This window comes from Numenius arquata, chromosome 2, assembly GCF_964106895.1.
Source record: "Numenius arquata chromosome 2, bNumArq3.hap1.1, whole genome shotgun sequence".
Taxonomy (NCBI): Eukaryota; Metazoa; Chordata; class Aves; order Charadriiformes; family Scolopacidae; genus Numenius; species Numenius arquata.
The window spans coordinates 10146058-10211740 of NC_133577.1; the positions used below are offsets into that span (position 1 = coordinate 10146058).

Below are 65683 nucleotides of genomic sequence, written 5' to 3' on the forward strand. Positions count from 1 at the left end.
TCCTTAAAGACTCTAATAGAGACCCTAGTAGCTTTTCTGCCAATGGACTTTCTTATCCTCATTAATCCCCCAGTAGATTGGTTTAGTAAATCAAAAGATTTCACCATTCTTTGTATACTTATATAGCACTTTACTACATTATTTAAGTACTTGAATTATTTTCCCAGTTGGAGCAACAAAATGGAGTTAAATTACAACTGCTCAACTACAGTGGTCTGTTTCCTGGGGCTTATCCCAACATTCCTCTGCCCTCTTCTCTGTGCAACCCTTATTTAGAAGCACCAAGATTTTTGATAGAACTGATTTGTCTTTTTTTTTTTTTCCCCCACATCTTTCCACACAGAATATTTACAGAAATGCAGGATTCCAGCTTGCAATTCTTGCACCTAAAAATCTCACTGTGAATGCATGGTCACTAGATGAATTTGACCTATGACTGAAAGCATCTGAATTGATGGCATGACAATGTTGTTATGGAAATGCCTAACATACAAAGCCATATGACACAGTAATTTTAAACATACCTCGTCTGAGAACTAAGGATGAATTCTCAGTTGCATCACCAACAGACATATGGTCTGAAATCTGTTCTGTGAATGTGAAAATTTTGCCAATGGAATTTATAATTATTCTACAGATTGGATTAGTTGATAAGGCATTATATGTGATTTGTTCATATTGACTTTAAATCCTAGCGAAGAAAACAGCACCGTTTAGACTATAAAAAAATTGTGACATTTTCACAAATCAACCAAAGTGTGAGTTAAAGTACACTGTAACCTCAGTTTAAGCAAATGAGTTGTTAATAGCAAGAGGCTGTGAATGCAGTTGCTGGTGATTCTATGGGATTTAGAACGGTCATTACTGAAGCAGCAGTCACCATGTGGAAGCCAAGATGAGTTATTTAAGTACTGAAATATATGTAGGTCATCAGTGAGAGATATATGTGTTCAGTCCCACCTTTTTTTTCTTTTCCTTAAGTAAAGAGAAGGATGGCTGAGAAGGAAGAAGCAGTGGCAACTCTTTCTGAGCTATTAGTAGAAATAAAAAGTCTGTTCCTACATGGAGGAGGTTCATATGTGTGTTCTGTAATGGGGATGAAGTTAGAGGGGGAGGAGGCAGAGGCTGTGACTCAATTTACAAGTATTATGTATTATTTTTAATGCCCACTCATCTCTTGTAATTCCTGTCCAGAAGTTCTTGAAAAAAGTAAGTAAGAAGTCAGAATAAAACTCTCCATTAGTCTCTGCAAGATTCTCAGTCATAACCTGATGTCTGAGAGGACCTACTTTTGAAGTGGGAGAAGCAGATGAAATAATTTGTCTCTTCTGAAAACCTCTGTATAGAGCTTCTGTTCTTGGTCTTTTGTTCTCAAGACAATTGGGAGGGAAAATGTTTACTTCTAAATGACTGCATGTATAAAGATGGAGCCGTAAAGACATATTTTTTCAGGAACAAGAAGTCTCAAGCTTATTTACCAAAGTGCTCTTTGCCACCAAAGTTAAACTGCATATACCACAGTCTCTGTTTTTCTAGGTATTAGAAATTCAAAATCACTTCTCATTATATTTGGCACTGATCTTACTCTTAATTTGAAGCATGTGGTGCAAGCCAGAGATGTGCTTCTGTAATCAGTTGCCCTTTAAACAAACAGACTTAAAGTTTATAGCAGACACATTATTAGTAAAATTAACCATTTCTTTCCAACAACTGTGATACACCCCCTGGATTCCTTCTCCTCTGGACATGCTGTACCAGGCTGCTGCCTCTGTCACAGGCTGTACACTACAACTCAGTGGAAACACAAGCTTGGCAGAGTGGTGCTGGATAGATCTTTATTCTCCCAATCTGTACCTTTCAAGGGAACTGTAATGGTTCTTAGTAATTTCTGAGATATTCTGAGTAATTTTACCAGTCAATGAGGTTGACTGCCAGATGTTAAATATTTGCACTCCTTTTCTTACATCATATTGAGGACAATGAAGAGAGTCTGGCATTATTAGTAATTTCTCAAAAGCGCTGATGACACTTAGAGTGAACAGGTAAAGGCACTGAGGCTGATGAAAAGAAAAGGAGATACCTCTCAGTGGTTTGTATCTTCTTCCATCAGTATGTGCTTTTCCTGTTTAATGGGTTCACTTTCATGAGGGAAAAGGTCTTGGGGGCTCCCACATAAAACATTTATTTCTAGGTATCATGGCATATAACTCACAGCCCAAGGATGAGGAGCCCAGTTTCATAGAATCATAGAATAGTTTGGGTTGGAAGGGACCTCTAAAGGTCATGTAGTCCAACCCCCACCTACTGTACAGCAAAGCCCCAGTCTGCAAATATTTCCTTCTCAAACTGGTGAACACTGTTCTTCCAGCAACAGCCCTAACTTCCTCTCCTTCCTCCTCTTTTCCCTCCACAAGATGAATAACGTCCCCAAACCTCAGTTTAGCATCCCCAAACCTTTCCAGACAACACAGTCAGCTCCTGAAGCATTTCTCAAGCATCACAAAACCTACCTATTTCCCCGACAGAGCATTGTCCCCCTGGAAATTCCCAAAGCACTTCTGCTACTAAAAATCATTTGCAATTATCACGTTTCTACACACTGGGGAGATAAAAAGCCTGCCTGACCAAATTCTATCAAGTATGCACTGCTCAGTTCAGGTAAGCTGACATCAAGATAGAAGTGTATGTACATTTAGCCAAATAGCACACACAGAACTAATTTTAAAATAAATATTGGATATTATCCTAGCTGATTTACATCTACTTAGATGTTCATACAGATTAACATTACCATAATATTAATATTAATATTAATATTAATATTAATCAAAAAAGCATACAAAATACGACAGTATTCAGTGCTCAGTAGTGGTACAATCAAAGTCTCCATACTATATTAAAGGCAGTATTATAGCTAGTTGTGTATGTTTTATTGTTTTGGGTTTCTTAACTAATATTTATCTTTTTATCTAAGGATGATGTAATTTAATCTAAGGATGTATTACCTTTTGGAATACCAGAAATGCCAGAGCCAAAGCATAACATGTGACATACAGTATGAAGCATAAAGAACACAGGCATAGCCTTGTTCACCAGATTTATTCTGTGAAACAGAGTGCAATTGAATTACATAACTATCAGATTTCAAGAGACTCTCTCAAGTATCTTTTAATCTTACTAAGGCTACCTATTTTCTTGAAAGAATTTACAATTCAGCAATTAAGAGGCTTAAAAATGTTGCTACTTACATTTTGTCTTTTCTTTATTGCCATTTTTTATAATGGATAGTTAAATAGTTGATGTTTTGTATGCAATTTCTTCACCACATTTATATAATTCTGTTTCCTCTTAACAGCCCAGATACTTTCATGGCAAGTTGAAAACCATTGGGTGATAACTCTGCTCTGCTTAAGTCAATGATAAAGTCAACAGAATTTCAATTGCTATGTGTAGGGGCATGATTTAAATGCAATGTTAATACTGAGTAGCTAGCAGAGCGACTAGCTAGGTACATGAATCATGGTGATAGGGATATAATATTACATCTGTCAATCCAGAGTGTGTCTTGAAGGCCCACCTATGCAACTAAATTGTTGAAAGGTTGCGAGACAAGTTTATGATCAGATAGAAATAACTTCCTAACTCCAGCTTTGAATAAGTACTTTCGTCTTCCTCTGTGTGAAAACTCATTAACTAGACTCATAGTTTTAAGCTAATAATTAAATTCATGTATTTGGACCATCATTTACTACAACTCTTTCCTTAACCACTTCATAATGAAGTTAAACGTGGAATTAAAAGGTATCCTTCTGTTCTTTTATTTCAAAAGTCCCCAAATTTGAAGCTATCATAATGAAATAGGTTTTGAGTAATTCACTACCCAAACTAAACAAAGTACTGTGACTGGAAGGTGGGATGCTAAGCTGTACAAATGGGACCAGAGATCAGCAAAGTCAGTAGCATGTATTTGTAGTTTGACTTCGCACCTTGTGTACTGTTAATTCATAAGAGAATTTACTGTGTGCTCCTTATCACAGTGTACAAAGACTGAGAGATACTTCAACGATTACAAAATCAGATGACACCACTGGGCAAAAAAACCTGTTATATGTATTGCAGCAAAAACTATAGGCGTGTTCTTTCCCATCTGACTTTAGCCATCAAAGAATTACGTATTATTTTCACAAAGAGGGAGAAATATCTGTATTTATAAAATTTTGAATTTATATTAGGCACTTACAGAGATTAAAGATCACTTTAGATGATTAAACTCAGAAAAGCGAGCCCCCTGGCTAGTGTATGACAGACTCCAGAGCTGTGGAAAAAAAATGAGGGGAAGAGATCTCTTGTGTACCTCTTACTTCCACAGAAGTAGTAGACTGTTGTGTGGAGTACCAAGAAATTCCATAAGATGTCTCAGAGAATTCCAATATTCCAGATTCGATTTGTTTTTAGCTGCCATAGAGTACAAAAACCACCTTGAGAGTACCAGATATTTGCATCATATCCAGGACTTCATATTATACTTTCACTTTGTAGAATCTTGGAAAATTGGATGAAATTATTTCATTTACTAATTCACCAAAAATACCATTTTGAGGTTCTGTTCTGATAAAAATAATGTATGAGCTCTTATATTACCTATAGATACTGTCAACTGGCCTTAAAGAATGAGATACAGAGATACCCATTATTACTCACTTGAATAGAAAAAAATTACATATTGTCCCTTCAGAGGAATTCACCAAATTAAAGTTTTCTTATCACTACATCTAATTGCAAAATGTAATTACTCTTGTTTTAGGTATAATTAATGATCATATAAAATCCTTCTGAATAATTTGATAGTAAGTGGAACTAAAAGAATCAATGTTCCTATTAGTATTCATTGAAAATAAGAGTTCCTGTATTGTTCTCAAGTGTTATGAGTTCTATAATTTTCTCCTATAAAATAGAAAAGTTCATTTAATAGTCTTAAAACAGCTTTTTTAAAGTTACATCAGCATACTAATTAGATAACAACTATGATACCTTTCTGTCTTTCAGCATACAGATGCTTCCTTGAAAGGAAAGAATTTCAGCCCTAGTTGCTCTTATCAGCTGGGGCACACACCGAGAAGTATCCATGGGTTACCATCTCCCTCGGAGACAGAGACATTTAGGGGGGAAATGAGTGGTGCAACAGGCATTTTTAGCAGTTCTAGGAGCAGATGTAGTTTGGTTTCATCAGGTACAGTGTAGCTGGGGGGGAAGAATCATCATCATATTCGTCCCCCTTGGTCTGTGCTTCTGGATGAAGTTTGGGTATATTTTCTTTCCTTTTCACTTTCTTTACTTTGCTTTTTACCCTACACATCAAACAATTGGAAACAGAGTAACATCATGATCAGTCCTTCCAAAGCAGGGATGAGCTGAATATGAATGCCGCCACTCTAAAGCAAACACAAGAAATGGTTCTGGTGCAGGTTCTCTGGGCAGAGAAGCACTCTACAGTGACTGTCCCTTACTAGGACAACACGGCTCATGTCCTCTCTTTGCTGGAGACTACTTTCAAAGATAATCAGAGGATATTGAGATTATTAGGATAATTAGAGAGGTGATTCTGCCACTTTACTCTGCTCTGGTGAGACCTCACCTGGAGTACTGTGTGCAGGTCTGGAGCCCTCAATATAGAAAGGACATGGACCTGATGGAGCGGGTCCAGAGGAGGGCCACCAAAATGATCAGGGGGCTGGAGCACCTCTCCTATGAGGACAGACTGAGGGAGCTGGGGTTGTTCAGCTTGGAGAAAAGGAGGCTCCGAGGAGACCTCATAGCGGCCTTCCAGTACCTGAGGGGGCCTACAGGAAGGCTGGGGAGGGTCTGTTTACAAAGGCCTGCAGTGACAGGACGAGGGGCAATGGTTTTAAATTGGAGAAGGGGAGATTTAGATTGGATATTAGGAAAAAGTTCTTTACCATGAGGGTGGTGGAACACTGGAACAGGTTGCCCAGGGAGGTGGTTGAGGCCCCTTCCCTTGAGATATTCAAGGTGAAGCTCGACGAGGCTCTGGGCAACCTGAGGGGGACTGCGGGGAGGTCAGACTAGATGATCTTTGGAGGTCCCTTCCGGCCTGGACCAATCTATGAATCTATGAATCTATATGCACCCATACCTTAAGCTTGTTGAATTTATGGTGTCATACATCTTCAATCTTTACAAGAAACTTCTTGATTAGTCTGTTAGTGTCCAAATCAAATAAATAAATTTCATACTCTAAAAGAAACAAATGAAAACCTACCCAGGGCCAGGCTGGATGGGGCTTTGAGTAACCTGGTCTAGTGGGAGGTGCCCCTGCCCATGGCAGGGGCTTGGAACTCGATGATCTTTAAGGTCCCTTCCAACCCAAACCATTCTATGATTCTATGATTCTAGTCTTTTAAACTTAACATAATAGACCACAAACCAGTAAATAACATAAAAAGTTTTTTAAAGTAGAAATTTTAAACAGAGAAAAATGCTGGCTTTTCCTATCTGTATCACTCATAAGCAGTTCAACATGCCACCTGACATGATGCAGATAAATGATTTCCAATTGCTCTTACTTCAGATTTCTGGAGCCTAGAAATAAACTCAAAGAAGGCTTACTTGTCATTACCATTCCTTTTGCTTTTCTTTTTTTTTTTTTTTTCCTAGTAAAAAGCCTTTCTTAGGATAGGTTATTTATTTTGTGGTGTGCTCTAGTGTTTATAATTTCCCAAAGACACCTGAAATTTCTGCTAAGATCAAAACTTCACCATGTCTGTGGTGGTTAGGGAGTGTTATATTGATTCAGCTTTCATTTCTAATCAATGGAAGTTCACTGGAGAAGTTGTGCTAAACCAGTGTTAATTCCCCCATCACACACACTGTCAGAAGGCAACATTTACAGTTGGTCCTCTAATTGTGCCTGTGGGCTGCCCCTGAAGCAGCCCTGAGGGTGGGCTGGCAGAGAAATCACACAGGAGCTTGGGTGGAGAACAGGAATGGGTCTTTAAACTGCCATCACTGAATGTGTCAGCAAGCAGAATCCTTTCCAGTGCAAAGTCAGGCAGGTTGCACGAAGCAAGGAGTAATATATTGCCTCGCCCTCTTTATAAAGTCTTAGATATCTTCCAGATGGAATGTTGTCTGGATTTTTTGTTCTTGTCTACCTAGGACCATGAATAAGAACCATGCTGTTCAGGATACCAAAAAACAAACCAACCAACACTTGTAACATTGGACAAGGAAAAAGGATTTAAAAATACTTTGGCTAGTTAGGAGTCTCTTGTTGTGCTAGTCATCATTAGAGAAACAAAAGTAAAATAACTAGAAAGACCTGGGGCCACTCAGACAAGAAAATGATTGTACAAGAACTTAATGACTTTCCTTTACGGATTACATGAGAATGCTAAAGATATATCATGGGAAAATATTCATAAAACATAGCTCCATTTTTCCACTTAGCATGGGCAGGTTTGCAAAATGAGTCTTTTGACCAGCTTTAGATGTAGGACAAAAATTTAATTTCAAGAGCATCTTGGCAAGTAGAGCAAGATTTCCAGAACAGACCACAACAATACTAATGTGGGACAGGCTATCAATTTTTCTGCATTAAACTACAGCGGTTGCAACTAAATTTGGAAAGAGCTTTAAAAGCATGTTTATTGTATTAACAGCTTTGTGAAAGCCATTAGTAAAAACTATTTTCCAAAAGTAGTAAGTAATATTTTCAGGGAGTTTTTTTCTCTGCTTGTTTTTATTTAAAAAGAAATACTTGTATGAAAATTTCTGTTGCTTAGGAGTACATTTGTTCCACAGGGATTTTGATTTCAAGTCAGGAAAAAGCAGCAGCAGCTGATAAATTCCTGTGTGCATATTTTTATGCAAATATCTCTAGTAATCAATAGGGAAAAGTGATAAAAAAACATATATGCTCTAGAAACAGAATTATTTCTATATAAAATGTTTTCAGAATTTCCCATGAGAAGACAGTAGTTTTAAAATGTAAGTTGCAAACGCCATCCTTAATCTGAAAAAAAAAAATATAAAAAATCTATGGCAAGTTTTTCACAATGTATTTGTGAAAAGCATAGAAGTAAAGATTAAAGTGTGCATGCACTGTCAACCTTGGAAACTATTAATTATGTGCACAATTCTAGCTATTACATTGAAAATATGCCTCTGAGACCGTGTCTGGCTTAGCAGTCCCCGTCATCTAGTCACCATGTTACTGTCAGGGAGAGAAGCTACTCCACCACCCAAATATTTTAAGCCTCAAGAGCTTCAACAGAGCCCAAACATAATCCGTGTTTTACTGCCCCTGCTCACTCAGGGGATGCTGCTATGCTGGTTAGGATCCTCTGTCAAGTTTCCTCTCAAAAGACAACTTGCCTTCCTGTGATTTTCCTGTCACCCGGTTGTTTTCATCGCTTTTCCACCGTAATATGAATTTGTCCTTTCCCATTATTGCTGTCAAACCTGTGAGCTGCCTGATTTCCACTTCAGGTCTCTAGAAGGCACACCATAAACACGCAGCGAAAAGGGAAACGAAGCTAGAGGTAGATACAGGTGCACCATAGATTGCCATAATGGATTATATTTGCTTCATCATTACTTTTTACTCAGAAAGATAAAGCCACCAAGTCACTCAAACTTCCAGAAACAGTGCAACTCAGACCACTCAATTTAGCCATTCATGTTTAGGAATACACGCAAGAAATTCATGGCTTGTCTGCCTTGTCTTTGAAGAGACCTGCAACTTAACAAACACACATAAAAGAAAGGTCAGGGTCATCCTGCATGGCCTGTTCTCCAACTTACTTCCCCCCCAAACACACACCTCATTCACCTTGATGCTATCTTATGAACTATTGCATGTAGTTTTTCAATCCAGTCCCTTTGAGGCACTTTTCTTTAGACTAGGTGTAAATGCACCTTCTTCTGTTGCAGGAAGCCAACGAGTTGTACCCACCTTTCCCTAAGGCTTGATGGAGCTCTTCCAGCTAGTGGATATGCAGATAGGGGTAGTCATTTGCACAATTTCAAGCCTACCAGCTTACTATTTTGCCAAATACAAGGCAATCTTGAATCGGTCCAAAGAACAAGATTCAAGAAAAACTACATTAAAAATTGAAAATCCATGTGTCCCTCCTTTACATATGCACCTTTCCTGTGCCATGGCACAGCTCACTTTCCCTGCAGCCTCACTCCATCCCCCATCCTCCTCCAGCAGGTAGGTGCTGGGTAAGTAGAAGGCTAAATAAAATTCATATAACTTGAGTTCCTCCTCTCACAATGACATTTTGGCTCATAAAGGACCAGGCTGTCAGTCCACAAATACAGAGTGAGCTGTATCTTTCCGATCGTAATTCCCCAGGACAAAATTCTGGCTTTATGTTCAAGTTAATACGTTGAAAATTTCTTAATATCAGCCTTAACTCCTAAACTGTATAGACAGGTTCTTTAAATCATTGTCCCAAGCTGATCATTGATCAGGTCAGGGTGAGGTCAGAATCACATCCTTCACTGTCCTTCGGGCAAAGAGTAGATAAGGTACAAAACTGCTCACCTTCAGTCCGTCTCCATAAAACACCATTATTTTGTAGTAATTTCAGTATGTATTCAGCTAAAATACACTCAAACCAGATCTAATAAATACTTGGAAAATTATAGATTCCCTCAAAAGAAATAAAATTTTAGGCAGAAAATTCTAAGACCAGTTCAGTATCACTAAGAAAGTAATCAACACTGGACACAAATAACCTCCCGTCTTGCATGCACTCTTCACATAAAAAGAAAAAAAAATCAAAGTATTCATAAACTTCTTGGACAAAAGCCAAAAGTAATAAGCAAACACATAGTCATGATTATGGAACATTTATCAGGCGTAGGTACCTGTAGGTGCCACACTGTTTTAGTGAGATGTGTCACATTTAGCAAACATATCAAACGATCAGTTATCCTTTGGACATAAAGACCATTTTTATTCAGAAAAAAAAATTTCTATTCAATGAAAAATTCAGATTGTGAAAGGTTTTCTATTCAAAATTGGGTGAGGAAACAGTTGTAATGATACTCATCTCCAGAGGTGCTTAAGACAGTTAAACTACCTTAATTATATAAAATATGAGCAGCTGGGTTTGACTATTTTAATGTAATTCCTGATAATTTTTCTTTTCAAAGAGAAAAATAAAAACTGATGATTCAAAAAATATATAATGTTAGTTTAATGTGTTGTCAGTATAAAATACCAGTGTAAACAGGTATTGTAAAATTTAATATCATAATTCTGACCAATCCATATTGGACCAAATAGTAGCTCTGATGGAAAATTGAGCATCAACAAATTTTCTAATGGCTTTGAGGATCAGAAATTGGATGAAAGAGAATGGAAGTAGAAAAAAATTGCTCAAATTGGCATTCAGTGGATGTTCAGACAGCGTAATTTACATGTATAGGAGACAGAGGGAAGTCATTAAAGGAAAAGCAAATTATGGGATAGTGTAAGTCAAAATCTGTTCCCTTAGAACTTTAATTAGCTACCCTCATCATTGCTTTTCTCTTGTAGGCACTTCTGCCCCATCTCATTCAATCTACACCAGTCTAGTGCAGCACCTAAATTCAGGGATAAATTACATATTTTAATAAATACACCCATTCTCTGACAGGCTCAGTCTACGACTTGTCATTCTTTATGATGTTGCTAAAGCTAGGCCAGCTTTGATGGAAGATTCGCTCACTTCCCGCAGCCCTGATTTAGCTGTCTCGGAAGCACGATCTGAGGCAGGCTCCTTGCATTTTGTGGAAAGGCAGTGAAAATTTTATGGCAGCAAATATTTGTTTTTAAGGATTCTTTTATTTGATTAAATACAACAGCGCATACTGTTGTGCACAGCATGATTAATATGGTGTGTCTGATGTTGCATTTATTTCATACTGTCCATGCAGTTTCAGCTTTCAATGTACCGTAGGCTGTCATTTGTAGGTTTGAGTTAATGGTTCATTCATATGTGTAGGACACTTCGTGTTCCTCAGCAATCATCCCATGTGGTCTTTAAGGTCTGGAAAGCAACACTAGATCAGTTTACACTTGATTTATATTTTCAAGGCTGTCACCACCACAACAAGGTCTAGGATGTTGTTTATTTGTCAACTGAAAGCTGAGATTCTTAAACACTGTTCCTGGGCAAGGGGTGAAAAATATTTGGGACTGACTGTGTGCAAAAGTTTTTCAAAGGACAGCATTATCTTCAGCCCTGATCTTTGCGGCCATCTTCTCTATCATTACCAATTTTTCTACATTGTTTTTGACTACCAGCTCTGGATACATTTTCTTCTATTGATTTTACCAATGCTATAAAGCATGTCATATTCCTACTCCTACTCAGCACTCCCACAACCATATAGCCATTGTCTCGCTCAGCCAACTCACTGTAGCAACAATTCAGAATGAGTCAGTTTTCTACTCAAAACCATGAACTTTTCTGAAGTCACCGCTCGCTAGGAAACAAAGCTTCATCCTGTGCATACAATTTTCTTCTTAAATATCTAGATCAACATTCAGGGTCCATTTTTTTGAAATGGCCAAGGATGCAGGATGAACCACAGTGCAAATGTGCCTGGTGCATCTTCCCCCAGGCTGGGCAGGAGACGGAGCCGCCCCTTACACAGCAGACCCTGCCCCAGTCGCCAAAGTCAGCATCAGCCGTAATATCAGGACAGGGATGCTGGAGCAGGTCTCACAAGGTATGGTAGCAGTTTCCCATTTAGTGAGTATTAATAATTCATGGGGGAAAAAGATTTTAGTAGACAAATAATGAATTAAGCAATAAATCTCTTGTCATTTTCCTTTTTGTTTCTCGCTGCCATTCTCTCAAGTAATCTATCAAATCACAGTAAAAACATCTGGGTCTAGTGATCACACATTATCATTCTCTCCACTATAATAACAATTAACAACGAGGTTTTAATGTTCTCATATATGAAGAATATTTCAGCTTTTTTCAAAACAACACAAACATAGTAAAAGTCTTGTGAACTGCTTATGAGACACAAACTGTTAACAGCTGCTGTGACTTTTTGGCAAGTCACTTAATCTCCCCTTCTTATTTTTTTTTTATATTAACTTATCTTCCTCTAACAGAGTTTGATATAAAGATTAAATAGAAATGTTTGAACACTACTTTAAGTATGGCAAGAGCTACCAAAACTGAGTGTATTTTTTTAATGAAAAATACATTATTATATAATAAAATTATATGATTATATAATTATGTAATAAAATATGTATAATACAAATACTATCAATTGAGCAATGAAGTAAAAGAAACAGAACATTTTAACTGCATTTCTGTTAAAACAATTTAAAAGTCAACATGATTTGTAAATAGGCTTCCCTCAAGGTTTAAAATATATTTTTTAAATGTTGTTCAACTTTTAAATTAATAGCATTTTACTGATATTCCTGTAAGTGTCTTTTAATTTCTTTATTCTCGAACCATAGGCAGTTGTTAGAACTTTTACGAGGTCGGAAATGAGCAATATTTGAATATAAACCAACTTTAATCTCTTCTGTTTTAAAGCACTACATTGGGAAAACCTTTAACAAAATTGAATTCATTAGCTTAAGTTGTAACTACAATATAAACAGGCATATATTAAATACTATAATCACCCTGTCCTTGCAGTTACCTTTATGTTCATACTTACAATAAAGTAAATTTACAGCTCCACAGAAATTGCAGGCAGCTCAAAGCCTTGAAACACTTGCAGCGTTAATGTAAATTTAGTGCAAAGTGATGTAAGAGCTGACTTCCCCGAGCCCTGGTGAGGGGTGATGCCTGTGGAGAGCAGGCATGGCTGGGATAAGGCCATGGGGCCAGGGCAATGGGGTGGTGCTTGTGGCAGTGACGGGTCAGCAGGGACATTGCCAGTCACTGCCCAGCTGGAGGAGGTGGGGGCTGATTGTACTGCTTATGTTGCTTTCTCAAGAAAGCACTGTGGCAGGAGACCATCTTGCACGCAGTGGGGAGAGGAGGAAAAAGTCCCTATGCCTTGCCCAAAGGAGAGGAGAGGCGAGAAAGGAGTGTGAGCTCATCTGGTGCTTTCTTCTCCATGCTTAGACTCAGACCCCTATTGATTAAGAATTACTCCACTACAGGTGAGAATGAATGATCTCAGGATCTGATTAGAAAGGAATCAGTTAAAATTTCATTCCAATTTCAAGGACCAAATCACAAGATATGTTAAAAACATACAACCACTTGGCCCTTTGGGATGGATCCAAAGTCCTAAAACTTCATTGTTTTGTCCACAGCAAATTAAATCAAATGTGTCACGAATTGTAAGTAAAAGACTTTTAACCTATGCATGCTTTTGTCATGAGATGTGGGAGAAGTCTGACATAGGACTAATTACTTTTAGTTGCTAAAACTTCCAGGGCGTTTAGAGAAAGGAATAAAGAGATAAAGATGTGGAGAGAAAATGTTGAAGGGAGAAATGGAATCAGGCATCACTTGGAAACCTTTGCTCACAAGGGTACTATTGCTTAGACTATGAAAACACTGTTTAAAGGTCTCTCATCCTCCCACTTTGTCTTTATTCATTGTTTCTTCACCACTTCTTGGTGTATTTGATCTTTATTCTCCCCCCTGCCTATGCCTCTTCATGGCTTATTCTCACAACAGGGAGATACTTTATAGACAGTGCCATCGGCTTATTTGAATTTAAGGTAATGGAAGCAAATAACATTTTAGTGGCAGAGAAATGAGTCCAGAACACTTACGGCTTATGCTTTTATATATTGCTATACTGCAGTGTTAAAAATGATGGCCTGTAATTACTTTAAAATACAATTTCCACTTTGAACATGCTAGAAAATGCCTTCTACTAGGTGAACTCTTAGCTCTTGACCTCTGTTCTTGTGTGCAGTTGTGAATAGCCATCTGGAAAGGCTGTACATATCGCTACTCTTCCTGCATGTGCATATGATTACTGACACCAAGGACTACGTAGGAGTGACCCTTTAATGCTCCTGTGCTGGGCAAACTGTATTTCATTTTTAATTCAATATGGAATAGGATTTAATAATAATCTCAGAATGAATTCGGGAAGGAATGTAAAGTCTAAATGAGGAGAAATCATTCACTGAAAAACATTCAGATAACACACAGTTTTATCAACTCTAGCAATTTTACTACTATGCAAATGAGGAATTTGCATGGTGATGTGTTTTTTGGAAAAATGGTTTGCAGCGCACAGTCTTAAAAGTACCCCTATATACAAGTCCCTATATTAATTCAATGAAAGTCTTTATTCATGTCATTGCTACTCATTTTAAGGGTATATGCAGTCACTTAAATACCTATGTTTCCTTCTTATCCTTCTTTTTGGTGTATCCAGTGAAAGAATTTAAGACTGCATCAACTAAACTTGCTCTAAAATATTCCACTGAAAATATTCAATCTAGCACTCAAAAACATTTCATCCTCATAAAAACGGACTGCTAATGAGATCACATAGTTCTGAATAAGAGCCAGAAATAAAATCAGACTAATCTAATAACTTCTTCATGAAAATTTTAACAAAAGACAAATTAATTTAGTTAAATTAAGTATGCTCGTAGTCTAGGGTAAGAAACTTCAGAATGGTCCATTCACTTTTCTCTAGTAAACTAAGTGGAAATCACAGATATCACAAAATGGCTGAGGCTGGAAAGGACCTCTGGAGATTGCCCAGTCCAACCTCCCTGCTCAGAGCTGGGTCATCTACACAGGACTGCTCGGGACTGTGTACAGATGAGTTTGAATACCTCCAAGGAGGGAGACTTCATACCCTCTTTGGGAAACCTGTGCCAGTGCTTCGTCAACCCTCACAGTAATAGTTTGCTGATATTCAGACAGAACCTCCTGTGTTTCAGTTTGTGCTCACTGCCTCTGGTCCTGTCACTGGGCATCACTGGGAAGAGTCTGGCTCCATCTCCTTTGGACCCTCCCATCAGGTACTTATACGCATGGATAAGATCGCCCTGAGTCTGCCCTCTCGAGGCTGAACAGCCCCAGCTCTCTCAGCTTGTTCTCTCATGAAAGATACTCCAGTGTCTTGATCATCTTTGTGGCCCCGAGTGGACTCATTCCAGTAAGTATTTATCTTTTTTACACTGAGTAGCCCAGCACTGGACCCAAGATGCCAGAGGTGTCTCACCAGCACTGAGAAAAGGTGAAAGATCACTTCCCTTGACTTGATGGCAATGGGCTTTCCCAATACAGGCCAGAAGGCTATTGTCCTTCTTTGCCATGAGAGTACACTGCTGGCTCATGGTTAGTTTGTTGTCCACCATGACCCTCAGGGTCTTCTCTGTAAAGCTGTTTTCTGGTCAGCCCTGGAGAGCATGGAGAGGACTATGTTTGTGCAATAGTGTAGGCGAAATGGTCGTGGGCTGATGTGGAATCTGAACAACCCTGTTATACCCATATTGAGTCTCTCGATACTTTCTCCATCGTGCCAGTAATGCCCTGACCCTGGGAGAGGTGACAAGCCAGTTGGCAGCCATCTTCCCCCTCCATCACCTCACCTGCCAGGGCACAGCCCTCACTTCCCCCTTATCGTGGGTAATACCCAGACTGGCAAAGCCTGCTCCCATAAGGGGCATGCTGTAAGAACAGTCTTGCAAAAAAGTGTCACAGATTGCAGCTCAGTGGACTTAGTAGTGGCACCTGGTACAGGAGATGAAGAGCTGGAGGGAGGCCAGCTGAAGCACAACTTGCTTGGTGCTGTATTGGGAACATATGAGACAGGGCCAGATGAAAAATATCTCATCTATTGTGGGATTTTTCAGGTCTGGCAACACAGAAAAAACACCGTGGATGCTACTGTCATCCCCTTCTCCTCCTGCTCCTTGTTTTTCACATTTCTCAGCTTTCTTAAGCCGTTTTCCATTGCTTGCTACCTACAGAAGAGCTAAAAGGCAAATCCGTCTGAGTAACCCGTGGACACATCCATTTGTACAAGATTTCAGCTGCTTTGAGGGGTTATTTTGTTTTATTAAGCTGAAAAACAGCTCGTGTGGGAAAACCAGCATTTTGCACATGTAATTATGAAGGTAGTATACTCTATTTCTGGAGATGCACAGTCAAGAGCTGAGAGACTTTGGCACTTACTGAAACAAATAGTTTTTGAACATCTGAAATTGCTCCTAAATATATTTTGATTACAGTGTGAACATGGTAATAAAGGAGTCCCTTGGGAGAGAAAAGATTTGGATTCAAATATTAATATCATTTGGCTGGGAACTGATCATCTCCCAAGATAGAGCTATTAGGTTTCTCATTGATAAACTTTTCTGCTGTCTTGTGGAAACAGTTAGAATTGGGGTTGTCCTCTGCAAACAGGGTGCCGAGCCCTGCTTCGGGCAGAAGCAACAGTTGTTTCCTCACTGGCCAGTGATAATTTCCCTTTAAGGCTCCAATGTGACTTTTGATTTTGGTCCCAGACCCTTCGTTTTGCTGCTCTTTCAACTCATTTTCTTGACTCCTGTAGGTATCATTGGTATCTGCGATTCCAGATCCTGGCACTGCCCATCAGTCGAGATGCCGGATACCAGTATCAGTTCTGCTAACACAGGGAAAGGAAGTGGTTTATTGCACTGTGTCTGGTTTATTGCACTGGTTTATGGAGCTCAAGAGGAGCTGGATATACAACCAAAAGATTTTTCTTCTTTTTAACGGGGTTCTGAAATTTTATTCTGCTTTTCTGGATAGAGACAGAAGTCATTCTCTCTGTTTTGTGCCTTGTGACCAATGGCTAGGTTTTTGGACATAGTACATGCATTAAAATGTTAATATATTTCATTTGTTGTCCAAAAAAACCCAAGTTTCAGAAATTAGAAGGTCTTGGAGCCCTGCTACAGGCAACTGACAATAAACAGAGGAGAATAAGTCAATACTTGCTATACCATTCCTTGTTCTGCCGGCTGCATGACAAGTGTGTTGATAACTGCATGATTCTTTTTGTTGTTCAAGCCCACTTCTGGGGCCAAGATTTTTAATATTTTATTAAAAAATAAATACATTGTGACTGAAAAAAAGCTGTAAATGAGAGGCCAGATGTCCTTGAAGTCTCAGTACTCAGTCAGCACTCTCCCCCAAAATGCACAGTCTTTTTTTAAAAAAATACATAAATTTTAGAACAATCTGATGCTTCTTGAATCTTTGGCACTGACAAGGATGATATTACATTAGCCTTTTAGAGCTTTAGGGTTCTTTTGAATGTTCTCAAATTGCAAAACAGTTCCCCCATCCATAATGTTAGTACAGTTCATAAAAAAAAAATAATCCAGTAACATTAATGAGGTAGTTAAATAAAAAAAAAAAAACATTATAAGAAAATCTCTAAAAATTATATCCCTGTTTCTCTGCTACTAGTCCTTCTGCCACTGTTTATAGAAATTCAATAAGTTTCTTTTACAAAGCTAGAATCAGAGCATTGAAGAAAACTACAGCTGAACCTTGGCCTCTTTTCCTTCAGAATTGTCTTTTAAAAGAAAAAAAGAGACAAATAGGAAAAGGTTTGCACTCTAGCGGCTTCAGCAGCTTCTCTCCACAAAAGTTGAATGGTTTATCAAATATATTGTTCAGCTTCTTCATTCAACAGAGACAAATTTGTCTCTCATTTCTTAAACATTATTGGGAAACATTATGTAGAAATAATGTAAAAATGAGAGAACACAGCAGCGCCACCATTTTGTACGGTCTAACACAAAGTGCGCACTCTGATATAGCCAGCAATTAAATGGCTGTCAGATGGTCTTCACAATTAAAGCACCCTGATCCTCTGGATCACGTGTTTACCTACATCCATCTCTATCTGTAGCACAGTGAGGCTTATCGAGTTCATCCAGGTTACTCATAGACATAAAGTCAAGCACGCAGAAAAACTATGAGAGGGTCAGGGCAGAGTTCAGAGTCAAATGAGATGATTTTGCCTTTGAGAAACAAGGCATGCATACCTAATAGTAAAATTAGGATAGCCTAGCAAAATGAAATATATGTAGGTATATGTATACAGTCTCATGCTAGTAATTAATTTGTCTTGTAAAGGGTAAGCACTGCTGAAAGTACTTTAAAAAAATTACTAACAACCTCAGATAGAGGTTGCTGTCAAATAGAATAGAACTAACTGCGATTGAGATCTGTAGCAGTAATTGATATAAACATTGACATTAATGCTGAGATACTTACATGGAAGAATTCAGCACCTCATAAACCTCTTTCCATGCAAAAACTGACCTTTTAAGCTAATGACAGAGTTGCCTGTCTCATGCATGGGAACTCAGCACATACCCATCGCTGCTTTTTCCCAAACTGCCAGAACAAATCCCTTTTCATCCTTTTTCTATGTCCTTTTTAGGACAGTTGCAGCTCATGATAATGATAAAACAATATCAAAAAGGAATACAGTTAGCTCTTTAATCAATAAAATGTCCTTTCCTGAGTCTTGTCTGAATAGTTTGTGCTAGAAATTGGCTGAGATCACTGCAAATCAGTATAATAAAATAATGATGACCACTTCCTTTGTAGAAAATGAAGCAATAAAGAGCTTTTGTGTTAGCTTTATGTTTTTATTGATAGATACCATACTGGAGACCACACACATTACTGTTATATATGAGAAAAAACATAGCTGTTTCAACAGACAAAAAATAGAATGCAGTTGATTCATCGGCTCCTTTAAGAGGACTGGCATCTGGACCACATGCACTTCAAAGTCAAATGCTATACTGAGATGTGCTGCTTTGAAGTACAGCTGCTGATCCAGACAAATTTTGGAGCCTAAACCAGCATATGAATCTGCTGTACTCTGAAAAAAAATCTATTTCAGATGCCAGTTTTGACTCATTTTAGAAAATTGCTGTCTGGATCGGCTGAACTTCAAAGCAGAACATCGCAGTGCAGCATTTTCCTTTGAAGTGCAGCTAATCCAGATAGTGAGTTTTCTCCCCCCTCCCCTTTTTTTAAGTAGTTAAAATTGGCATCTGACCTTACCAGTATTTCTTCTCACCCTCTGCACATTCTTCTTCCCTTCCTTATTTCTTCTTCTTATGACCTCTCTGAAGAAAACAGCAATACTCACTGTCTTGTTAGCTCCTGCATTACCAAAGCTACTATAAAGAGGGTGGTTGTGGGAATAGCCTATATCAAGTCACATAATGGACAGTGGCCAATTACTGCCTGTCGTAAAGTTTGTTAATAAATAATGCTTAATTTTACCATCCAAGAAAAGTAAAGCTCAAAATAAATCCCTTGTAAATGCTTGTATTCAGAGCATTCGTAACCACATTTCCATTTCTGCTAACTCATATTAATGGTCATTAGCACTGGTTTGAAAAGCAGCTGAGCTTAGCATTTCAAATTTAAGAAATTCTAAGCTATTTCGTCACAGAAAGGTCTTCCTCGCAGCCAAGTTACGGAGGTCTTAAGAAATGGTTTTGCTGTGGAAGGAACAAGATTACTACAGGCAGAGTTTGCAGAGCTTATGGCAAGGGGAGCCAAGGGTAAATGCAGAATGCTTACCAGGACAAGACAAAAGAGGAGCTAAAACCTGGTTGTCGAGGAGGACCTTCCTGCAGTGGAGTTGACCATGTTTCAAAGCAATCTCTTCCTTACTCATATTGTTGCCAGTTCCATGATGTTACAGGAGGCCAAGAGGAAGGGATTTCCCCCCGGAGAAGTGCATAAAAGTGAATAAATTATTCTTCTCTCTTAGTAAATCAGAAAATGTGTTCTTCTTGTTGAATATAATCATGGTGCTGCTGTTTTAATAACCACCTACTAAAGAAAAGTCTTGAACAGACTAACAGCATTTTCTGTTACACTGACCTGTCAAAAGGTTTTGGCCTTGCCAAGAGGTATCGAATCCTGCTGACTCATTTTTGCAGGTGCCTCATTAGATCCTTGCAGGAGTTAACCTCCAAGGAGAAGGAAGTAGGCTGAACAGTCATCAGGACAAACCTGGAGGAACAGGAACATCTGGTTTTATAAATAAAAACAAATTCTGGAAAAAAAAAAAAAAGGCATAAGCTGTAGCCCAGGACAGTGTTTGTGGGTTGTATTTGGAAGTAGCTTATATTTCCTGAGTACCTTAAGTCCTGCCAAAGTAATGTCACTTTGCAGACAAAATGTGGGAGCAGGGTCTGGAGTACACAGAGAGCCAGAGCACCTGCCAGGTTGCTCAAGCCACATACACAAGGAAGGGACACGGTTTTTCCTAACCCCTCTGTGCTCAGACCTCTGCAATAGGCATCCTCTCCTCACCTCGCAGGTGATGGGTGTTTGTGAGACTTGACAGAGAAGCCCAGGAGGACATCAATTTTTACTTCTCCCCTCCTAGCAGGGAGAGAAGGAAGTAGGATTTGTGTCCTTGCACCGAACAATGTAAATAGAAGAAAGACAAAACAACTGCTTATTTTATGACTGCAGACAAATGAATGAATAACTATCATGCATTTCAACATTGCCGTAATCTATATTCACAATAAATCCAGATGAATGTTGCAGGGGCAGCCTTTATTCTGACAGTTCCTGACTTCTGACTGAGTGACTGCCACTCCCAAGATCTTTTAGCAATGCTTCTGCCTTATGTATGCGTAAGGGATGCTCCCATTTGCTACTAAATTAAAAAAAAAAAATCATGAGGATATGTTGAACTCTCTTCAAACTGCAAAGACAATGCAAAAAAATCCACCCAAATACATGTTAGTACAAGAGGACAATTTAATGACAGCATCTCTCATTTGCTGAGAAATAACCCTGGAGAGAGAAAAGACTGGGCAATGACCAGCATTTTATTTACACAGGTCATGAGACATGTCACTTGGGTGATCTGTTCTTGTCAGGGAGCCCTTAATTAGAAAATTCCTAGAGAGAGCTCCTGCTCCCACTAGGTACTTATTAAAATCTAAAGACAAAAGGAGTTAGTAGAAAAGCCTGAGGAATGGACAGAGAACTCGAGTTACCCTGGAAGGCAGGAGTCAGCTGCTGCTAGCATAGGGAGAGGCACTCAGGATGGGACGCTGGATTTTCAATGAAAAACTCTCAGTGCTGTTATTAGTGAGTATTTTTAGCATTAAAAAAATCTAATTGGATATATATAAATATTTTAAGCTTGTTTAAAAGACATTTTATGGTTTGCTTACAGTAATACTCCCAAGCTTAATGTAAAACTTGCTATAAAATATTCAGCAACCTTTTTATAACTAGTCTTAAAAACAATTTAAAGTCTTACTGTTTTATTTTTAATTATTTTTAAGTCCATGTACTTTAGTCCTCAGATAAAGGGAACAGGGGTTTGCAATTGTAATTGAAATTATATTCTGAACTATTTTTAGAGGCTTTGGTGAATTGAGTATGGGGGGCAGAGAAAGGAATTTCCTCAGCTCCTAACTCCTTCCATTACTGGAATTCTTTAATTTTAGATTTTATTGTCTTTTTAGAGACCAGGCTAAGCCCTGTGTTTAAGATCAAGTTTACCATCACACAGTAAATGTCACCTATATCCTCTGCTGGAGATGTGGGGATAGGACTGTAATCCTGCATTTGCTAAAAGATAGTCTCATTCCAGCAGGCATTTGTGATTTCTATCATCTGTGATCAAGAACTGCATTGCACACTGATTTTGAAGTACCTCTGACACTTTTAAAACTATAACCATAACCAGTTTTATATGTATTAAAAAATACTGTAAGTATCACTAATCTGTAACCTGTCTGGTTTGTAGCTGGTGTGGCTGGGACTGAATTTCTATTTGTTTATTGATACCTTCCACTGGTATGAAGATGAAGATGCTTACATTTATACACGGATTATGCTGGGAGTAAGTACGAGTTTGATTGTTAAAGAGCTCCAAAAGAAGAATGTATGCGTAGTCTGATTTTATTTACATCCTTCATAATAGTATTTTTGATGCTTCAATGGTAATTTTCCCAAATAAGAGTTTTATGTTAATATAGTATTTTCTTTCTTTTGCCCTTCCTATACCAAGCTTGTAATTTAATTTCTTTATACTGTTATATCTACAGTCAACCCTGGCTTGGGCAAGAGCTTCTGCAACGTGCCTTAATTTTAACTGCATGCTAATCCTGTTACCAGTCAGTAGAAACCTTATTTCATTCTTAAGAGGAGCAAGTATTGTAAGTACCATTTCTCAAATAGCCATACTATCCTCCCTTTTTTATTTCCCTAGTTTAGTGGTATTACCCATATCAAACATTTTCCAAGGAATTTTAATTTTTGATAGAGAAGTCTACACACTATTGCCTAGTTATTAACATTTCAATTGTCATTATTCATGACTGAAGAGAAACAAATGGCTTGTTTAATGCAGCGCTCTGAATGCAACACTGATTTTGGCAGCCGCTGCATAGTGTGGTGTCATGAAGTGAAAAGTGAGGAGCTACAAAAAGCGGATGTAATAATGCAACTTGGCCAAATGGAGAAAGTACGTATCCATCATGTGTATCCTGTGTAGCTGCAAAGTGAAAATTGGAGAGAGAAAACGTACAGATAGATAAAACTGTCATAAAGATAATAAGGTACATGTTTAAAACCTTCTGTCTGAGTGGCCACCAGTCAGGTCTTCCTTTCTTGTAAACACGTGTTTTTGTAACGGAGTGGTCATCTGCTCAGAGGCATTTACATTAACCTCAGCATCACACATAGGAAGTATTTAAGGCTTTAGCTCTACTGGCTATAGCTTCAACTTGCAGTGAATTATTACAGTCAGAACAATTCCAATACCACATATTTGGGTAAAAAAATCACTGATCACTTCATGACTCCAAGAAAAACAGGAATTTAGAAATCGTAACATTAATTTATTTTATTGTAAGCTGGTTCTTATTTCAGTTCTGCCTTTTTTTCCTTCAGAGTTTCAGTTAAATTTCCAGCAGTCTTTAGGCTGGGAATCAACACTGATTTTTAATTGTTTGAGTCCAGGAGCTGAGCATTTAAGAAAAAAAACTCTTGTCAGGCTTCTGAACCAGTTTGTGAATTAACATAAAATATTTGCACACCTACTTAGATGCTGAGTAAGAACTCAGAGAACTGGAACTCTCCTTACAGATAATCAATATTTTGCTCTTCTGGACAATATTTTGCTCTTGAGGAGCACGGTACGGAGCAACTTGATGGGCTCCAGCATGGAGTGAGTGACTCCATGATTCCAGTGGCTCTCCGAGGAGGTGCTGTGTCTTGGCATTGCACTCCGTGGTGCTCCAGAGTTTTTGGAAGATTTATTAGCCGGGAAACAGCGTGGATAAATGCCAGGATCTTTGGCATGGCACTCTGCCAGGTCGAGCGAGCAGTGCAGACACCATGAGCACCGTTCAGAGACTGAATTCGGTCCGTGAGGGCTGTCCGGCTTCCAGCAGAGCGTGTTAGTTTTGGCTGATGGCCCCAGGCAGGCTCCCAGCAGGCAGAGGCACCCAGCTGGCCGCGAGCACACCACCCTCCAGCGCTTCCAGTCATGGGGAGACGGCTCAGTGACACATAAGCCAGCTGCCACCTGAGGTCTAGACAGCCTCACCCTCCTGGGGTGCGCATTTCATGGAAGCCACGAGAATGTTTTCATGTTGCGAGCCCGCCTGGCCAGAGGTTCAGCTGTGCTCATGCAGCTAAACCTAAGCTTGCAAAGCAGTGGTGGCCCAGCCTGGTGTCCTTATACCAGCAAATCAGTTAATCACCAGCCCAGAAAAACCACTCAGAAATCACAGCTAAATGTAGCAGAGTGTTATCAAAGCTGGTTTTGAGCCCCTTCATAGGCTGAATAGCTCAAGAAACCCTGGAGCGCCACTAAGCCAAAAACAGTTACCTGAGCACCAAAGTTAAGGCTAACCCAAAACTTTCACTGAATTCCTGCAACATTCCCTTTTTAAATGTAATGAACGCCTCTCTTCTCCTCTCCAAAATGTGAGCTGTAAATAGTAATAGGAATGATATAAAACAAGGTCTGCTTTTTCACCAAGTGCTGTGGAGGAGCACTGAGGAGACAGCTTGACAAAAACATCGCATTTCACAAGATGGTTGCCTATGGAATAGCTGTAAATGCAAGTAAGCTTTATTTTTATTTTCATTTTTTCTTCTTTGCCTTTGAACTATTTTGAATTTCACAGTGATTCTGCTTAATGCTGTAACCCCCATCAGCTCTGAGACGTGCTATTTTAGTGCAATCATTTGGCAACTGCAGCTTTAAATAGGTGTAGGAGTCCCGTCTGATTAACCATTTGTAACCTTTTTTGCTGGAGAAAAGTTTGACTGTTAAGTCAATAAACTTTCAATCTGAATAGTAACTACTAGTTACCATTTAGTTAATGTGACCATCTTGTCTGCTCTTAACATTTAGTGTAAATAACTTTCATTAAATCCCTGAGAGTAGATATTTGAGAAAATGACACAGCATTACAATCTGATGTCCTAAGGAAATGGTGCTCATGAGTCACACCGCTCATCTGTTCATTACTACATCTTCTTCAATAATTTTTCCACCAGGTAATAAATCTAATCTGAATTTGCGATAAGCAGCTGGCTCAAAAACATTAAATTCCTAAATTTTTTTTTTAAATAGGTGATGGCTACAGGGAGCTAATGGCGCCCTTGAGGGAATAACTGCATCCTGAGATGAAAAGTTACCTGTTCTGCTGGTCCTAGTGACTTACTGAGCTATAGGTGTTCGTTCGCCTGGCTGGGAAAAAGACATGGCACCTTCCTGCTCCCCAAGTTGTTAAAAGAAAAGACTGAAGCTTGTAGTTCAGAGGACATGAGGGGAACAGGAGCATGGGGGAGAGGGATGTGCAAAGAAAGAAGAACGAAAGGGAATATGAGGAAGGGCATAAGTACTTAGAGATGGAGACGTATCTGGAGCAGATAATTCTCTTAGAAAATGTGAAGGAGACACAGGAGTTAATCAGGGTTATTTGTAAGCATAAGACATTGCCGGGTAACAGTTCTATCCCCAGGCTGTCAGTGTGGATCCTGGTCCTAATATTTTTTTTCAGTCTATATCAGGGACCTGCTTTTGCGTGTATAGGCTGTTAATGTCCCCAGTGCAGTGAGACAAGAATATGAAGTCAGGATTGCCATCAGGAATCAATAGCTAAAATTTGTCCCTTATATATAGTGCTAAAGAATTCAGAGGGGAAAGCTGGGGGATGAGAATGTGCATCTTATAGTGTATTGTGATGATTTACTTATCTGTCACGTCCATTAATTTATCAGAGTTCAGTTTCAGTATACAGCAGATTCCTACATAACGCAACATTGCTTCTTTAATTAACAAATCAACCCAAGAATGTAAATTAACCAACTTCCACTTGGTCTATAATCTGACATGCTCCAAAAAGAAAGGAAAACTGCACAGTCAAACCTTTTATGTTTTGGTTTTTACATTCATATAAAAATGTTTGCTAGTGCATTAAGGTGGACAGTTTGGGAAGTGCAACCCTATCAGAAAAGTGATTACTTTATGGATTCAGTAATTCTAAGGAAAAAGACACAGGAGCTGATATGAAGTGACAGAAATCACCATTATTTAATTCTGTCACTCTCTAGGGAGAAAATGAGGGTTCATTGTTGGGTTGTTATTTGGGTTGGGCTTTTTTTCCAGACTATGAAATGGACAAATAGCTGATGAGATATTTGAGGAAGCAAACAAAATACAGGGAAGTCTAGAGAACAAAACATGACAACTTACAAACTCATGCTTCTCTGACAGACAATTAGAAACAACTATCATAACACTACATCCCTGTATAGTCAGACTTGTGTAAAGAATGGACAGAAACTCAGTTGCCTGAAATTAAATTTCAAATATATAAAAAAACCCACAATCAACAGCATATATTGTGACAGAAAAGCAGCGTTTCAGAGTAAAGAGGTACCCACAAGTATATTGAGTCTCTTTTTATAACATCTAACAGTGTTAAAATGATGTGTAAATAGATGCCATTTTCCTCTCAACTGACACATTATTTATCCAAGTACTACCCATATTGCCTTTTGTTACGCAAAAACATAGTCAGCTCCTATTAGTCTATTGCAATTTAGTAATTCCTCGTTAAATGAATGTTCTCCCCTGTATGATCAATAGCCTAAATGTGGCAGCAAGAAGTTAAACCAATTTGCAGATCAGACCAGTAAGCTTAGCCTCGCAATATAAAATTGTAGACTCCCTTATTATAAAAGTAACATGTATTCATCTCAGCTTGCCAGGTGGTGTTATTCCAGCATATTTATTTAATAGCGTGCTAAAAATAGGCAGTGCAACATTAGTATTGTCTGGTTTCTAACAGGCAGCCAGCTCAGCTGAGGTGAGCATGGCCTTGGAAAAAGTACATCTGTACCTTTAATTTTTCATCAGCACTAATACAAATTCAAGAGCAGGCTTTAATTGGTCAGGTCATAAAGGGATATAATTAGAGACTAGTGGAAGAGGGAAGTTGGAGGGAAGAGAGAGAGTAAACAATGCTATCTATAATCAAGGGCATCATTGAAAATTCAGTAAAGGGAATTCTGCTTAGTTTGGCTTCCTGCGTTCTGCATGCTTGTCTGTGATAAGAGCTGTCTGGGAGTTATTCACCCACTAATAAATCTTCCTTATAGACCTGTAACTCTGCTAGAATAAAATCATAGTTTCATGCACTCTCAGTTTGATCAGTGCAAATCATTCTATGCTTTCTAATGCAAAAGAGACTTTTCAGTTGAGAGGTGGTTGTCTGAAACTGAAAGATAACTACAAGAGATAGATAGTAAATAATGTTTTGTACAACTCCTCTCTCTTACTGTATTGTTTATACCCTCATAAGAGAGTATATTCGGAGGTGGGAAGCGGGGGGGGCAGGTTTTGGGGTTTTTTTACTTTGGCATACGGTGCACATTTTGAAGAGCAAACTGCTTCTTGTGATGTTTTGCTGTTTGCAGAAAGGTAATATAAACATACTGTTCCAAAAGTCTTTTGAATTGTGATATGAATAAAGCTTAAACAATTAAGGTAAAATAGGGGAAGGACAGTGAGGTTCTTTGTAGTTAGGCTGTTTGAAATGGTGGTTCCTTCTCCTTAAAAATTCCAGCAGTGCAATTTTCTTTAAAAACATGCAAAATGCAGACAGAAGGATAGTGATGCCAGGCGTGTTTGGCTTCTGGCAAGCTCTGAGAAATCTATAGCTAAAAAAACTAGAAAAATTTTCCATTTTCAAGCCCATTTTGGTAGTGGAGTCTATGTGAAGGGCTTTGGTGATCTGAGTAACATTTTTGTGTAAGCAATGAAGTTTTCAGGGAAGCAGATGCTTATCTTCAAAAGAGGTTTAGCTGATATCTCAGTGTTGTACTTCCAGAAAACACAAAAAATCAAATTTCCATTAAACTGCATTTTTTTTTTGAGTGAGACTGTTTAAATCCAGACTTAGTGCAAGTCCTAGGAAGCAAACTACATTAAATTAAAGATTATAAGCTTCCAGCTAGGATAAAAAATGGTCCAAGTCATGTTCTTCTTTGATGTTTATAACCACTCTAAAAAAAAAATAATCCAATGCAAATATGTGTGTGGTCACTGTTGTTGTAATTTTTACATAACCTGCACTTTTTCAGTCCACAAAGACAGCATGAAGCTGAATTAAAAGTTCTGTGTAACTAGAAAAGGCACAAGGCAGTGGGTGGCAAAACAACCCGGGCTTGGTCAGGGACAGAATTTCCCCTGCCTGGGTCAGCTGCTTGCAAAGCTGCTCTTTTCACTGCGGGCAGAGAGGCCAGGATTTGACTCTTTGATTTTAACATGATGGGTTGGTTAGCCAGAACATTTAACTGCTAGCAGCAAGTTCCAATTTGATTATTATCCTGTACAGGCATCCAGAAAAAGAGAGAGTGAAACCTTGTCCTCAAATAAACACATGCAATTTCTGTTTAGTTCAATGAGAGCTGTGCATGCTTCACTGAAGGCACAATTGGCTGAATAAGACTAGCTAAATCAACCAGACTTTCAAGATAATTTAATTACATCTCTTTGTATTTAAGAATATGTACAGTAAACATCATGCTCTAATAGCAACCCTTTTCCTCCCTCCCTTCTTCCAATAAAACCTTTTATTTGATCTCAGAGGTGGACTAGATAGAACATCTCGGGGTCAAATACAAATTAATGTATGTTAAGTGCTTCAGAGGTTCCAGATGTTGTTAAAAACAACAGTCAAAATCCTTTAGTCTTCATCAACAGTTATAAAAAAGAACTTTGTTTTAAAGATTGTGTGATTTATTCCGTACGTTATATTTGGTTGTGCAGAACGAGGAAAAAATTGAACTGAAAATCCTGAGATGTAGTACTTAAGACTTTGCCCTCATGGTTAACTTATTTAAGTGGTGCAGAGAAAAAAAAAAACACAACTGTTGTAAACTCAGTTCAGAAATCTGCATATTAATTTTGGAATTGCTTAGTAAATTCTATACACTGCAGATGCAAAGGACCTTCAGAAAATGCACTTTAGGGATGTAAAATATTTTAGCTAATGGCAATGTATCCAGTGCCAGACTTTTTAGTCTGCTACAACTATTGTACATTAAATGAACCACACTGAAAATGGAATTAGATCTTTGCATTACTCTTACCATCCAGCTATAATTCACTTTTAGATTGCATCATTTTTTCCTAGCAGCACACAAAAAATCATGAGAACTATTCATCTAATAATACTCTAGGCAATATTTAAGATCATGGGAGACTCAGGTAAGCCAACATATTCAGTACATCATTAGTTTGAATGTTAATATTTTCCAGTGTACCATTATACTCTGTACATTAACAGCTACCACAGAATAGCTTGCAGAAAAGACCTCTCCTGTTCATTCTGGAAGTCTTCTACACTTGTAACATCCTCTGCCTGTTAGATGAAAGCTGGAGGGAATGTCACCCAAAAGGGAAGATGTGGTAAATCCCAAAGAAGAGAGTATGATGAGATTTCCATTGACAGGAACACAATAAAGCAGAACAATCTGCAGATGGACAAAACAGTGTCCTTTAGTAGCCTGCAGAAAAATCTCATTGGGTTAAGATGCAGAAAGTGGATCTCTTCTTCCAGGGAAAAGTTGCAACACGATTACCCTTCACTAAACTTTAGGATTGAGACCTTCTTGGGAAGCTCTGTCTACTCAACCCACAGTCTTTTCCTGTTCAAGATTGCAAATACTATGTGAGGAAATGTGGACCTCTGTCTAGAAGAAACTACCACCTCATTTCATTCTCAACACTCAGCGTGTACCAGATACCACTAGGTTTTCCTGTTGCTGCTGACATGACTGGAATTTGTACAAATCATGTACAATCCTGCACTTTGAGGAACGTGCAAGATTTCATAGCCTTCTAAACAACAGAAATGTCATTGCACATGAAGATTTTGCAATCTGCAGAAAAATCTATGTGTTTTGAAGGTGAAAGAGAGAAAGTGTGTTATTCTCTGAACACAGATTCAAACCACCACCTCTAGTCAGTATTGCTATTTTAAGTCAGCAAGGATAGTCCAAAACTTGCAGTTTATATGTTGCAGGGAACCCTTGGTATAACAACACTATGGATCACAACTGCATGAAACTCACCTGGTCCCAAGGCTATGGTGACTATTACATCGTATCAGAGTTATAAAGAGCATCCTGCAGGTAGGGACAAGAGGCCCAAGTACCACTACTGATTGCACCACTAATTGCTAGCAGATGCCAAGATATAACAGCTCAGTAGAAGTCCGCTCAGATTCATTGTCAGGGCTTTCCATCCTTTGAAAGTTTTTGCTTCTCTTTCGCTTAGTCCAGTACTGGACTACTTGCAGCATGTAGCTCCACAACCTACCGCAGGCAGCAGCCTGTTACCCCACGCTCCCGGGCTCCAAGTGAGCTCTTTCAGATGTCAGAGAAATCAGGTCCTCATCAAGCAATGACTTGGTTCCCTTCCAGCTGGATCTGATAACATCCTTACCAGGCCAAAACATCTGTTCTGAAAGGAGCCCCTTGTAGAAACAGCTCCCCCTCCTTCCCACTCAGCACTTAAAAGTGCTGTTACACTTAAATACATAAACGGTGTTTATATACTGCTTATACATCAGTTGTACACTGGGGAACAGATTGTCACAGCCCCCACACAGCTGCCACCTAAACCCTGCAGCTCAGAGCCTCTCAGGCTTTTGGGTTTTGACAGTCTGAATTCACACATCTCGATCCACTTACTGCTTGTGGTCTTGTGCAACATTCCTTCTGGTGTCCCAGTGCTGCCGAGGTGCCAGGAGCACCCTCTCACACACAGGCTCTGGGGAGTATCTCCCACCTGATGTTGGCCAGGTTGTTTCACATGCAGCACCTAATTCATAACAATGTATGCAGGCCATGCCGGGTCACTGAGTCCAATACCCTCTAATGCTCACAGTCACGTCATATATGCTATTTCATAAAATGACCAACCTTCAGCTGAAAGCTGCTTAGATTGCTTGATCCCATTATCCCATTTATTGAAAGGTTATTTTAGAGTCTCATTCCTTTGATGGCTTGAATCTGTCTTCTAATTTCCAGGCTCATTTTATCTCTGGGCAGTTCATACCCATTTGGATTCAGTCTCCATTCTGCTGAAGCTATTCCAGCTTGTATAAATAATTTATCATTCATTGGGCCAAAGATTCAGAAAAAATGGGAGCTTGATTTTGCAGTTTGGGTGCTCAGGATATTCACTTGGGATGCCTGTGTCAATAAATATTTGATTATTTTTATTAAGTTTTTCATCAGGAGACAACTCACAAGAGAATAAGCAGTCAGCCCAAGGACTAGGACATGTGATTCCATTTAAAGCCCTACTTTAAATGTAATGTAACAAGGATTTTAAAATAGGTCTTTCATCACCCAGTAAGTAACTAAGCATGGGGCAATGAGGTGAAGCAGGTGTTAGGGAGTGGTGGGGGGAAGTCCCTAAACTAACATTATATTTTGAATGAAGTGCAATCTGACAGTCAACAACCACAGCGCATCTACTGCTCTAGAAGGATCACCTCAGAAGATCAGAGTGAAAATAACCTCTCTCCAGCCTGGACTCATGGGCTAACCTACTGCTGATAGGAAGAGTGCAATCTTCTACCTTTTTGCAGTGGTTATTTCCATGACCAGCATCCTACCTTAACTCATACTCCCATGGCCACAGCTCTCCCCAGGTGCTGCAGAGGAGCTGGACTCTGGCTTGCGGAGTGAGAGAGTTCACGAAGTGGATAGGCATCTAAAAGATTTAGCAATACCAAAGTCCTTATGGATTTAATCCTGTATTTTCATCTATGATTACAAAGTGACTAACACAGTAAGACATTACTTTTGTGCAAATAGTTACAATTAAAAAAAAAGAAAAAAAAAGAAAGAAGAAGGAGGAAAGAAGGAGGAAGGGGAGAGAGAAGAGAAGAGAAGAGAAGAGAAGAGAAGAGAAGAGAAGAGAAGAGAAAATTAAAAACAAAAAGAAAAATGGAAAAAAAAAGAGAAGAAAAAAGAAAAAGGGAAGAAATCCTCTTTTGAGATAATATTGTTCAGGGAAGCAGATCATATTTGGTTTACTACAAATACTGCTTTTAGAAAGGCTTTTTAAATGGTCAGAGACAGGAACAGATAAACACTGAAGGAGAGATGATAACGGGAAGCTAATTATAAAAACTAGAAATAGCATATCCTAATAGCTCTACTGTAAACATATAATTGTTTTTGTCATTTTTTCATCCTTTGGCATTTAATATTTTGCATTAATTACAACTTTCCTGTAATGGATTTGAGAATCTCTCATACTGAATACTGAAACTCTGCACCTAGCTTGATTATGGCTTTATCTACATTAGCCAATAATAAAACAAAGTCCTTCCTTTTTCCCTCATTTGAAATTGTCTTTCCACTCAGGAAAATAATTACAGGGGAGTTCTTACTTCACTCTAAGGCATTTTTCTAAACTGACCATTTCATACACTTTTTGGGAGCAGGCCAGAAGTAGAGGTGATATATGATGCCCAGGACAAATCAGATCTAACACTGTGATTCAGACTTCTCCCTTAAAATCATACTTCCTGTGGCTTCCACAGGATCTACCTGGGAGAGATAGGGGACAGATTTTGGATGCGTCTCTTAAATATCCCTGGTGCAAGTTGCAAACTGGTCTGTGCCTAAAACGAACAAGTTAGTGTCCTGCGTAACAGTATTAGACCATGGCACATCCTAGTATGTCAATAAAAGAATAGGGATTTTAATCAGTTTACCTCATTTTGAATGATTTAAAATCAGAGGCAAACCCCTTTATATCATGTCTCAAGAGGTCCTCCTTTGATGACACTGGAGACTGCAGGGCACTTGACTGTAAATGTGGGAGGCGACCCTGGAGCTGTTCCTCTCTCCTCAATGTGAAGCAGTTGCTTTGTATTAGACACGCATTTGATAAAATTTTCCTTTTATTGTCAGCTTACCCTGTGCAAAGCTCCCAATTTACACCCAAGCTTTTCAAATAGTGTGTAGCGTGCTTAATGAAGTTCCTTCTGGCACCGTGGACACGTACCAACGTGTCTGTAATTTCACACCACTCTTTCTCTCATGCAGCCATCCATATTGTTGCCCACTTGATCAACATCGAGCGGTATCATACCAGCCAGTCGAAGGAAGCCGGGGCGTTACGGAATAAACTTTCTGGCCTTGGCAAGAGCCCAAATGAAAGCTACTTGAACCCAATCAGGACCTATGAAACGGTAAGCTGTCGCTTTTTGGTTTTCCTCATCTGAAAAGTTTTCCTCTGTGGATTCCATTGTCGGTAAAACTGTATTTCAAAGCCTTTTAACCAGAGCGAGAAGGTGCTGCCAAAGGTTAACCTCAATTTCAGCTGAAAACACTTACTCAGAGCTGCAATTTTCAGGTTACTAAGCTCAAAGAAATGCCTACAGTATTTTAATTAGTTTGTCAGGAGACAGCTGGAGGGTAGCAAGGGGGAGAAGGATAAGGAGTGTTATGAATAGTAGACAATGAAATGAACCTGCAAAGAATTTACAAAAAAACTAAACTAAACTAAACTAAACTATCAATACATGGAACAAACACAACTTATTTCCAGAAAGAAAAAAACACAACAAAAAAAAACCCCAACAAAACCCCAAGAGCAATAGCACTTGGCAATATTTTTTTCACAGTTGTGATTTGTCTCTCCCCACGGTCGTGCAGTATCTTCCCAATCCGAGGGTTGATTCTACTCTGTTACACGTCGAGTGTGGCTGCCCAGGGAAGAGCATGAGGAAAACCACCTGGCGTCTTGCTGCGCATAGCAAGCAGTGCACACGGATGCTAGTGCCGCTGTGTGCTCCCCAGAGCCAAGCAGGACTAGGGGCACCTCAGCCCTGCAAATAAATGGTTTTGATGGCTTTGGAGAAAAAAGTGACTGTGCCTCCTGTCCACTTCCTTGGCTATCTCACAACAGTGTTGCAAGCTCTTCCTTATAATACTCATAACATAAAGAAAAACAGACCCTTTCTGCAAGGTGTACATGTAAAATAAGCAAAAGTTAAACAGTTTTTTTCCTTATTCTGTTGTGCTATACATCACATTTATGTTATCTGTGTGCTTGTGTATACTGTTGTGTACTGTTATATACTCCAGGGTTTGAAATGACCCCAGTGAGACTCCCACACACATTGTTTCTGCTCTTTAGAAAATTCCCACAGAGCCAGCACGCAATAAAGACTGCTTGAACTCCATGGAGTGGGGCTCTTTCGATCAGTGGTGTGTTCCACTGAAACAAGAAATGAAGTGAGGTGATGGCTGGACAACCATCAGTAGGATTCGAAAGTACTTTTCAGTTACAAGGCATTTTGTCCTGCTTTTTCTCAGTTCCTTTCCAGTTCATAATTTTTGCATCTTTCAAAACAAACAAGTAAACAATTCTCAACTTTGAAGAAAATCAAATGAATTAACGGTCTCAATGGTATGAATACAAAAGTCTTGATGTTAGTGTTGACGAAGCTGTCAGGTCTACCAGAACAGGACAGGGAGCCAAGGGCTCAGCTGCAGTGTCTTTCAGTATGTCCCGTGTGCACTCTCACTGCATGCACGTGAGATGCTCCCCAAGAGCAGAACTAAGCCCTGAATGAGAACCTACCATCTTTTAGCATGTATTTTTTTCTCCACTAAGCCTTCCCGTGGTAATTGGGACGTAGGCCTCTAATTAGCATTAAGATCCTGAGAAGGAAGGCTAACATTTTTTGAGATCCTTTACCAGATTTCTCACAGTAATATGCCCCACAATTGCCTTCCAATTTACAGCCTAGATTTTACTCTAACCTCTAATATTTATATTTATTTTATCGCCACTTGTGTCTCAGTAGCTACACTCAGAATTAATAAATTGTGAAGGAAAGCAAATAAAAGATTGCTTCTAACTTCAGAGAAGAAAGTTCTGAGAGTAACAATTCAGGCTTTCTTTTTAGTTTTATCCTACCCCTGTAGTAGCAATGTACTAAGTGTCTTTGACATTTTTCCTTGTTTCATCTCAACATTCAAACTAGCCACTGTAGTGGAAATGTTCAAAATATCACCTAGATCAATCCTGTTAATATGTAATAGGATCTGAACACACTCTTCACAGGCACCAATTTGAAAATGTACTGTGTGCTGTCAAGCGTGAACATTTGAAAGAATGATTTTACTGTAAAAAGTGTCTGTAAAAATGGCATTGTGGAATTTTATCACCTCTAGGATTTCCATATCAAATGAGTGCACTTTACAGGTACAATATAGGGTGTTTTTTTTTTCCTGGTGTATTAAGCTGTAGAACCAACTCGGGATCCAGAAGGCATGCTGAGCTACTCCATTCTTGCACATCAGCACCAGGAAAACAGATATATGTGCTTTGCAGGCCAAATGAGGACTTCATTTACACTCTGCTGGCATATTTAGCTTGAGTCTCATCTTGTGTGTGAGATTCTTACTGCTGTTCTTCACGAATTGCACTTTATAACTGAGATCAGCATCTGACTGTTGTGTTCAAAATACATCTTCATTCTCACTTCAGTTTATTTTGGTGGGTTTAGACAGATGTAACAGACCTGTGCTGATGTCTGTGAGTCATGAACAAGAAGGAACATGTTCTAGCCTAACATATTAATGCTTCATCATGGACAAGCATAAAAATGTAAATATAAATATGCCTTTTGAAAAATAAAACCAAGTATTATCCAGCCTATCTCCAGGTAAATGTAGGGAACGGGTAAATGAGGTATGCTGTTTAGGTAAATGAGAGCATGTATTTTTATACACCATTTCAGGACTGCTAAAAACTCACAAACTTTAAAGTAAAATAAGCACAAAAGAGCTCCAGCTCCACACCTTTATGATTGCAGGTGTCTTAGCACCTCACTTTATCACCCTCACATGAATAAGCTGGTTTCTAGTGCTGTTTTGCTTATTATATCTCTGGGTTTAATCTTCTAATTTCTCTAATCAATTTCCTTTTTTTTTTGAGACACTTTTACATAAGCAAAATAGATAAAAGTACTAATGAGACTGTCTAATTTCCTCCTTTCAATTCCTGAAACAAATAAGTGGCAGCAAACATTTACACATCTGTCTGGGACAAGTTTGAGTGGAAACAGAGCAGAGGGATATTTTTCCATGCTTTTCTGTGGTAAAATGGAGGTTTGCTTTGCCTCCATGTCTTCTGGTTTTGTTCCTATGCTGAAAATACATCTTAGATTGTGGCTTCATATGTTATAGCAGCAACAGTAACAATAGTAACAGAAATAGTAATAAAAATCAAAATCATAACAACAATAACTACTAATACTACTACTGTATTCTGATTCTAGAACACAACAGGAGAGCTACTAACCACCGTAGCTGGAATAACTGGAGTTGTGATAACTGTGGCTTTAATTCTGATCATGACTTCATCCACTGAGCTCATCAGAAGGTCATGCTATGAGGTGTTCTGGTATGCGCATCACCTCTTTGTGGTTTTCTTCATTGGTTTAATAACCCATGGTATAGGGTAAGTGTCTGAATAAACTACATGGGGTATATGTACACAGTTTGAGATGAAACACGATTCAAATCTATAATCCTGTGCTTTTCTATTAGCAAACTGCTGGGATCTTTGCTTGGAGACAGATTGCAAAATGAAAGCATTTTGAAATTAAAACACACCACTTTTCTGAGGATTAAAAGTGTGGTTTAGTTCTTTCAGCCACTCTTCTACCATCTTACAGCCTGCACCTGCATCAGTCTGAATGAACTGTCATCCCTGGGAACGGCAGGCTGTACAGATTAGGAATCAAAACTTTGCGAGTTCAAATTAATGAAGGATAGACTTTATGATCATAACTCTTTTAAGGCATTTTGTAAGCAAGCTTGTACAAGCTTGACAAGCTTTCAGCATGTCAGCTACCCTATGGTGGATATGCCTGTACCCATGCTCCTCTGCATCCATAAATGTAAGGCAGTTTTGACCTTCTTTCTCTGTGGGGAAAAAAACCCAAAATTTCCTTACCATAGAGAAATACCGTCCAGTAGCAGTAGGCTCTATATTACAAACCAGGTTTAAATGACTACCGTAACAAACAACTCAAGTTTATGACTAGCCCAGTCAGGTGGTTTTTATGGAGAGAGATGACTGCCAGGTTGCTGATTGTCTCCCTGTTCCTCAGCACAAGAGGAAGGTCCATCCTCTTGGTACAGGACTCTGGTTCTTACGTTGAGGGATGGTAGAATTGAAGAAGCCTCCTTGAGAAGTTCATGGGCTGATAAATCCCCTGTTGATGCAGCGTGAGAGCAAGAAGGTGCCTAGTGCTGAAAACATTTCCATCTTCTGTTTCCAGCTCCATTGACATCTTCCGATTCTTCTCCCATGCGTGCTTTCCCCCATTTCCTCTCTCATTTCTTTGCAATACTGTTAATGTGAATCTACAGTGATGCATCTACATTCACATTTTGGTTCAGATAGGGAGTGCAGTTTTGAGGTAAACCTCATAGTCCTCCTCACCTCATAGGTCTGGCTATGCCTGGACTGCATAAAGGAGTGTTTTGGGATGAAATGGCGGTGACAGGAACGCATCTCTCTGTGCCAAGCACTAAGCGACCCATTCACAGGACCAAACCAGACCTAGTCCTGAGCCCTAGGCAGCCCTCAAACACGTTCAGTGCAAGGCCCTCAGCAAAGACTGCTGTGCTCCATAGATCTTTCCCGGCTGACTATCTAGGGTACACATGGCCTCCAGCTGTAGTAAAGCTTTTCGGATCTGAAGACAGAGTCACTTGGTGTTACCATAATACACTTTTTATGTCTGTTTCATAAAACATTCAGATGGTATCACCCACCACCAAAGTACGTATGACCACTACTTGTGGACACAGAGGGACTTCCACAGCGGTGTGTGCATGTGCCTGCTCTCTGCCCGTACCTGGCATCACCACGGGGCAGGGAACAGGCTGGTATGATGTTTTGTGGCGTGTTACTTTTCCCACCTCTTTCCTTGTGACTTGAGAGCTGCCACATTCAGTTTGGCTTTGAGCATTCCTGAAATTGGCCCAATTAATTAGTCCCAAGTTTCAGAGGCACAGCTGCAAACAAATGCTGTAAACTGTATCCTGGCCTGATTAAAATGGCCCCCTCCCCCCTCTCTCTGGAAAATCTTTTAGAATCCAATTTCAAACAACTATAACAAACCTTTTAAACCTTCAGCTTTGTAAGCTCCCTCTGCCTAGCCAGCTCATCGACAGTCCTCAGCACGAGGCGTCCCCGAAAAGGGAACACTTATTTAAGAGCTTTGTCGATGGCATTCGGTGAGCACGCTGCTTGCTCCAGGCCGGGAGCGCACTGCAGCAGAGCAGCTCCTTCCTCCCCCAGCACATCCCTACCACTACCCCACTTATGAAAAGAAGTCAAACCCCAAGGTTTCATCCACTTCCCATCTCTTCCTCCTTCCCAGATGAGTGAATAAAACTCACTCGAGCCTACCTCCTTTTCTGTCTTTCTGTCTGAAGTGGTGGCAGCCAATGACACGGCCGTGTAAAAGGCGGCAGCACTTCTTATCTCCTTGTCTCTTGTTAGTGGCAGGAGAGGATAATGTTGTAGAGCCAAAGTATGGAATGGAAAAATTAGAGAAACAATATGAAACAAACAGGGTTTCCCCATAAAAATCTTCCTTCTCTACCCATAATCAACACCAGCTGAAACCCATTAAACTGAACAGTCAGGATTGATATGTTGGGGAAAATTCACATCATTAACACTCTCAGAAGTAAAGAAGCTAGAATTTAATATGTTTAGAGAGTATACATCTAATTACAGTCCTCCAACTTTATTTGCAGCTTTCAAAAATGCATTTAAAAAGCAGCAAAGGAAAGAGAAGGTCTGTCACTATTAAATTTTATTATTTTTCCAAACAATACCAGATGCTTAGATACAGAGGAGGTCAAAGTGTCTGCTGCAAAGAACTTGGAAATCATTCCAATTTTGCCACAAACAGCAAAATGTACATTTTCTATGCAAGGACTCTCCACGCTTCAGTTGCATTGATGTATACCAATACTATAGCATACTTCTTGCATTTGGTCAAAAAGTCATGGCAAAGCTAAAGGAAAGGTAATTTGAACAAGAGAGCAGAAAAGGACTGAAACGGCCAGTTCTTGAATTTTCAGTTCTTGAACTTTCAGTTATCTCTGAATCTGCATTCGACTACAAGTGCAAAACCTACAGATGCATAGAAACCTTGCGAAGAAGTGTGTCACTGATGGACATTTTTGTTTTAAGTCAGCTTGTCCGAGGTCAGACGCCTCAGAGTCTGCTGCTTCACAATGTCACTTACTGTAAAGATCACTACTTGGAATGGGAGAACGCCACTCAGTGCCCTTTGCCACAGTTTTCTGGCAACAAACCTGTGGTAAGAGTGATGTTTGTCTTCTGTTTCTAACTTAATGTCGTTCCTTGGAAGGCCAAATGTCTTAGGGAGCAAGGAGCTGGAGTGTATGGTCGTGACTGGCACTAAGTGTTATGTTTAAAGAATAGCGTGACATTTCTGTGTGACACTGGAACAGGCTGCCCATGGAGGTGGTTGAGTCACCATCCTTGGATGAGTTTAAGAGTCGTTTAGATGTGGTGTTGGGGGATATGGTGTAGGGAAAAACTTTGTACAGTAGGGTAGATGGTTGGACTCGATGATCCCAAGGGTCTTTTCCAACCTGAATGATTCTATGATTTCTGTTCCATGACCTCTCCCTGTGCATTAAGATTGTGAGCCCAACCTTCCCTATAATCAGTACAGACAGGTACAGATTAAGAGTGATGTGTAAAATTTTTGTTGTTATTAATAAAAAAAATTATTTCTGGAAGATCCTTTAGTTAGGCAACTCTCCCTTTGAAGGGTATGAATTTCAGAATTGTACTCTATTTAAATCTGTTGTGTATGTACATTTATTTTTAATTATTTAATATAACCGATATCCTTGATGTGTTCATTGCCCAAACATAGCCTCCAAGCAGAAAAGAGGGTAGAGATACAGAAAATACAATGGAACAGTTGCTAGGGATGCAAATTAATATTATTATTTTAACTAATAGTACTTTAATATGTATAGTCTAAATACCAAGGGAGAGTAAGTTGGAGATAAAATTATGTCCTTGCTTTGGGCCACATGCTTCATATCGTCCAGCCTTGATGTCTTAAGTTAGGTAAAAAGGAGAGAATTTTAAACAATGAATTATGAAAGGGAAAGGCAAAAGGCAGGAAAAATATCCCACGGAAGGGTGGTTTTGCTGCAACAAGATTGCAAATCCACAGGGGGTAATTAAGTAGCAGACTTGTACAGTATGTCAGATGTCTAGCATCCAAACAAAATCATTTAACATTTACAGCTCAAGATTTAACTTGCTCATATGCAAGTTTTTGTTGTTTCTTCCAAAAAGAGAAAACATACCAAAGGAAATCTTATAGTAAAGGAAAAAAATTAGCATTCAGTGCCTTGTAGCTCTTTTAATGGCTGACATAGATTTTTCTTAAACTAAACTATTGTTAGCCACTATCCAACCTGCATATTAATGAGAAAATGAATGCCTCTCTAAAAATTTCAGCTACAATGTCACCATAAAAATCAATACATGGCTACGCACCATGAATACAGACACAAGCTTGCTTCCAACAGCATGTCTTGACATTCATTATCGTAAAGCTAACTGGAGAGAACTTCCACTTCTCCATGTTAAACCTATTTTGCCACACTTTCCTGCATACCCAAGGCCATACTTGCAAAGTCACATTACTTTAAATTAATTGTGATAATACCATATGGCATATAGATCATCTATAAGAACAGTGCTTTGCCGGATGGGTAATGCGCTATGGTGTGATACCTGCTAGACACTGCAGTTAGCACAAATTCATTCAGAGGCTAAAAAGCCATGGCAAGACTTGCGCAGCGCTGGCAGGGGACAGTGCAGATGGGACTGAGCAGAGAGGGGACATCCTTGTACACTGCTGGGATTGCATGAGGTGACACTGGAGCACATACCCCTCTGGCCACTGCTCCTGGGGGAGGCTACCACTGCAGAGCCCCTCTCTCAGTGATCTGCTCCCTGCTCCATATTTCAGCAGGTAGGAGCCTGATCTGGCTCCCACTGAGGACGATGAAGCACTACTGTAGTACCTGGAACATCCAGACTTTTATCCTCACAGTGTCTCCTGAGCCATCACTGCCCCGTCTCAGTTCATTCTCATTACAGGAGGAAACACCACTTGGGCAAGAATACCAATGCCCTGATTAGTCAGCCAGGAGCTGTGTTGCCTGGCAGCAAATCCCTCCTGGTGGATGCCCTGTTGTCCAAACCAGCCAAAAGATATTTTGGATTGAATGCTCCGTTGCACTGGAGCGATGGCACATTTGAAATCTCAGCTGAGCTCTCCCACAGGGTAGCCTTCAGCCTTAACATTCCTGTCATGTGCTTTTATTTACAGGTAGCACAAATGGAAGGGAGGAAAAACAGGTCTCATCATTCTTGTGGCTTGATATATGCAAATATATTCAAGACATGTGAGATTACCCACTGTGCAGAGACACCTGTAGTATTTAGGGACAACGGATGTGTTGAGTTTCTGCTTTAACTGAGAATCTTCTGTCTTATGCTGGTTTATTCCCATTATTAAATCATGCATTCTTTTAATTTAATTTTCAAGACTTAACCTTGGGAAATTGCCACTCCATCCTCTTAGCACTTTCTAAGGAAGCCACATAGTTTTATGGTTTGCTTCTCATAAAAGATACTTTATAACCCCTGTTACCCAGCTTGTGGAGCAAAGTCAATGTTTCAGCAAGTAAAGTTACTCTTCCGAGATTTTAAAAGCCACATGATTGTGTAGTCTTCAGTTGGCTACAAGGAGCTGTGTAATTAACAAAACTGGAAATAAAACAGTATCTCTTCTAGGAAAAAAAGAAATATTTTTTTTTTTAAATCATGAAGATTCAATTACATCTAATTATCTCAGCTATCAGTGCAACTCAGTGAAATCATCAGCTAGTATACTTGAATAGCCAAGTATCTTTGATTGTTATAGTGATCAGTAGATACGATTAGCAAGTACAAGCACAGCAATCATCTGCAATACTTAAAGTATGACCAGCTTAGTATCCTAGATCAAAAAACCACATTTATTGATACAGAGCCAACTAATGGATTAAATGGAAATATAACCCATTCCTCTAATTGAATATATGGGACTTAATGTTTTCTCATCCAGCATCAGAAAAATCACAGCTGACAATAAGCGCTACTCCTATCTGACCCTTCTGAAATATTTTAGACTTTGAAGAGCAAAAAAATAGTAAGTCTATGGGTAATATTGTATAAACGTATGCATCTATACGTCTTCAGGTCCAATGACGTCCATATGTAACACCTAAATAGATTAATCCTTTTGCCTTTTAGTAGGAAAAGATTTTAAAGGACTCTTCTTGGCCAGAATACAGATAGATATTAGCACTGCTTTTGGAGTGCATCTGTGAAGGAGTCCCATATGTCTGTTCTGCAAGAGAGCCAGAACTGCTACAGTAGCAATAGAAATACTCTCCTGAGAAAGGCGAACCAAAAATCATGGGAGAGAAATCAAAAAATTTCATTTTAGGCTACCTGCTGATTTAAACCTGAAATGCAAAATATTTTTCTAGAAATTAAAATAAATGTGGTTTGTTTGTTGTTTTTTTTTTAATATGCAACTTTCTACAGGCTTGGAAGTGGGTTTTAAGTCCTATGTTGCTGTATATCTGTGAAAGAATTGTTAGATTTTGGAGATTTCGACAGGAGGTGGTCATTACTAAGGTATGTAACAGAACTTGCATGTCTGCGTAAAATAAATGTTATGTCAATGACTTTTTTTATTTTATATAGATAACTCCTTTATATTATGACCTCATTTTTCACTCCTAGCTTTAGCAGCTCTTATATCATTACCATGGTTTCAGCCAAGTATTGATTTTAGGTTTTGCATTTATTCCAATAGCAAGTCCATAAGAATATTCCATACGGGACCCAATTTGATTAATGAAGTACCAGACTCACAAGGCTGCTACACCACCACAACACAATCCTCTGTGCAGAGGGTCTCTCTTTGTGCTGAACTGAAAACCATCTTCCACTGCAGTAAATGGTGAAGACACGTCTTTGCGGGACTTTGACTTCAGTAGGACACGGCTTTTACTTTCAAATCTGGAGCCTTCCAAGGAGATTAAGGGTTATACTATCATTTAGCATAAATAGCCGAAGCTTCATTAATACCACTGTAACAATTTATCCCAGTTGTAAACATCTCTGCATGTTAAGGGCCTGTTTAAATCACAGCCGAATGGATGAGGAATGCTGCGATTGAAGCCGCCGAGCCCACACGTATCACGGCGGCGATCAGAAACAGGCTTATCTTGTGTGAGGGGAAAAGCACGTTGGATAAGTCTTGCTGCTGATTTCACAGAGTGGCTGTGATCTGAGGATCTCACTATACTATGTGGGACATATAAAACTGGCTGCTTAACTGAGATTACCTCTTAATAAAAGTATATTAGAATTGAGCTCACTGGGCTTTTTTCTCCTTGTCAAACTGACAATAATCCCATACATGTTAATTGTGTTACATGAGAGCAAAACTGGGCAATTATTCCAGCCTTTTAAGGAATACTTTTGCATAGGCTCTACTAAGATGGAAAGTTGACAAATTTTTCAATTGTTATAGCCTTTCCTCTGCCTCTCACGCTCACAAAGCAAGCTGCCCCACGATAGACACTGTACGTGCTCTCAAGCTATTGGGCAGCAACAGCACTGCAACATGCAGTTTAGGCCATAATTTACAAGACATTTAAAAAATACCATGCATCCCAATTTACATTAACTTGTGCTTGAACTCAAATAGAAATGGTTGCAAAGTCACCCGTAACCTAATGGAAACAAAGAGTTACTCTTCTGAAGAATAATGAAGCAGATCTTTCTATTATTCTTTAGGTGGTGACACATTCCTCTGGAGTCCTTGAGCTTCACATGAAGAAACGTGGCTTTAAAATGGGACCTGGTCAATATATCTTTCTACAGTGCCCATCAATCTCACAGTTGGAGTGGCACCCTTTCACTCTCACCTCAGCTCCCGAGGAGGACTTCTTCAGCGTTCACGTACGGGTCGTCGGGGACTGGACTGGGGCCCTCTTCAAGGCCTTCGGAGCTGAGGAAAAAGCTTTCAAGGAATTGTGGATGTTACCAAGGTTTGAATTGCAAACAATACATTTTAAAATGTTAATTCTACATTTTAAAATAAATGTTAACGTTTCAACTTTAATTCATTTTGTGTGTGTTCTTTATGGCACAGTATTAGATTATAGTTCTGGATCTATAAATATGCCATTATGCTAAAAAACCACAAGCAGAGCCATGAACCTAGGCCAATGTCTATCAAGAACACCTGTAGACTAATATAAGATTTAAAGTACATATCAATATCTATATCTCTGTCATTATCACTAAATCTATAATATCTACTTTTACACATGAAGATATCCATTTCAACAGATAAGGGCTTATGAACTGAATGGAAACGATGCTAGAAGCTATCTGATAGCTTTGTGTCCGTATGCTTATGATCTGATGATTCCCATCAGCTGCCATCCAAACTTTCAGCTTTTCCCTTTCAGTTACTTAGATGTTTTGTGGCCCCAGAAATTTCTATCTGAACCTTACTTCTTTCCAGTTGTCTCCCTCAACTCTCTCTCTGGTCTCCAAACCCTTCTCCACTTTATAAAGGTTATCGGCATTCAAATTCTGTAACTGTGGCATCTTAATTCAAGATAAAGGTTGATGTGTTGGTGTTGCAAGTCAGCAGGGTTCCGCTGAAGTTCATGGAGCCGTCCTGCCTTACACCAGCTAAGCATCTGGCTCTACACGTCATGGATTCGAACCACTTAGCTCCTTGCAGGCATAGTGGAGATTTTCAGCAAAGAAAAGAGCCCGTCCCGGGATCATTTCAATTCTGGTAGAGTGTGTGGGACCTGGGACTGAAGGGACTATTTTCCCCCTGGAAAATTCCTTTTGCTGAGGGAGTTCTAGCAAAATTGAACAGCAAAAGGCACTTGTTTAACTACATTTATATAGTTGAATGGGACTTGGAATATAAAGAGCATTCCCCGAAAAAGCTTATAGACACCACTGAGCTACAGAGGCACACTGGAAGGTGGGGACAGAGAAGAAAGTCTGGTCCAGTCTTTGCATTGTATCAGTTAATAAGAATTAGAAATGAAAGCCGTGCCTTTGTTAAAGGCAACTGGAATGAGAAGTATGCCGTTTCAGCAGAACTGGAGCAAAAATGGCCCAAAGTGATTGACAGCCAGTGTAAAGAATGAGAAAGAAAAAAATATTATCAAACATTGCTGGCCACAATGCAGGGCTGAAATTAGCAGCGCTGTCATATAAAAAGGCTCTTCTTTTTAATCTTGTTAGGGTGCCTAATGCCATCATTCAGTTGCTTTCTCGCAATATATTAAAAAGAATTTTTCAATAGTTAAGCTAGCAATAAAGCAAAAACCAGGTCTTTTTCAAAGGTTTCAATATCTAAGGATAAACACTGAACTGGTGACTATATTAAAAAATAACATATAGCAGAAACTAAGCAGAAGACAGAAGCCATGTAGCAACTGAATGATAAGGTAAGGTTTTAAAAATAAAATATGTATATTGTAATGAATAAAAGAAGATAAAAATAAAATATAGGTGCGTTTATACAGGTAGAAAAAACAGTTGTGATTACTGGTCAATTTGAGAGATAACACCATAGAAAAGACTATTCCCGTGAAATAATCTAGTTCCATATTAAGCCTCTTCAGGATTTTGGCTCACTTAACTGCCGTTTTAGTACACTGTCCCAAAATCTAACCTCTCTTACAGTCAGGAATACTACCTAATCGTGCTGATCAGCATAAGTTTAAATTCTAAAAATAATACAAAAATCTACTAATGTTACTTTTCCAAAACTAAATACTTTCCCTGCCTTGCCCAAAAGTATAATGCTTCTTTCTAATGAAATTGTGTAGATGGATGCAGAAAATACCGACAATCCAAGCCATAGCTAGAAACAGTCTATAGCCCAATTTTCTACTTCTCCCTTGGCAAATGCAAATGTAATATTATTTTTTTCACTTTGTTTACCATCTTCCTACCTTCCTCCACCCTCTCTAGATCAAATGAATGGGTTGTACAGCTCAGTTTCTCTTTCTCCACTTTCTCCTCCTGAATTCTCTAAGTCTTTGTACTCAGCCAAGCTCTCTTGCTACGTCTGAGCAAGGCCTTCAAACCAATGATGGGATCTCTGTCACCTGAGGATTTAGGAGCAGACTGACAAGACAAATCTCTGTAGGGAATGATTCAGAAATAATTGATCCTGTCTTTTAGCAGAGAAGAAGATTAAAGAATCTCTTGAAATTCCCTCCAGACCAGCTTCTTCTCCATCTACTAACAATAATGAGAATTGCTCCCTAGCCCACATCGAACTCCATAGAAAGCTTACCTGAAAGCAGTTCTTAGGCACTCTACATTTATTCTCTAGCCATATTTTACAGGAAGTTTTGAGTGCTCAAAAGGTACAAGGCTGGGCAATAATCTGAATAACAATACATATTTTTTAAAAAGCTTATTTTGTTTATACATGAGACCAGAATTTCAAAAATTATCCCTGAGTAGCTGTTTCGTTTGCTACCATATTTGCAGAGCGTTTGGAATACTGAAATCAAAATGAACCATGTGACAAGTGCAGATGAAAGGGCAAATGTTTGCTAGGACTTCAGGGACACTTTAAGAAAACCAACAATAGGGTTTCAGATACACTGTGTTCCTATATTTGCATGTACCATTGCTTGGTGATCCCCCTTTCTTTTCCCATTAAAACATTTCATTCTTCTTATGTCCACATATTTGTTTGTATTACTTAAGCTGAATTTTAAAGATCATTCATGCAATAAAGAGCACAAAACAATAGAAAATCTGAAACAAGGTAAAAAATAATTTTTGCTAAGGACTGGGCATTAGATAGTGAAACTCTCTTCCAGAGCACTTAGGTTATTAAAGACAGACTGGACAGAGCACTCCAAAGTACTGTGTATATTTACATTCCATGTTGCTAGAGGAATGAATCTGATTATTTAATAATCTTTTTCATCTCTAATTTTGACCAAAATGAATGCCTCAGCATCAGCAATGTTGATTATAGGAGGCAGTAACATAAACAAGTGTTTCTCCTTACAAATTTTGCCTTTATGTCAGATCCTAAGTACAGTATTATTGCCAAAAATGTATTTCTGAAATACTGTTTTTTCAAAAGGAGATGAGAAAATAGTAGTTTCCTTGCGTATGATGACCTCTTTCTTGCTTTCTCTTTTATTCCTTGAACACATATGAAGAACTTTTCAAAATGATTAATATAATCTTTTCCTCTTTACTTCGATATATACAATATAGAAAATAAAGCTCAAAACAGGATGCTTTTCAGTAATTCATAATTAAATATGTAAATTCCACAGCTAAATTTGGACATGCAATTATATGACTAATCACATTTCAGAAAGCCAGAAAATTGCAATTGCATGCTTAAATAGATGGCCAGGCCCCAAACCCACATGGGTGCTCTTGTTCTCTCATTTCAGAAATAACAGTTGCTTTGCTATTAAATGGCATCCACTGAAAATTACATGTGTTTGTAAGGGTAATTTGTGTGCCAGTTTAGATAATTCTTTTTTATTTTAACAGAAGTTCCGCTTTGAAAACTTGTAGCCCAACAGATTTTAACCTTTCTCTCACTTTATATGTTGCTGACCCTTGACTAAATGTCTTGCTGCTATAGAGTGGCCGTGGATGGACCATATGGATCTGCAACCACAGATGTCTTTCACTACCGAGTGAGTGTGTGCATTGCAGCAGGGATCGGAGTCACGCCGTTTGCCTCTATTTTAAAATCCATTTGGTACAAATGCTGCAACCCTAACACAGTGCTGGCGCTGCAGAAGGTAGGTGGGAAAGCTTATCGCTCCATCCAAAAGTTCCACAAATAAGCCTATTTCGCCAGGTGGGAGAGGCAACTCAGAGCCAGAGACTCACTTGAGCATTTTAACCCACTCTCAGAAGCAGTCGCTCGCTTTCCAGCTGCCTCAGGAGCTGTTGTGAGGTAGAGTCTCCCAAATTCACTGTCGTTCCCCGAGGAAGAAGGTAGCCATAGGTGCAGTGTTTTTAGTAAAAACTGAAGAATCAGATTTTCAACAGCAACTGGAGATAAACATGGAATGTCTTTCATAGCTAGACAGATAGTTAGAGAGCTAGAAGAGAAATCTATCCCCTTTCCTACCAAAAATAAATCCTGCAAGGTCATCTCTGACAGAAGTAAAGGGCAGCACTTGCTCCTCATCCAGCTGCAGGTTTTGTGAAGGTCCTTTAAGCTGCATGTCCTGGTCCAGAATGCTGCATTCAGAGACTATTAGCTGCTTTTCTCTCCTTGCAAAGTCAGGATATTAGCCAGCATAGAAGGAATAAAAAAAGGCATTTAAGCTCTGGATGAGATGCATATATCAAGATGCACATTACTGCCTCAAACCACTTTAATTATTTTGTTGAAAAAAATATATTGGGGTCTGTAAGGCATGGATGGCACCAATTAAGTTAACATCCTCTTGATCTGCTAACCTGTTATACATCTTCTGCTAAGGATATGTGAGGCAGCACTGGGGAGGATAGGTGAAGAAGAGATAATGGGTGATGTAGGGTGAGGGACGAGAAGGTTCAGAGAAAAAAATCAGCGTTAAACATTCTCTTCCCTATCCATCATGGCAGCTGGTAGCTTGCAGACCTTATAGCTTCTTTTAGCTCATTTTCCAATGTAAAAGCTGAATCGGGAACTGTTCAACATTTCACATTTAAGGACAGATCTTGAAATTGCATTGGAGTGGACAGATCTCTGAGAGGGTCAGTACATATGGAGCTGATTGCAGGACCAAGGGGCTGATCTTTTTAAACGAAAGAGTGTTAAAACTGGCATCTTAATGACAAGCTGCCACTGAAAAAGCATCTGGGATTTTTGCAACTGAGGAGTTGAGGACAGGTTCAAATTGCCATGGGGGATCTTTGAGGCAGAAAAAGCCTCAAGAGGAGGGAGGGAAATAAAAATGAAAATATGCGCTAGTCGTGAAAAGAAGTGTATTTACAAACGCTACCACTGTACCAGAATGATCTTTTCCACTGGAAGGAGAGATACGTATATGTATATACATGTTATATAAGTATACTATGTGTATTATATATGTATACATGTTAATTTGTTACTATTGTCGTTGGTATCTTAAGGGGGAAAGAACAGAATATAGCCATGCATTGAGAGTATAGTATACTTCAGGCTGTTCATCCATAGCTTAGGGAGAATCCTGTGTAAGTGTGCCTACAAAGATAAACACATGGTGTCTTCTGCCACCGTTTTCTACTATAGAGTTCAATGTTCCTGAATCCCTGTGAAATACAAAAGTATCATGATTTCTATATGTCCTGGCTTCCTTATTGGTGCAGTGGGAATAGTGATGCTTATTTTTCACGGGTGTTATGAGGCTAAACTTCATCGGTGTTTGTAAAATATTTTGAAAGCCTGGGTGAAAGGTGCTGGGGAAGTTCACAGCATTACTTAAAAAATTTAGCAGTCATCTTAGCGAGAACGATTAATCTCAGGGTAGCTCCACATTTTTTTTCCATTGGTTAAAAGCTTCCACTTGTGGTATAATTACAAATAATTTAATCTTCCTCAAAGTATTCAGCACTCTCTTTCTGCCATGATGAGTACCATAGAAATGTCTATTAAGGAAATAAATAAGAGGTTTTTCTTTTTTTAACAACTTCGTTTTGATTTGAGTACAGCTATCATTACGCTTATTGAACTAATATTTCTTAGTGTTGCCCACATACGGTTGAGATATAAATACTCATAGCTTCCATAATGTCTGCAGCTGTATAATTTAAAAAACCTAGCAAATCAAAAGGAGTACACATTTATCTAATTGATTCTTCACAATTAAATAGCCTTAGAGCCTTCATTTCCCTATCATTTATTTCAATGAGGAAGGGTGCTACTACTACTCATGGCTGGAAAGTTTCTACTGGCTTTAGTTATGCATAAAATGATCTTTTTTTCACATTAACGGTCTCATTTTTCAGATCAATTGCTGCTGAAATTGATAAAATTGTACTGATCCATGAGTTACTAATATCAGCAAACATTCACTTTCTCTTTTACCCTACATAAGGACATAGGAAAGGTCCTACTGGGTCTCACCAAAGATCCATCTAACCCAATATTCTGTCTCCAATGGTGGCTCTTCATGAATGCCTAGGGAAAAGTGTGCAGACTAGAAAATCATACAGAGATTTGTCCTTAGTGGACACTTTCTCATCCTTGAGCAACCCGCAGTTCAGTAACGTCTTGATACAAGAGCTGCATCTCTGTGTTTGATATCCCTTAGTAGAATTTTCTTCCATGAATTCATGAGTTTCTCTAATTGCTTTTTGAACCTATGTAGACCTTTGACAGCCACAGAAAGTTCTGGCAACAAGTTCAGATACATACAGTGAGGAAAACAAAAACACCCTCTTCCATTCGCTTTGAGACCAACCGTCACTGCCTGAGGTAACCTTCTGCTTTGAGCTCTACTGTAGCCCACAGCCTTCTCTGCAAAACACCTTCTCCTGAAGACCTAAAAACCTGGTTTCTTATTGCTGTCAAACATAACCACCTTTCTGAGATGTGTTTAAGAACAGTTTAGGCCTTTTGCTTCAAATTCAGGGGTATGAATTGGAGCCTTGTCCTGAATTTATACAAAAGGCTGCCTGCTGCCATCCTAGCTCTGAGTCCCCTGCATGCCCCAGTTGACAGGCACTGGTGCATCTTATCTGTAGTGGCCCACTGGATCAATTAATTAGGCTGAAGAAGTTCTCTGATCTTTTTTTGGTACGCTACAGCCCACGGGTGGTGTGGTATGCTCAGGAGCAGGAAGGACTCGGGTTTTGCAGGGAGGTGCCCAGCTGGAGGTGTAAGAGGGTTTTGCAGGGACTAGTCATGTCCAAGAGGGAGCAGCAAGAGTCAGGGATGAAGGTGCCTCTCTGGGCATCCCATGCTTCATCATATTTTACACCCTGTCAGTGAAAAGCTGGCTTTGCCCAGAGCTGCAGCTCCACTGCTGTCTTCAGGGAGCAGGGAGAAATAGACAGATAGTCATCAACAGATAATTATTAATGACTTTCCACATAATGGAAGCTGATTTACAAACTATATTCTTTCACCTTACAGGAAAGAGGTATCCGAGCTTTTGTTCCTGTCTGTTGTTCAAAATTCGGGATGTAGGAAACTGAATGATAAACATGCACGCGTTGCAAGGGAGCAGAGTATTACAGAAATAAGCGACTACTCAAACCCCTGCGTTACGGATCTGATTAATAGCAATACTGCATCTAACTCAATTTGCAAAAAGAGCACTTGGAAAATTTAAGACAGTTTACTTGGGCAAGCCATCAAGCTGATGAATGTAGTCAATGGGGGTAGGGTGGGTGGAGACTAATGAAACATAAATCTAAAACAGATTTTTAAGGATCCTAAATAATTGCAGTTAGTTAATAGTATGAAGCTTACAAGAAAAAAAAAGATAGGATTCAGAATAATTGTTTAATTATAGAAATGCACTGATGCTGGCTTTATTCTACAGTTTTAATAAGGATTAATTTTATTGTGCATTTATTGTATTTTAATTATACATGTAACATGTAGTGCTATGCTATGGGCAGTCAGAGTAATGAAAGGAAGACTCCTTTGTAAACAGCATTTATTTTAACATACTACACTAGAAGTCCTCTTTGATCTAAGGGAAAGGGAGACCTTTTACCATCCTTCTTCACTACCTCTTTTCTTTCTAAGATTATAATCATGGCCAAAAAACCTTCTTATAATGACAGTCTTTCTTCATCACCAAGCGCTCTCCACTTAGATGGAGCGCTATGGATACTGCTTCAGTGGAACCGCACTGAGGATGAGTTTAAGGAATTTCTGTGGTTTCAGAAAGCTACACCCTTTCTCAAGAGGACTGTGCCAAAGATGGCTTGACACAATTTGGTTGGACTGGCTGTCACCGTGACAGCTAGGTCTGCAACCAGCTAAAAAAACTCTTTCAAGCTCCATAGCATGATATTCTGGAAAATAGTCCTCCATTTCTAAGACCACATTGTCTCAGCTCATTAGCTGGCTTTTCTTCCTCCTTCCCTGAACGTGCTTGGCTCCCAGTCCTGCCCACACGCTCCCAGTTGCTGCCCTGAGCACAATTCATTATTCATTTAGAAGCGCATCCCTCCTCTCCACACACGTGCACTAAATATACATTTCCATAAAATGCACTGCTGAAAAGACTTGAGGAATAAGATGATCAAGTAGAGGCTGGGGGAAGAAATTTCTCACTACAAATCAACAGCCACAGTGTGATACAGACTGACAGCACTCAGTGGCCTGATTTTCGAGGTGCTGAGGGTGTGGAACAAGCAGGGACTTCAGGATTCAGACACAAAAAAATACATAAAGGTTAAGGCCATAAATCTTATCTAGTTTCAGTAATTTAAAATAATGCTGTTGTTGGTCACAAAAATGAAATGCTCTAAAGTCAGTGGGCTTGCTTTTTTCCTCATAAGCTATGCCATTGTAAATCAGCAGGAACACACCGTAAAGCAATGAGGTTATATTTAAGGCAAAACATTGAAACAGAAGGGGGAAAAGCAAGCAGCCAAGATGGTTGGTACTAAAGTTCTGCAGACAGTCCTATTGCTGGGCTGTAAAAATACCCTATTTAACCCTGAATGCTTTATCTCTGTTTCCTGGGATCATACTTCATTTATATTTCTTACAAAAACCACAGATGGTCCCTTACAGTACACTCAGAGCTAGGAAACATCTCAAATTACTGTTAGTCTCCTTCACCAAATCTCCAGTGAAGCATGATGTTAGCACATTTTTCTCCCACCACCTTACCAGAAGTCTGACAACCTAGTATATTAAATCTTTGGGAAATCTCTTTATAGCTTTCTGATTTCTCCTCCAATTTTTCACTTCAGAAGTGTCTAATATGCATCTTTATCTCATTGATCCTATGGCAAAGGGCTACAATTTCCAAATCATCAGAGCTCCCACAATGATTGCCTTGGGGACAGACCTTCCAGATTACCTTTGATATTGAGGTATAGTAAAAGACAGAGGGGCTGGTGAGCACAGAGAGATGGGTTGGAGGAAATTAATGAATTTGGCAACAAAATAAAAAACAAGTTCCCACCATCCCTTTGTTATAAGCTTATACATTGTCCTCTATGCCATTCCTTTTTCATCCAAAATTGTGGGGTTTTTAGGCTTCCTCCATGTTTGTGAATTATTTCTTTGGAGGCACTATAAAAATAATTACACTCAAAATTACATTGCCCACAGAGGGCCACTGGAGGTCTGGTGCCCTCTGTTCAAAAGTAATCACAGATCGTGTGTCCAGGGCTACAGAACTCAAGTTATAAGAATTGCAATCAGATTTTTCTTATAATTGTGGTTCAGCCAGGCATCAGGGTAGCACCTGGGCACACATCCAGGGAACTTCGGGCATTCAGCCCCTGGGTGGTGCAGGAACTCCCAAATTAGCCATCTACACAGCTGGACTGCCTCGAGACAAGGGACTGAGCTGAAACCAGGGGATAGGCTGTGCTCCCAGCCCAGAATTTGACTCACTAGTGGAGGAGGTTTCCAGGTGGGAATTTCCAACTGTTCTGAAGACTCCCTAAGGCAGCTCTGTCTGTTGATTAAGATCCTGGGAGGGGAATCTCACCAGTCCTGAGACTCTGCAGGCAGTTCCTGCTGCAAAACTGATTAACTTGTACACAGGTAAGACATTTGCCAATGGTCAGCAGAAACTGTTCCTGCAGAAGTGGTCACACAGGAGAGTCTTTTATACATAGTTAATTAGTTAGAAGATGCTTTGTATGTAGTTAACTCAATAAATCACAATAGATGATCACAATAGATCATGCACATGCTGAAGTGGCCACAGTGGTCGCTGGGCCAGCTGGCTATAATAAACTGAGCAGAAAAAGGTGTTTGAGGAGTCTCACCTGATCCAGCTGAAGATGTCGCAGCAAGGACTCTTGAAACAGAAACTCTCATCTTCATATGGACAGTGACTAACCATCTTGTTTAAAAGACTTTATTCCCTATGCCAAGATCCTAATAAATTACCTTTTTTTATTTTTTATTTAAACAAACTCTCAGTTCTGTTTGTGGCTGATGGCAGTAGAGGAGGAATAGACAGAAATAACCAATAGAAATGATTAAAGCCTGGAAAATTAGCCTGTCAGTGGTGACAGATCCCAGGAATGTTTGGTTTACCATAGAGAGGATTATAGGATCACTTGATCCCAGCTTCTAATTTCTGCCTGGGGAATAAAACCTTAAGAACAGGCTCTCCAATCCAGCAGACAACTAAAACAAGATCCAGCATACGGAAGATGAAACTGGAGAAATGTGGATGAGAAAAACTGTGTAAATTTTTCATAGAGAGGAGGTTTTCAACCAATAGAAAACCAATTATGAGATAGCAGTTCATTTTACTCCTTTGGCAACTTTAAAATTACAGTTTCATGTTTCTCTAGAAATTATATGCTCCAAGTTAAACAAGAAATACATTTAAAAATAAGTAGGGGTATTCTGTAGCCTGTTTTATACAGGGTATCCAACTTGAAAAGCATAACTATCTTTTGACTACATCAACTGTTAACCTATGGCATAAGGTCTTGAGAAACAGGAATTCCTTGCTTCAGTGCTGAATGAAACTGAAATTCTGTTTTAAACTTAACTGAAAATAAATCCAAAATTTCAAAAAATAATCAAATAGTTTGCAAGAAATGCAGGGTTAGGTATTATAAGTCAAAGCTGAGGTGTGCTGGCAGGGGGAGATGGGAAACTTGTACATTGCCTATCTTCACTAGCACATTAATATATTCACTCAATGTTTAAGAAAAGAATGAAATTTTTAAAAGATAGAAACTGTATCATCAAAATGATGTGCAATTATGTTTAAATTTACAGTGGAGAAGAGACACACTATGTAGTTAACGAGTTGAGCCAATCATTAGGAAGTTTTATTGACAGTTTGCTTCTTGTTAAATCTCTTTACTTTTATCTGACAGGTTTATTTTTACTGGATTTGTCGAGACCCATCAGCATTTGAGTGGTTTGCTGATCTTCTGTTCGATTTGGAAATAAAAATGGCTGAAAAAGGAAAAAATGATTTTCTAAGTTATCATATATTTCTTACCGGCTGGGATGAAAGTCAGGTAATAATGAAACTCTTACGAGTCTGAGTTAATGTACCTTGCTTTTCCCGTATGGGAACATATGGAACAAGAACAGCTGAATAAATGATGGATGAAGCAGAGAGAAAAAGAACTGTAAATATAAAGACACCAAGCCGTCTGTTTCCATCTCACATTTAGGAAAATAGAAACGAAGAAATCAAGCCAGTCCTATATCTTGACTTGGGCAGTGCTGGTTACCAGGCGTTTTGCAGAAAAGCGCAGAGAATCTTTCAGGAGCTTGGGAATGGACATTTGTCCATGTCTTCAAAAAGCAGGGTTGTATAAAAAGTGTTGGTTTTATTTACTCATATTACTTAGTATAATTTTTTTTTGTTCACATACATGTCCAGTACATTCTTGAACTCTGCTATGCTTAGAACATTTTGGCAACAAACTCTATGGACTAATGTATGTTGTTTGAAAATATATTTTCTCTGGTTGACTTCAAATTTGCCGTCTTACAATTTCATTGGACCATCCCAACTCAAGCCACTTAATGCTTAGACTGGGTCAATTTCATTCAACTCCTTTAGTCCTTACTTAGACCCAGATCAGTTGATTTTCTCTCCCTTTTCTTTTTAATGGATCACTCAGATGACACGGCAATCAGTTACGCACCTACCAGAAAAAACTCCCACAGGAAAGTCTTTGCTCTTATTTCCTCTGCTTATTTCCTGTGGTCTATGTTGAATGAAGGACTGTCTAGTAGAGATAAAAAAAAAATAGATTCCGTAGAACTTTTCCCTTCCTGCCTCTGCTGCTACAAAACAAAACAAAAACCCCAACCCTGTTTCTTTCTGCTTTCTTTAAGGCTTCTGTCAAGCAATGAGGTATGTGCATAAAGCTGTATTCAGAAAAATCTACTCCTAGTGTGAAGTATATAGCAGTCACAGAAACCACCACTGTACATTATCAATATCACAGGGTATTACCTAAAACCTGTTTTGAAAGAAGCTATTGAGGAACCTCACAAAGCACAAAGTTGCCCTCATCTCTCAACTGTCATCATCCCACTTCTCTCTTAGGCAAACATCAGTCCAGAAGTCAGGAAGGGAGACAACTATTCTTGCTGGGATGTCTGACTCTCTTCCCTCATGTGCCCTGCATTCTTCTAAAGTGCCTCCTTCTTCTCTTCAAACCCAGTCATCCAGTCTCCTGTCAGCGCTGCGTTGTTGCCCTGTGCTGCCTGTTAGGTGACACAAGAGCATCCCTGAAGCTGTGCTGCCTCCCCACCTACAGTGGTACTGCTCTTGCTGCTGGAGTCCCCCAGCATCCCACCTCTGAAGGGCTGTGGTGGAAGAGGAATACTTTTCAGTGGCTGCTTCTCCTACTCTGACCGAGCCCAGGGAACTGTGCTGGGTAACAGCTCCACCTTCTTCAGACATCCACAAAGCTCCCTCATCTTAGAGGTCTTACTTATCTTTAGAAAATTCCACTTCATTACTCCTCAAAATTTGAGCTTCAGCACCAGTGATATTTGGATGATCCTTTACTTCTCCCTTAGCAAACAACAAACCCAACATTCTCCCCATTCTCTGCCTGCCTCACTACATAGATAACCAGTAGTTGGGTGAAGCTGAACCCAAGCAGGATGGGCAATTTACAACTTTTGGTGCACCCTTCACTACTGGCAGGTGTTTACTCCTCAGACATAATGCTTGTTCAATGCCTCAAGCTCTTTGTAGATTCCACGTTGGCATCGGATTGTCAAGCAGATATGGCACATCTGCCTCTGCTTGGTCAAGAAATCATGTTTTAGCTAGGCCTCTTCTAACTGTCTGAAATTAACGGTATATTGTGGAGAAAACTGCTCGTTCTCAGAATGATGACCAATGTTTGTGCTACATGCACATGTGCTACATCTAAACTTCTAAATCTCCTTATCCCTTTCTCTCCTCTCTTTTTTTTGCGGGGGGAGAGAGGGGGAAGGGCCATCTGTCCGTCTGGTTTTGGTAAATTCGGCCGAAACCACGACAACAATTAAAAAATCCTGATGTTCCCCACCTCTCACTCCAAACACTTTAAGCTCACTCTTACACCATTCCAAATCCCTCGTGACATTGGTCCAAACTAACAAGAAGAAACTTTTAGAAACATGACCACTTGTGACAACTCTGCTTGACCAGAATAATTGATTTGTTAAGCAACATGGAAGACTCATTAGCACGAGAAATATACAATATTCTCAGGAAATGGATCCAAATTTCAGCAACTACTTCTGCAAGAGATGATAATGATGCCTAGTTCATGCTAGGGCCTGAACTAAACGCAGAGCCCATTTTTCAACTTAGCCTTCCTCTGGTAATTTCTTGACAGCAATAGCAACGATGATAGTCTGTAGTGAAAACAAGCGTATTACTCCTACACAACAGCAGCACAATTAGGAGAGACGGTGCTTGTGTTTTTATATGCACCCGGGAAGTACCCAGATAACATGGTAACGGGCGTAGCATAGGAGCTGACAGTAAATGCGCATGAAAATTGGGATTTGTTTTCTTGGCACTGGGAGATGTGCAGCCCTCTTAGTTCAGTGCTTCACCTGAGCAGATCCACTTTCTGCACCTGCCTCTACCTGAGAAGAGCCAAACTACTCAGGGTTTTACCCCTGCCGAGCTGGTAGATCTGCCGTTCTTTTCCATCAGCAGCAGAATGCTTTGGGCTTACCTAAAGGTGCACGTAATTGCTAGTATTTATTGTCAGATTCTGTTGCAGTACACTTTTTTTCCTTTCCTAAACTCCAACTCCACCTTTAAAATGGTGACTGTTGCTTCAGGATCTGCAATGAATAAAGTGCAGGGTGAGATATTCAAAGACTAAGAAAAGGTTTAGGAATCTAAGACCTGCCTGTAAAAGTGACTAAGGCGCTTAGGCCCAGGCCAGTAAAGACAGGTATTTAATCCCAACTCATTTCAAACATTTCATCTCAAGAAGCTGAACCCCTTTGAGGTCTTTGGGACTTCTGGAAGTGCTTTTTACACTTCCTAGTAATTTTGTGAACTCTTGAGTATTCCTATCCTCTCCTCTCATCTCCTCTCCTTCCTCCTTCCACTGGATAATTACAGAGTTTCCCTCATTAATATTTCTGTCTTCTACCACAAAGCAGCATTATTGCTTTCTCCTCTTACTTGGAGTATACGTTGTTGACTCTAAAATTATTATCTTGTAAATTTGCCTTTAGGCTACTCACATAGCCCTACATTATGATGATAAGATGGATGTAATTACTGGTTTGAGACAGAAGACTTGCTATGGAAGGCCAAACTGGGACAATGAGTTCAAGCAACTAGCTGAAAACCATCCTAGGTAAGGCAGGTTGGCTTCTAACCTTGTTAGGTTACTCTTTTCTCAGCATAAACAGTGGGAGAAGGGGAGGGCAAACCTTTCTAAATGACCCTTTTAAAATAATTTAGTTTTTTTGCTGTGTGGAAAGAAGATTTATGCTTAATGAAGCTTTTAATGAAGAAATCTCGGAAAGAGAATGCCAATAAAATCTAATTTTTGGACAAGAAAATCTAATATTTAGAAGTATTTCAATATCCTGGCCTTTGTCCAGATATAATTGAAACACACAATCCAATTACTGTTCTGCACAAAGGACAAAGTAGCATTAATTTCCCTTGAAGATGGTTATTAAAGAGATAAACTGTGATTTTTTTTCTTATGATGTCAAGGATATGTTTGTTCCCCTAACATATTTGGCTACTCTTGCAAGACTATTCTGTTCTGTTACTAGTTCATCTCTGCTGGCAAAGGCAGTTCATTTGAACTTGGTGGATTCGCCAGTGGTCTGAGAAAAGCCTCTTTGTTCCTGAAAGCCTTTGAAGCAAGAATTTGAAACATTTTGTGTTCAGCAGTAGAAAAATCCAGAATACTTGGACTCTTTATGATTTCCAAAAATTTACCTGCTAATGCAAAATAAAGGCTTGCACTTGGGAGACAGAAAGACAAAAAAATAATGCAGAAAACTTTTTTTTAAAGATGAAAAAGACTCAAGAAAAAGCTGAAAGGTAGGAGATCAAAGAGAATACAGTAAGCTACAAGAATACCATAAAATTGCAAAAATAACAGTAATAGAGAAAACACTTGATGGAGGTCAAAATAAATATAATCAGGAAATATGAAAGATTAAAAATAGGAAAAGGCCAAGAGTAGAAAATATGATTTTTGAAAGACCTTCTATAGGGATTCTACTGCATAAACACAGCTTTTAAAGTTATAGTTGGAACATTATTTTTTTGTTACTTTTGTTAAGCACAACTGAGAAAAATCTGGTTTTCTGATGCTCAGGGAAGGAGATGGGCATTGACAGTCTATAATGGATCTTGTGGTATTTTCTTAGAAAGCCAGTGCTAAAGCGACAGAAAAATCTGTATTTGCTTCCAAATCTCGATGCCCATCTTTATGGTCCATGTTGAACCTTTTAAAGAAAACCTTGCACGAACTAAGCTTTCCTTATGAGAAAAAAATGTTCTACCTTTTCTTGCTCTGAGCTACAGAAGGTTCAAGAGGCAAAGAAACTCAAGAGTTTCTATTGCATGATGGAACAATCAGCTTTTACAAACTGACTAAATTTTGGGTCCCTGCACTTAGGTCCATGGACTTTCCCTTGGCTGCAACTACCTATTTACAAATTTTGTTATTAAGTCAGCTGTTTAGAAATTGTCTATAGGCAGAAAAGTGTTAAAATGAGGGGGGAAAAAAAAAAAAGAAGAAAACTCAGAACTGAAAAATTTGTGTATGTTTTAGAATAAAAAATAATTAACTTGTCTGAAGAAAAATAATTTCAAATTTTCAGTCCAAGCAGAGTGTTTGCTTCTCTGATTAAAATAAACAATGAAGATCAAACCCGAAGAACTACCATTTAAAACAGTTTGTGACCTCTAATATAGCAATCCAAATAAATAATGCAGTAAGACATAATAAACACTATGATATAATAAACACTAAAGTATTAAAATAATTATACTGTAATACTGCGTGAAAATAGCACAATTTTTTTCAAAAGTATTTCTCAATAAGCCATTTCAAAAGATGTAAAGTTGGAGGCAGCCAAAAGGTACAGTTTATTCATTTATTCTGCTACTCTCATATTTTTGTTGTTATTGTGATTACAGCAACGGTATTGGAGTATTCTTCTGTGGACCCAAGACTCTCTCTAAGATCCTTCAAAGGACATGCAACTCATATTCATCAGTTGATCCAAGAGGAGTTCAGTTTCACTATAACAAAGAAAGTTTCTAGGCTGTACTTCTTAACTACATAATCGGTATTTCCAAGTTGTGTATTTTTCCTCACCTTCTCCTTCCTCTGCTCACTCTGCAGCATTCATTGAAGTAGGGGCATTGAATTCAATAGAAAAATGCCATCCTGTGCCAGCTAAAGATTTGGACCCCATCCTTAGCCTTTCCTTCAAAGAACTGAAGGGCTGATTCTCCATTGCTCACTTAATGATGCTGTGAATCCATCTACATCTGTGTGAAAACAAGCACAAACCACTAACCTTTGAAGAAAAAGGCATGAGCAAAATGGACATTGAGAACTGTACCTCGCTGTTGTGTATGATCAAACTAATACCACAGGCAATACTCACATTCCTGCTGTTTAAATTGTGCCCAGACATTCAAAGCATTTTCCTTCCTGGTGTTCTGATTTTGCACTTCTTATAGCTTCCCACTGCGCGCACATCCACACCCACATCCCCTTTTGTGCCATAGCAATATCGTTTATATACACATTGTCCAACAAATTCCTTTTACCCTACCAAACTATGCACCATTTAAACCTGTCATTTCTGTAGTGATGGTGGCTGTGCTTGCCATAAAATAATATATTCTGAGGATTAATAAGTTAAGGAGACTCTAGAAACTTTTGCACTCAGCAAATTGATCTCCTGAGACAGGCAACTGAAACTGGAAAAAAGTTTCAGGTGTCCTTTAAATGTCACACGACTTCATGGGCACTGAAGAACGGGCTTTAAAAGATACGAAATCAAAGATACATGACAGAGTGACTGAGGTGGGAAGGCACCCCTGGAGATCACCTACCCAAAACTCCCTGCTCAGAGCTGATTCTGTGAAGACAGGAGTGACATTTGCATTCTTCCAGTCGTCAGGATCATCCTCCCATCACCATGACCATTCAAAAATAATGACAAGTGGCCAGCTCCCTCAGCACTTGTGGGTGCATCCCATCAGCTCCCATGGACTTGTTTAAAAGCTCCCTAACCTGATCCTCCTTCACTGAGGGTAAGTTTGCATTGCTTCAGATTTTCCCACTTGCCTCAGGAGCCTGGGATTTCTTACCTGTAAAGACTGAGGTGAAAAAGGCATTGAGTACCTCTATCTTCTCTGTGGCCTTGGGCACCAGGTCCCCCACTCCATTCAGCAGCAGAGCAACGTTTTCCTAGTCTTCCTTTTGCTATTCATGCATGCATAGCAGCCCTTCTTCTTGCCCATCACTTCTCTCATCAGATTAAACTCCCAAAGAGCTCTTGCTTCCCTAACCCCATGCCTACACTGTTAGTATTCTGTCCCTTCTTCCATCTCTTGTACGCCTCCTTTTGTGCTTGAGTTTTGTTAGGAGGGATTTATTCATCCATGCGGCCTCCTACCACCTTTGCTTGACTTATTCCACAGCAAGAGGGATCATTTTTTAATTTGGAGGTGACGTTTCTTGAAAATCATCCAGTTCTCCTGGATGCTTCTTCTCTCCAGGACCATATTGCATGGGATCCTTCCAAGAATGGAATTCACGGAATTCACAGAATCACAGAATGATGTGAGGTTGGAAGGGACCTCTGGAGACCATCTAGTCCAATCCCCCTGCCAAAGCAGGTCCACCTAGAGCAGGTTGCACAGAAACATGTCCAGGCTGGTTTTGAATGTCTCCAGAGAAGGAGACTCCACCACCTCTCTGAGCAGCCTGTTCCAGCATTCTGCCACCCTCAAAGTAAAGAAGTTCCTCCTCATGTAACTTCTCATGTTCAAGTTTGTGCCTGTTACCTCTTGTCCTGTCAAATTCCTTCTGTGTCCTCCCCATGCCATGTGTGTTAGTGTACAGGCACTTCAGAGAGGCATCCAGTCATGTGTTCCAAGAAGCAGTGTTAGAGCTGGCCCACAGGCACCTGGTGTTTGTGTGGATTCCCTTGGTGTATCCACCCTGTTTTGTTGATTGCAATGTCTCTCCTGTTCACGTCAGCCTGCACACTTTGCTTGTCGCCCCAATCCACCACTTCCTCACTTGATTGTTGGTCATCCACTCCCTCCCCATCATTGCTAATCTAAAGGTCTCATCATAGGCTGCCCAGCCTTTGCACCACTGCAGTGGATTCCATCTCTTCTTAACGGTCCTCAGTCCCCATGAGGGTTTCATGGTTGTAAAAGCCAGATCCCTGTTGTCAACACCAGCTGCACAACCAGTTGTTGACTTGTAGGATCCAGGCCCACCAAGCTCTCCATCTTACTGAAAAGCCTTTTGTTTGGTTGGGTGCTCACTAATCTCTGCTGATGAGGGAGGAACTGTGTTTGCCTGCCATTTTGTCATATGCCAAGCCTCAGGAATGGTGTATGGGTGTAAAATGCATTTCTTGTTTTTAAATCTGCCTTGTAACTGACCCAGCCTTTCCTCATAGGTCACAGACTATTTTACTCAGACTAGTTACCTGTTCTCTGCTATACTCACACAGCACTGAGAGATAGGTACAAAACAGTAAGTCATCTTTTCACCTCTGCAAACCTTCTCAGGCAGCTGCTGGGAGTCCTGAAATACAACTGAGGCCAGCTGCAGAGCTGCTGGAAACGCTGTTGTTTGACCACGGTCCTTCTAACAACCCATCCAGGGCCCATGGACTGTTCCCTGGAGCCACATCTTCTAACATGCTGGGACTAACGTAAAGCTATGCATGCCATCTGTAAAACCGCTGATGCTTTCTCCAAAAGAGGACTGTCTCCAGCTGGTTAGGTCAGCCAGCCTTGCAGCACCTTGTATATCAAAGCAACAAAACAATGGCCTTCATGCAACCCGAATCTTTACTGATCTTGTTGTAGCTCTCACTGGCACCACAGCTGCCATGGCTATAGGTCCTGTCCCCTAAAGCAGTCCTTCCCTCACAGCCTTGTACTCCTCATCTTTGTCATCTGAGTATATATCGTTGCCACCTTCCTAGACCTGATGTTGTCTTCCACCTTCACGTATTATTTGTACTTATCTTTGTGACATTAGCACTACTAAGCACATGGAGCACAGGATAAATCCGGAATGAGGGAGAAACAAAATAAAAAATACATAAGCTAGAAAAGTTGAAAAGTGAGAAAACTATTTCCCTATTCCCAGCACAGAAAGTTAAACTATATTCAAGTTGGACTGAGGTGTAACAGAGTTCACTAGGATCACATAAGGCATTTACCCAGGCACAAAATAAAAATGGGAGGTAGAAAACACCCTGTGTATGTCAGCACTCGAATAAGACAAATGACAACATTATATATGTATACTTACACACACACACAAAAATGGCCACTAGAGGGGACATAACTGTATAGACAAAAGAAACAGAATAATAAAAATTATGTCACGGAAGACTCCAATATTATTTTATACATCTTCTATTAGGGGATACAGTGTGTGTAAACTGAGATTGTTCTACAAGATACAGTTGTATTATTATTAAGTTTAGGGTAATGCATCTTTGTTTTAAAATTGTTGAAGTTTTTTTAAACGCCTGCCTACGTGAAATGATTAATGCGGTGCATACTGTGTAGAAGTAGAGTGAGTGGAGAATTAGAGCCTCTGCCAGTTCACCTAGAGGCATTTATCTTTTATTTTTTTCCCTGGTGCCCGTGCTGAGCCTCAGGGTAAGCTGACACATTTTTTAATATAAATTAAGCTTCTTTTTTTTAATGTGTGTTGAAAATCTTGAAGGAAATGAGAAATGTGTGTAGGCACCAATACCAGCTGCCATTGCATGAAAGAAAGAGGTGACAATTTCCTGCAGATTCTGAATGATTGTTTTAATGGGGTTGGATCGGAGGTAACAAGCACAAAGATATTGTGCTGCCAGAAAAACAGGATCTGTTCTCCCCCTAGCCTCCTGCAACAAGATGTAACATTTAGCTTCTGGCTCAACATGGCATCTCTTCACTGCTTTGATTTATTCCCACTTTTGCAAATCACTGTGGTATGCTACAGGAGATGCATTTAGAGCCCTTGTTATAGTTCATTGAGTAGCACTGCTGTTATCACCACCAGAGGAGAATTTCACTTCTATCAGGACTGAGTGACCTAGAATAAAGGAAAAATAATAATAATAAAAAAAAAAGAAGTGGGGAGGTTTGTTGGATCAGGATGAAACTGCATTTAGGTTGAATGAAAATCCCTTTATTACAAATACAATTTAAATCAAAATGGGAACTAGGAAGATTTGGCTTCCTGCCTTGTTTTGAATAACACCGAGCACACAGCAGCTATGATAATGTGAGTGCATATGTAATGACTCTATTATTATGTTTATATATGGAAACATCATTCACTGTCAGGGAAAATGAAAGATATCTTCATGGATTTGTCCATTCAGCTTCTTCAGCAGGGAGTGTTCAGCGCTGTGTAGGAAAATATTAGTAAATAAAATATAACAGCAGAGACTCACCACTTCCAGTGACAGAAAACTAATCACAGACAAGGATTGTAAATATACGGATTAATTACTTTGGCTCTTACAATAAAAAGAGCGGTATTACAGTGATTGAAGTTGTGTTATGATAATTTAAGTTTATTCACTAGTAAGTGTAAATTAAAATACTTGGATTTATATGTTCTGGGTTCCCCCCCTCCCCGCCTCATTATGCTAGGAAGCATAACTCCTCCCAAGTTATGCTTATAGTATAAATTATTTAAGTTTGCTGCTTAGTTTACACTGAAAGATTAAACAGGAACTGCCACTCTTAGCAGAAGGTCTATCATATGGTGCCTGTACCATATTGTCACCACTATAAGGACTCTCCTGCTTCTACCCTGCTTTTAGATACAAAAAAATGGTTAAGAGGAAATACTGTTAACTGCAAAAAAGTGACAAACTTCTCATAGGTTTGGGTACTCCTGATTAGCAGGAGATTTTATAAGAACTGCCTTAAAGGCAGCTCAGCTGCTCTGGAAAAGTAATAAACTAAATAACACAGTAGGTTTATAATCTCAACTGGTCAAAAATTTCAGTGAGGGTTTTTTGGTGGTTTTTGTTGGTTTTTTTGTTTGTTTGTTTGTTTGTTTGTTTTTTAGGGAAAATCACCTGAATTTCTTCAGGAACAGAGAAAAGGAAAAGTAAAATGCGACAGTGTTTCCACCCAGCTTGCCCTATGAATACCAAAAGCTTAAATGAAACACGCATAGTCAGTCAAATAATGAGGAATGCAAACCCGTGATGGTCACAGCAGCACAGCAGGCGATGGGCTGGAAGGTGCAGTACTGTGTGCAGCAGAGGCGAATTGTCCCTAGGCCTTCATCTCTCCTCCTGGCACTTCTCGGGCAATCAAATACCAGGCGTGAAGTCACCTTGGTGACCGCTCACGAGGTGGGGGGCACTCTACCAAGGACTGGCTGGCCTAAACCTTCCCAGTGCTGGAAATGGGCTGAGCTGAGGCTTTCTCACCTCAGTTGGGTTATCTGTTCTGCAGCATAAACTCCAGCTCCTCGGGTGGGATCACTTAGTTGTCTGAGAAATTCTGCA

At 39.4% G+C, this 65683-nt stretch overlaps 1 protein-coding gene across 1 annotated transcript; it reads left to right on the forward strand.

Annotated features, from left to right (window-relative positions):
• The first annotated feature begins 21062 nt into the window (after window positions 1-21062).
• NOX3 (NADPH oxidase 3) lies at window positions 21063-60207 on the forward strand. Its single transcript, XM_074168050.1, has 13 exons — window positions 21063-21107; window positions 21775-21870; window positions 22076-22186; window positions 24020-24104; window positions 32628-32773; window positions 35876-36057; window positions 38818-38947; window positions 42280-42372; window positions 43543-43796; window positions 47417-47579; window positions 54799-54945; window positions 58145-58269; window positions 60081-60207. The coding sequence occupies exons 1-13, from the start codon at window positions 21063-21065 to the stop codon at window positions 60205-60207; spliced, it is 1704 nt and encodes a 567-aa protein (XP_074024151.1).
• Window positions 60208-65683: the final 5476 nt, after the last annotated feature.

Coding starts and splice junctions, on each gene's coding strand:
- NOX3 (XM_074168050.1), top strand. CDS start 21,063: ATGGGACGCTGGATTTTCAATGAAAAACTCTCAGTGCTGTTATTA. Junction 47,580..54,798: donor CAGTGCTGGCGCTGCAGAAG/GTAGGTGGGAAA, acceptor TTTATCTGACAG/GTTTATTTTTACTGGATTTG. Junction 58,270..60,080: donor CTAGCTGAAAACCATCCTAG/GTAAGGCAGGTT, acceptor TTGTGATTACAG/CAACGGTATTGGAGTATTCT.